At 39.7% G+C, this 72,089-nt stretch overlaps 1 protein-coding gene across 1 annotated transcript; it reads right to left on the bottom strand.

Annotated features, from left to right (window-relative positions):
• Window positions 1-13,659: 13,659 nt before the first annotated feature.
• OTOL1 (otolin 1) lies at window positions 13,660-42,646 on the bottom strand. Its single transcript, XM_063306560.1, has 10 exons — window positions 42,175-42,646; window positions 41,068-41,093; window positions 39,651-39,690; window positions 37,949-37,980; window positions 37,505-37,526; window positions 35,777-36,625; window positions 17,889-18,257; window positions 16,561-16,650; window positions 15,690-15,761; window positions 13,660-14,558 (listed from the first exon to the last, which is right to left on the bottom strand). The coding sequence occupies exons 1-10, from the start codon at window positions 42,644-42,646 to the stop codon at window positions 13,660-13,662; spliced, it is 2,871 nt and encodes a 956-aa protein (XP_063162630.1).
• Window positions 42,647-72,089: the final 29,443 nt, after the last annotated feature.

Raw genomic sequence — 72,089 nt, forward strand, 5'->3', positions numbered from 1 at the left:
TGCTCAGAAAATCTAATGATGAATGTTTCTTGTGACTCCCCTCCCTTAAAAACCAACCATATGTGTGAACAATGGTCTACCATTAATTCAACTGAAGCATTTGCCAGAAGGAGGAGCAATCAAAGCAGGATTGTGGTGTTCATTTCTCATTTAAATCAATCTTCTACCTTATTTCACTGAAAATAGGAAAATAGTCACCATCTACCCCATAGCAATCACAGCCAAATAAGGAGAGATTCTCCATTCTTCTCTAGTGCCCAATTGCATAAATCAATTGCAAGTAAATAAGAGGGGAACAAAGAGGACCCTGCTAATTGGAAGGAGGGTTAATTTCAGATAAGACTTAGAGTAGCCTTTCTGAACTGACTAACCCCCAGATGGGGTGGACTGCAAATTCATAATTTCCAGGCAACATGCATTCCAGATTTGGAAATGAAGGTTGGATTCTAGGCCTCATCATAATTGGGATTAATTATGTATTACTTCTCCCATTTGTGGATGTTTTTTTTAAACTTCTGTTCCTCAAGGGCCTCCTTTCAGTCCTCAAAGCAACCACTGGATTCCTAAAGTGAATGCAATCAAACTTTAATGGCCTCCTTTCTCAAGTGTTGGGGGTTTGAAGAGATGAAATGGGTGCCTTTTCAATCTTTTCTCATTTGGGATGTCAAAGGACAAAATTGGTATGAAATTGGTAAGGCTTAAGGCATTCACTTTTGCCCTTTTGACAACCCCCAACCTGACTCTTCAAAAAACTAAAAACCTGGGCTAAACATTCAACCACATCTGATCATTAATGGCCATGGCCCCTGCAACTCTCAGAAGTCAATTCAAAAACCACCAGAAAGAGTTGCCTATTCCTGACCAGGAGCAGAGGAAAAACTCTGCTTAAAGGCCTCTACTATCTGTACTTTTTCCAACTGGTAGAACATAGAACTGCCTTCATGCTCATGTTAAACTTTGTTGTTTATTCATTCAGTCACTTCCGACTCTTTGTGACTTCATGGACCAGCCCACGCCAGAGCTTCCTGTCGGTCGTCAACACCCCCAGCTCCCCCAGGGATGAATCCGTCACCTCTAGAATATCATCCATCCATCTTGCCCTTGGTCGGCCCCTCTTCCTTTTGCCCTCCACTCTTCCTAGCATCAGCATCTTCTCCAGGGTGTCCTGTCTTCTCTTCTAGAAAGCAGGAACTTTCCAAATCTAGTTTTGCATTCTTCTGCTATGGCCTCCTCCCTTCCTTCTATTTAGCAAAAAGATTTTCTTGATTTCTTCAGGATGGGTTCCTTTTCACTGGGACTACCAGCTTGGAAATATTTAATTGGTATATTAATCAACTTACAGTATATTTTAATAAATTTTAATTTTCATCTTAAATGAAGGTGACACAGTTGAATTACTCAGGCATGGCCTATTTATTTTAGTCTCAGGGGTCTTTGATGGAAGTACATTATTGTAATTTTGATTAGAAAAGCAAACATTACAAATAGGTTTCCATCCAATAATATGTAATAGCTCTTGCTTATTATCAGCAGGGATAGAAAACAGCTTCTAAAATAGTTGGAAGTGCTTTTAGAGAGACTTCACTTTCACAATGTATCCTCATTTCATTTCTCTTTTTTCACATTATTCTTTCTCTTTCAGCAGATGGTGAGCTAAAACAGTTTCCTATCTTTAAACTACTACATAGATAGAGGAAGTGAGGAACCACTGAATGGGGTTTTGAGGCAGAGGGATGTTAAATATTTCCTTCCTTCTTCCCTTAAAGGAGAAGGGGTCATGGTGATGATATTTGTGACTGAAACTGAATTCTGTCGCTGCTGTGATTGGTAGAATTGTAATCAATATCCTAGCAGGATACTGTGACTGTCTACAGTTCCTCTGTTTGAATTGATATTATGTCATAATGCGGCATTCCAGAGGCATCCTTTGGAGAGAAAAAGTGAAATAATAGTCCTCCTTAACCTGTCATTCCAACAGAGTCATTGTTGGGAAAATAGCAACCTGCTGAGCCACTAGTTGAAGCTCCAATGATGCAGGAGATGGCCACATCCTGTTCAAGAATAGAAAAGAACGTAACCAAAACAAAAACCATGAAGGACCCTTATCTTGCACTTAGGACGTTTCTCTTCTTTCAAAAATATCATTTTCTACCTCCTTCCCTCCCTTTGCACACTCACATTTATTTGTGTGACTTTATACCATCTCAGTTGCAAGAGTACACTATACCATATATCAGCAGCTAGAATGTTACAATAATACACTCACATGAAATCATCCTATACAATCCAGAACAAATTGTCCACCAACATTCATTCCTGGGGTCATATTTTCTACCTAGTGTTCTCCAGAAAAGGGCTGTTTTCTGAAGGAAAGTTTAAGTCCAATTCAACAGAGCAAAACCAACTATGCTTGTTTATGAGAGTCAGAAATGAGATAAATCTATATTCTAAAGATGCCTCTATCAAAACACTCCAAAGTATTTCAAATAAAATGTGGCTTGTAGCTTTCCTTCAGTGTATCAAAAATGTACTTATTTTTAGATGTGGTAAAATAAAAAATTATTTACATTCATTAATTAACCAATTAAATGGTGGAATATCAATTCATATATAGTGTATGATGAGTACATGACAAGAGAAAGGCAAATATGTACACATAGTCCACACAGTTATAAAAAAAACTTCTGAAGGAATACAATAATAGCCTCATAACTGGATGTCCAGTTCAGCTATCCAGGTGATCAATTCACTAAAAAATCATTATTTAATTATCCATTTATCCATGATTGCATTTTTATTTATTTATTTATTTATTATTCAAATTTTGTTACCACCCATCTCCCCCAAAAGAGGGACTCCAGGCAGTTTACAATAAAATTCATACCATAACTATAAACATTAAAATCCGATAAAAATAAAAACAAATTACCAATATAAAATACAATATAAATAAATATAAAATCCAAGTGGCTCTAAAGATGCCAATCTGGTGGGAGGGGCTCTAAGGAACAAGCCACCGCCAAGAATGGCTACCCACCTTCCCGCCCCAAGTGAGACAGCAGAACCAAGTCTTCAGGGCCTTCCTGAAGGTCAGGAGCAAAGGGGCCTGCCTCACCTCTGGGGGCAAGATGTTCCAAAGGGTGGGTGCCACTGCAGAGAAGGCCCACTTCCTGGACCCCTCCAGATGAAATTCTGTTACAGATGGGGTCTCTAACATGCCCTCTCTGCATGATTGGGTGAGGCGGGCTGATGTTATGGGGATGAGATGGTCCCTCAAGTAACCTGGCACCATGCCATGTAGGGCTTTAAAGGTGATACCCAACACCTTGAATTGGACCCAGAAGCAAACTGGCACCCAGTGCAGCTCGCACAGCAAAGGGGTTATATGTGCCAATCTAGGGGCGCCAAGAATAGCCCGCGCAGCTGCATTCTGGACCAGCTGAAGCTTCCGAATACTCTTCAAGGGTAGCCCCATGTACAGCACATTACTGTAGTCTATATGGGAGATGACCAGGGCATGAGTGACTGTTCAGAGAAACATAGTTCAGCCTAAAAAAATCTGATTCCAAGAATTCATTGATTTCTATTTGAATGAGTTTAAAGTTATTTAACTTTGTACTGAATTTTGCCTTTGGTATGTAGTCCTTGGCATCAATAGACAGACCCTTCCACACTTTGGATTTTTCCTTGTTGAAAGGTTTACAAAAATGGATTTAGAGATACCTTTCCATGATCTAAAGACAAAATCAACTTACTCTTTCTAAAATATGCATTTAGTCTTTCCCACCAATGTTCCAGAACAAAATCCTAAAATCACATCATTGAAATTGGAATATTAAGTCTTCACAATATCCAGGGAATATGTATCCCTTTGTTTTGTTTTGTTTTTTTCCAGAAGTTTAAGTGATTTAAACAAAGTACAGTATTCTTGCATTTATTTTACATACCCTGAAATAAATTATTTCAAAGGAGAAAGAAGCATAGTTTCATCTGTAATTTACGTTTGCCTTCACTGAAATGGAAGACAGTTTTCAATCATACTGGATTTCTTAAAAGTAAGTTGCGCTGCAATCAATAAGAAATAGAGATAGACTTAAGCATGGTTAGAATCAGTACACAAAGCTCTTATCTGTGTGCTGAAGGATAAATTAAGACCCATTAAAAGTGTAGAAGGGTCTGTCTATTGATGCCAAGGTCTACAAACCAAAGGCACAATTCAATACAAAGTTAAATAACTTTAAACTCATTCAAATAGAAATCAATGAATTCTTGGAATCAGATTTTTTTAGGCTGAACTATGTTTAGATTTTATCCAGAAAAATCAATGTAGCAAATAAATTGGAGCTTTCTTTTTTTCCTGCTTTAACGATCTATTTTTTTATATTTGGAGGAGCATCATATTTATATATCACTTCTCTGTTCACTGGATGCATGAAATATATACAAAATTCAGGGAAACAAGCAAGAAGCATAAAAATAATACCAGTGATATTAGTAACTGAATCGTTAATAACAAACAATTAAAAAGAAACTTTAAAAATTATAAGAAGTTTAGCAGAACAATAAAAAACACCTAAAGGATTATAAAGAAGGGGTTGTAAAGAAATTCCTAAGGATGGAATTTCACAATCAGGGTGCTGCTAGAACCTTAGTTCCATCAATTTAACATCTCTAAGTAAGTGTAAGTGTAAGAGATATGTAGCAGAGACTCTGATCACTGTGGTCAGATGCGTCTGTAATGAGACTTTCAAATAGGCCAACCTCAATCCTAAACTGGATCCACTCCAATAAATGCCCCTTACTATGCCTAGATTTGCATATTGCCATAAACAGCTGTTTAACCATGGTTTATTAAACAAACTACTCTGGTGTGATTCACTACAATGTTCTCTTAGGAACCACAGTTTATATGCCACAGAGGTTGAAAACATACATCATGCTAACCCAGAATTGAACAAACCACAAATATGGCTTACCTTAATATGTAAACCCACCAGTCTGTTGATTTATCCCTAAATCTAATTCTGTTTGATGGTTTCTTTGATTTCTTGAAAACAAGTTATTCAAGTAGAGTAGAACTAATCAGTCTTCAATTGCGATGAGTATTGGGGTAGTACAAGAAAAATTACATCAGATTTTTGTACCATTTTACCTCTTAATGAGGTAACACTGGACTTGGTATTGTAAATTACCAGGAGTCACAGTCACAACATTTTTACTACTTAATAAATCCACCAACTATGTTCAGTGCCATATTTTATGGGACAGCAGGGGAAATTGTTCAGTTATATTAGTAGGATAAAAAAAAACTCTACATTTTAAACACAGAAGACTCTTCTTATGATGATGGCTGAATCACTGACTAGTTTGATAGACAAAGAGCCCAACAGATAGATACACAGAAGTTCTCTGAAAGGCAAATTTCCCAATAGATTTAGGTTGGGAAACTATTTAGTTTCCTCTACACTTTCCTTGGAGGACCAGTGATAAAGGAATTCCATTCCTGAAACAAGCATACATTCAGTAATTCTGGACTGGCAACACAGCACTTGCAAGCACCATATCACCCATTGATTGCTAGACCCCCAAATACATGTTTTTTTTAAAAAAAAAAAAAGCTGAAATCTCATGAAATCACCAAATCTTGGCTAATTTCAATGCTCTTTTAAGATGTAGGAACAAGATTTGGGTCCATTTGCTCATTCAACACATGCGCCATAAAAGAAAATGATGGTGGCCAGAACCTTAAGCCAAGCAAACATTTATTAAGGTTGTTAGGGAAAGTGGAGAAGGAGAAGGAGCAGAGAATGAAACTGTAGCTCTTCTAGTAGCTCCTTTGAGTAGATAACAAAATCATAATGTAGATCCATTAGGTTTTTTTGCATATATTAGGGATAAGCAACCCCTTGAAGTAAGTGAGTATATTGGGAATTTTGACAAGACTGATTGATTGATTTAATTGATTAATATAGCTGCCCACTCAGCACAGGACCCAGGGTGGGTACATCATTAAAAACTAATAAATTCAATAGGACTACATGAAAAGAACAAATAAAAAACATAAGCCAAAACAGAGTGTCAGGAAAAAAAACTCATCCAGTGGGCCATACCACCCCTAGACCCAATGCCTGGGTTTAAAAACCAGTATTTAATGTCTTTTGAAAGGCAGACAGGGTAGGGATCAGTTGGATCTCAAGAGGAATGCTGTTCTAAAGAGTGGGAACAGTAACAGAGAAGGCACACATATGTGTTGTGGCTGCCATGAAATGTCTATCAGGGTGAATGTAGCCACTTACAAAACACTAATTTACCAAAAGGCTAACTAGGGAGATTATTCCCTGCCACTCCAAGATGCCGTCTATTATTTCAGTTTACCTTTGTCTTCCTATAAGAAAGCAAACACTTTGTTTGTTTGTTTGTTTGTTTGTTTGTTTATTTATTTATTTATTTATTTATTTATTTATTTATTTGGATTTCAAATTTCATCACCACCCAACTTGCACGAAGCAACTCTGGGTGGTTTACAATAAAACTAAAAATAAATACAGATTAAAATACACTAAAAAGCCGTAGTTCTTAAATACAACTATAGATATAAATATAAAATATAAAATCAAGAGATGGGGGTATTAAAAGTTCTTAATTTAAATTTGTAAATTCATAAATTCATGGAGCCTCTTTAGGGCACTAACTGTCATGAGTAAGGATGGCGAGCAGGGGGCTCCCTTCCAGACTGTTAAGCGCATGCGTAGCACTGAGGAATTGGTGAGCCATTCCAAGAGGCACAGATTGGGACCGCCTTAACCTGCGGGGTTTATATGGCTGGGTTTTTCCCACGCTTGTTCAGTTTGTTAGGATTACTGTTATGTACTAGCAATAAACATTAGAGAACAGTTCCTTGTCTCAGAGTGTTTCCTGGGAGTCAGGACACTAACCACCCCCAGGATTGGCTCCCCCCCTTCCCTCCCCAAGCAAGATGGCAGAGCCAGGTTTTTACCCCTTTCAGGAAGGCCAGGAGAGTGGGGTCCTGCACCACCTCTGGGAGAAGAGTATTCCATAGGGCAGGCACCACAGCAGAGGAGGCTCTGTTTCTGGGCCCTGCCAATCAGCAATCTCTCATGAATGGGGTCCGCAACATGCCTTCTCTGCCTGACTGGGTGGGATGGGCTGATATAGTGGGGATGAGACAGCCCTTCATTTCCAAACACACAGGACTGCAGCAATCTTCTTTTTTATTTTATAAAAATTACTATGGATAGGTCTAAATAGAGCTGTAACGCACATAAAAAACACTGGAGTTTCAATCACATATCACTGCCACCGTCTTTACTTATTTTATCATACCCTGTGGATACCCCTGATATGGAGCCAAAAATCATTCTTGTAAAAAATAGTGGAATTAGATTATGGCTTTCAGTGAATTAATTAACAGTTGATGGTGAAAGTGTTCAGATGGTAGATAGTTTTGTTTTCTTGGGCTCAAGAACAGGTAATAATAATGCACTGGAAAAATAAGGAGGGGGTTAAATTTAAGGGGGAAAGCAGTAACACATTTAGGTAAGATGATGAAGGATAAAGAAATTTCTATTTACAATAAAGATCAGCATTCCAAAAGTGATGTTTTCCCCAGTGGAAATGTATGGCTGTGGAAGCTGGATAGTGAGAAAGATTGAAAGAACATCTTTGAATTACGTATCTGAAGACAGTTGCTGATAATGTTGTACCATGGACTGCAAGAAGAACCAATAAATAGGCCTTGAAAAAAAATAAAAAATAAAGACAGTTGAGACAACGATCAGCAAGCAAGAATTCATAAATTTTGGACATGTGATGCAAGCAGATGATGGACTGGGGTGGGGGGAATCTGCTTGGCAAGACTGAGAGCAGTAAAAGAAAGAAGCAATGGATAAGATGGATGGCTATATCAGGAATGTCCCTTGAATGTCCTTGAAAGAACTGCAGATTGTCACCAGGTATAGATCAAGTTAGAGGACATTCGCCCATACAATTACCAAGAGTCAGGCCCAAGAAGATGGTATCTAACTAATGTTGCTTTGCAGCACAGCCAACTTCTTTCTTTTTTATTTATGTACTTACAGGTACTTATCTAAATATTTATTAAAAAAAAAAAAGCTGACAGATCAGGGAGTGGAGCCTTTTTTGGTTGCAGAGGGGCACAAACATTGCTTGACTATGGCTGCATCTATGTTAGCTGGTTTATGATGGGTCACTTCCATTCAAAGTTTAGCTCTATTGGGTTTTTTTTCCCCTGTTTTCAAGTATAGTTTGTATAGCCAGGATGAAGACTTGATGAGAAATTGGTAAATGCTGTTACCAAACAGGGATAAATTTATAAAAATGGCTATGAGAGGCTCAGCCACTTTGGGCTGTGCCATAATGTTGTTTGTTTCAATTTACATAGGATGGTATGTGAAGCCAGCCATTTTGTAGAGCCAATGCTCCCAGGCACAGTGTAGCAGCTGTTTCAGGTGCAGACCATGATAAGTAGTGAACTAGGGAGGAAAACCTTCCTAAACCACTGCTCGGCGCAACGATTTCATTAGTTATGTAGCTTCTTATCCAAGCGAGCTACTCTGTCTTCATAGCCCAGAGAGAATCCTTGGAAGGCCATCTCACATTATTCTTAAAATCTTCTTAGAGTCATGGCTGTAGAATGATTGACCAATTGGCAAACTGGGCAGTGCTAAGTAAGGTAAGCTAAGGTATGCAAAGAAATGATCACATAGGAGTAAAATCTTCCTCCCACTTCAAGTGACAGTTCTTTCTCTTACCTTAATTAGCAGGTCTTCTGTGGCTGCCCCTGCCATTTGTAAACCATGGTAAAAGCTAATCATGTTGTAGTGTAACTTGTGAATTTACCAACCCTAAAGGTAACCTTCTGTGCATCACAGCAAGAATATTACTGGTGGTAGCTTGCTTGTCCAGGTTGGTCTGGAATATTTCAGTGGAGGAGAAGAGAGCCCCTTGAAGCAGTTTCACATAAATATATCAGAAGTAAAAAGAAAAAAGCCATCAGGAGAAGATGATCACTTTCAAGGCAGAAGGCTACTTGAAAGCCTACACATTGTGCTACAAGATTGCTAGAAATCATTATATCATCTAAGGTGGAAGTTTCTGTAGGGCGCCAAAAGAGTAGCTCACCAGCGTATAGCCAGTGATTATTCTCAAGTTAAATTTCTGAGAAAATAAAAACAGTCTCCAGCTTCCCAGATTGACACCCTTGTCCTTGGAATGTCACTGAGTGATCCCAGAAAGTAGAGAGTGGGAAACATTATAACACAGGAGGAGAGCCTCATGGTATCCTGTAATTCAATGTTTTATTAATCCATTTAAGTAAAATTACATCGAATATGAGCTTCCTTTTTACTGGCTACGTTGGGGCTCTATCAATACCAAAATGATGAGCCAATGATAGCCAAATGATAGCCAATGATCCTACTGAAGCTATTTTGCATATTTATGGAGACCCTGTAATTTAATATACTATTATAGGGCCATGAAAATTTATGTAAACCTCCCGAAATGTCATACCAATACTCCAAGGATTCCATAAAATAGAGTATTATTTGCTTACTTAGAAAATGACAGCAGAGGATTGGAATGTCTTAGTAACAATAGTAACAGATTATAACACCCCTGCCTAAAATAAATAAAGTAGCAAGGAACATGTGCATTCTCTCTTGTCAGCAAGAGCAATCCTTTACCAAGAAAGGGAACCTGATGCCCACCAAATGTTTTGGACTACAGTTGTTTTAACACCTAGCCAGCTTTATCAATGGTAGTGATTAAAGGAGTGTTGGACAAGACATCCACAAATTCTGTCACTGCCTTTGATCAAGTGCTAAAACTTTTAGCTAGAAGTCCTCTAACTCTACAGCAGAAGGATAGTGCTGTGAATTCATTCATTCATTCATTAGATTTCTATTTCACCTTTCTTCCAGGAGCAAAAGGCAGCCTGCATAATGCCAGTGCCCCCAATCCTATTGCCACAATAAGTCAATGAGATACAATAGACTGGGAAATAATGATTGGCCTAAAGTCACATAGTCAGTTTCCCATGGCTAAAAGTCTCTTCTATCTCCTGGTGCAACTTCTAAACTGCTACCCAACACTGAAGGGGACAGTTTGACAAAGAGAGTTCTAACATGATGTCTTTCAGGTTGGGATTTAATCCCTCTCCCTCTCTCTATATCTGTCCCAGAAGATCCATGGTGAGCAGCCAGTCTGTTCAGCATTTTTCCTTAAGGGAAAAGGGGAGGGGGGGAGAAATGTCTCTCCAAAAACTTATCTGTCTGTCTGTCTGTCCGTCTATCTATCTATCATCGATCTATCTGTCATCTGGCTTCTACCTTCCTGTGAAAATATTAGTTATTTTACTGTTAATAACAGTACATGAAAAACCTTCATGTTATATGTATGAAACAGTAAGTCCCACCCTTCTGCCCTAAAAAAAACAAAACACATAAAAGTCCAGCTCCAGTGGACTTTTGCTCTTATCAGAGATTTAAATAGAGCAGACTTTCTTTGTCCATTTATTGTTGATGTGATCTCAGTTCCCACGTTGATAAGGATTCAGGAGACAGTTTGATAAACAGCCACCTGCAAGCTTCATCATTAGCAGTGAAGAGACCCACCAGAACTCTCTGCTGGTTCAAAAGAAGACAATAACAAAGAAAATGAGGACAACTCTATCCTAATATATGTTGGTGATATATTGGCTGTACATCAGGAAATAGTTCAGTTGCTGGATTTCTGTCTTTTCATGTTAATACCTCTTGCTAAAGAAACTCAGTGAGAATTGTGCTTGGAAAAGGAAGAATTTCATTTTTGGGACATCTGCTTTCTAAGAATGATGGGATTCCTAGCCAAGTATATGTAGATGACATAGGGTTGGAGAAGGCTGTTAGTATGGTAACCAATCATATGCAAGGAGTAAAGCTTAAAGCTATCATGTGTGGACAGCAAAAATCCACATGACCACTAGTTGGTAGCTAAGATCTAGATTTTTCCATATCTTTGCTGTCCTTGTCCAGATTTTTGCAGCTTAAATGAGTTTGCTTTAGCTAAGCAGTCAGCTAAGGTGGGAATTAAAGCTAAGCACCTTTCCTATTATCAGCTGGCCTTTCCTAAACTTACATCATGCTAAACTTACACACAATTCTGCCATCTGGCTATCTATTCAATAGTGAAACATATAATTTGCCCATAGATGCTTGGAACAAAAAAATGTCAATGGCCTTGGATCAGATTGCACTTAGGTGGCCTCTCCCTGCCATGAATCCCAGAAAGCCCCTGGGGAAGATGAAGTAGCAGAAGAGACACTTAAAATGTCACTGGAGGAAGATGAGCAGCAAGTCCAACTGAACAGACTTTATTAAGGATTATCTCATGGCAATAATAGTGGCATTTTTTTTTTCTGCTCTTATAGCATCTGCAGATTGCTGGTCACTGGCCTTGTTTAAGGTCAGTCAGTCCCTCTTGGCAAAAGGGAAGGGCAGAGGAACAGCTGCAAGGTGATATGAAGCATATTGTAGGCATCAGACAGATAAAGTCACTGGGGTCCCACTGGGTTGGATTCCAACTGTGTAAGTCTAATGGAGTTGACTGAAGCATGGTCTTGCCTGCTTATTTTGAAGCTGTTCGTACCAAAAAAGTATACAGGATCCTCATGGTTTGGCCACCTGTGTTTCAGAACAATGCCCCTCCTGGATGGTTAAAGCATCCCATGAGAAAGCACATAGTTGGATCCAAACAGTGAGTGTGGGGGTGGTTCTGCCTGTATTTAAGGAGGTGGTGATCCACCCCCTTCACAACAAACCATCCCTGGACCCAATAGTACTGGACAATTTTTGTTCTGTCTCCAATCTCCTTTTGGGGCAGGACTGTTGAGAAGGTGTTGGGCCGTAATTTCAGAGGTCTCTGGAGAAAGCAGATTATATAGACCCCTTTCAGTCAGAATTTAGACCAATTCCTCCAGACAGGTTCCAGTCAGTGTTGGTAGGTAAGAGAGGTCTAGTCCCTAAGCCCCTGCTCTGCAGGGTTCCACAGGGGTCAACTCTTTATCCACTCCTATTTAACATCTACATGAGGCCACTAAGTTTGGTATTATTACATCTCTACCCCAGACTGACCATCTAATGCCACCAAGGTGTTTTTGCAGTATCTAGATGCTATAGGTTCCTAGATGGGGAAGAACGGGCTCAACTCTAGCAAGACCAGATAGCTGTGGGTTTGGGGAGTTCCAAGTTCTGGGGTAACACATCCCCAGACACAATTGGAACACAATCTGGGGGTCCTTGACTCTCAGCTTCTGCTCAAGGAGCATGTGGCAGCTGTAGCTAGGAAGGCCTATACATACCTCCATCATGATGAGCCTATTGTGCCCATTCCTAGATATGGGATCCTACTCACTATTTTTCATGCTTTGGGCTAGATTACTACAATTTGCTGTATATGGGGCTATTCTTGAAAACCATTTGGAAGCTATAGCTGTTCCAGAATGCAGCAGCATGGGTAATTATGTGCATGCCACAGTACATTCATGTAATACTTCTACTTTGAGAACTGTTCTGGCTCCCAATGAGCTTCCAAATCCAATTCAAGCTGCTGGTTACCATATAACCAGTAATATTTATTAAAACATTGAGGTTTCACAATAAGTTATAAAATTAAGAAAAATCAGAATACAAAAAATTAGTTAGTTTTTAGTTCAACTCCAAGTTTCTAAGCATGGAACAAAAAATATTTGACATGAATCAGGAAGTAAAATAATTTGACAAAATTATACATAACAGGTGTACATAAAGCATTGCCAACATTTATTATAATGTATTTTATATTAAGAAAAATGTAATTAATGCCTCTCAAATTTATACAGAAGACTGGTTCAGAAATTAGTATTTCAAATCACTCTATTTCCCAGTTGGTTCAATTCACATCTATGTCTACACAAGAAAAAGCATAAGCAATCATTTTGCTTTATTATATAACACGCCACAGGGATACAATTTACTTAAATGCAAAAAGAGTTTGATAAGTAGATATATTCTTTCTTTTAATAAATTCATTCAATTTCACTTTCATTCCATTATGCTAACATTTCATTTTGGATTGACAGACAAACTTCCTTAATTTTACTGATGTGACTGATAGAAATAAATGTTTTGATAACATGTTAGCTATTAAATGCAAGTGCTTCTGGGTAAGATGGTATTATTATTATTATTATTATTATTATTATTATTATTATTATTATTATTATTATATCAGTGCCAGCTCCATAGTGGTCAAGATTACAAAAGAACTATAAGACTTGATCATATCTGCATTAATCAAAACTATATTCATGTCACGGTGAAATTTTAATTAACTAATGACCATAGAAATGAAGCATGAAATCTTTCTGGAGATGTTATCCTGTCCATTGCCAAAGTGCATTTCTATAACAGTTTCCCACAAGGCATTGCAAATTATTTCAGATGAAATGCCACGTGCTTTATGTCACTTCCATTAGTGAATGTCTTGATTTAAAATATACATCTATAGACTATGATTTGGATAGTAATATATGGTTCTTTACAATAAACAAGAGAGAAGGGAAATCTTTCTTGGCACTCTGTTCATATCTATATGCTATTCTTATAGCAGGGTGTCAAATATTTCATCTGGATATAAGAGGAAGCCAGAAAATATGCTGTCGTCTTCAGCACTAACATAAACCCCATTCCAGTCTCTTGTGACTTCTAGCCACACTTGATCCCCTGCATTTAATTTCAGAATGGTAAGGAAGGAAGCCTGATCTATCTCTTGGCCATAAAGTGTCTCCCGACTTCTGATCATCTTCTTGTTCCGGCAGACAATACTGATGCGGGCAGGACGCCCTCGTATTGTCATATGGTAGGAGAAGACATAAGCCCCAGCAATGCTGCAATTAAATTTCCCTGTCAATGGATTATAATCTTCCTGGTCATTGTACAATATCTTGTCAAACTTAATAGGCAGGTTTGGGGGTGGGAAAGGCTTGGATAGGCCAACGCTAAATGCTGATCTGGGGGTTGTTGAAATCTCACCCTTTGAACCTTTCGGACCTCTTGAACCTTTCTTTCCAGGAGCCCCCCTGATTCCTTTGAAACCAGGAATTCCTTTCATCCCTGGCGGCCCCATCATCCCAACCGGACCTTGGTCTCCTTTGTCTCCCCTAATGCCAGGTTCCCCCTTTTCCCCCTTTTGCCCATCCTCACCATGCCCACCATCCACTCCTATGTCTCCTTTAATGCCCTTTTCTCCTTTGGGCCCAGCTTCACCCTTCTCTCCTCTTTCTCCTTTTTCCCCTTGATCCCCATAATAGCCCTTTTCACCAATGTCCCCCTTTTCTCCTTTTTCTCCACTTTCCCCATCAACACCTGGTAACCCCAGCTCCCCACTGTCCCCCTTCTCTCCTTTGGTGCCATTCTCACAATTTTCCCCCTTGGAGCCCTTTTGTCCCTTGACTCCAGGCAAACCATGGTTTCCTTTGTCTCCTTTAAATCCAATTTCACCTAAAAATATTAAAGACAAAAGTGAAGGGTTAAAAAGAAAAAGTAAACATCAAGCGACATCATGGTCTAGTTCATATATTAGCTGTAAGCTGCCAGCTCCCTTATTCTTAAAGAAATAGCCTTCCCTGCTTCTGGCCACCATAATGACCTGGCTTCTAGAGTCCTTCCCTTTCAAAGACAACAAACAGTATAGAAGAATAATATTATGTAACATTATGTAGATAAGGGCATGAGGCATGCAAGCATACAAGTATACCTATGAATTATGGGTTGCAAGAGGTCTGTGTTGGAGCCAAGTGGTCTTTCACTATGAGAAGGAGGCCAGTGTCTTAATAATTGCATGAACTATACTTAAATATGACATACAGTAATTCTATGCAATTTTAAAACACATATGGAAGACAAGCACCAGAATACAGAAAAGGACCTTTTCAAGCATTTCATATGTACCCAATCCCCATGAGAAAAACATCATCCACCCATCTTGTTGGTAATAATAACAGTGATGATAACTGATAATCTAACAATAATGGTACTTCCTTAAAATACCCAAAGGTATTTAGAGTTGAAGCTAATAAAAGTAAAGTCCCCACCAGTGGCTCTCATCTAACCATCATTATGCTGAAATAACTCTAATGAGGATATGCTGTTTCAGCAATGTCTGAGTGACATTAGAAGATGTTATAAGTCACTTTACAGGGAAATGGCAATGATAATCTGTTCTCAAGGAAGACTGACTGAAGTGTAATGTTTACTTCTCCAGCACAAATATCTAATCCAACCTTCCCCAGCCTAATACAGTTGAACTGAACTGGAGCTTCCATGGTTCCCAGCCATCTTAGCTTTTGCTGGCTGAGAATTCTGGGGATTTCATTCTGAAGTGCACAGGTGCACTCCATTTCTTTTCTACATGTGCCACATACCTTAGTTCTTTTGGGGACCTGTTTCCCCTGTCATCAAGCCTCCTGTATTCATACACCTCTCAATTCCCAATCCTATAGTATAGATTATAAGCATTAATCTTTCCTTTTGTGATGGCATCCACCTAGGGCCATAGAGAAAGAGGAAGAGGAGTTCATACTTCATAGAGAGTCTACTTCCCTGCTTCTTCTAAGATTTTATGCAACATACCTGGTTCTCCTGGTTTGCCTGGATATCCTGGGATTCCATTTGCTCCTTGATCACCATGTTCTCCTTTATCTCCTATGACATTGTTCCAATATATAAAATAAATTCTGTTAACTATTAATGCACATTCACCATCTCAGTGTTGGGAACTTTTCTACTAATTTCTCGAAGTGGAACCTGCAGCAAAAGTTGAGTTGTTTTGAATGGGTCCTCTCCATGCTGCCACCGCCGCCACCGCCTCCTCCTCCTCCTCCTCAAGTATTTTTGTAATTCTCCCTACCTATGAGGCCCTTCGAGCAGGCTGATACCTCCTTCTTTTTCAGGGATAGGACATTTTGGAAATATAAGTTTATTTTATCTTCCCACTCTTTAAGGATGATCAAGAAATGGGAGAAGGTGACAGTGGTCAGAAATCAAACATTGTTTTTATCTTTACCTAGGAATGTTTTCACCCTAATCTTTTTTTTTTTTAATCCAATGTGTTCAATTCTCAGAGACTGCCTGGACAAATCCCTGCAGTTATCTTGGCAAGGTTTTTCAGAAGTGGTCTGCCATTGCCTCCTTCCTAGGGCTGAGAGAGAGTGACTGGCCCAAGGTCACCCAGCTCGTTTTGTGCCTAAGGTGGGACTAGAACTCACAGTCTCCCAGTTTCTAGCCTGATGCCTTAACCACAACACCAAACTGGCTCTTCACTGTAATCTGTTGGGAGACTAATTCTAACTAGGGCTCATCATCCCATGTTCTAGCTCTGTTTTCCTTATCCCTTCCATATGTCCACTAAATATGCAGAAAGATCCCTTTTTACATTTGGAATGTATTGCTGCATCAATTAAGTCCAGGGTTATTTTTTTTTTAATTTTAATATTGTTCTTACCTTTGATTCCTTTTAATCCTTTTGGGCCTGGTTGTCCAGGAGTTCCTGGTAGACCCTGAAGACCTTTTTCTCCTGTTTCTCCTTTAAGTCCTATTTTTTTCACCAAAAAAAAAAGGGAAAATACATTATTTCAAAGGATCCGCATGTCACAGGATTAAAAACAATGTCTGGATACATTTTTTTTGTTTGTTTTATTATCCCAAGTCTTTGGATTTTTTTTTAATTTTTATATTATTATTATTATTATTACTACTACTACTACTACTACTACTATTTGCTACAATAGAATAGGAAGGCTATCTTTGGAAGTAATTATGTACTGTTGTTGAAACTTAGCAACAAACTTTCAAAGCTATTGATAGGCTTTTCACCATGAACAGTAGATAAAATTGCTCAAATTAAAGAGGAGCAAAGTTAGTCTTCTTTTGTTTTTTGATAGCCACCTTCCTTATTTGCTGTTGTACTGCTTCTTCCTTCCACCCAACCTACACAAAGTTCTAAAACTGATTCATACCTCCACCTGTTGCTGAAGAGGAGAAAATAAAAGACAGTTGTTTTATACCTTGCTAATAGATGCTTGGTAAACACCATTAAAGTATTTCATATTCTATTGGTTTAGATGTCCCTTGAGAAGAATCTAAGAACATAAGAAAAGTCTTGATGGTGTGCACTTTTCCAATCCAAAGCCAGTAAGGATGCTTCTGATCCAGCATAGACACCCTGGCTGTAACTTTGGCCACTTCCTGAAAGAGCAAAGTCTTCTTCTTGGGCATGCATGGTAGCTCTGTGGACTCATGAAAATAAATGTTTGAGTTAAGGAGGTATCAAGGAGGTGGTAACAGGGCAGGGGACTGCATCTTGCCCCTGCTTCTATAACCCATCCTTGAACTCAGACTAGTATTTTCCTGAGCCTGCATGACTTCTGTCTGACAAGCAGTGAGGCTGCTATGCTGGATCTAAAACATCTCTGCCTGATCTGAATACAGCACATTTCTATACCAGGCCAATGGCCCATCTAATCCAGCATTCTAACTCATACTGTAATCAATCAGGATGCATTCAGAAAGTTCATAAATGAATGGGAAGTTGAACATCCACTTCTACCATTGCTCCCTATCAGCTGATATTTAAGGCAACATGCTTTTAGTACAGCCATGAACTACATGCTGACAATCTGTTTCTCCAGTCCCATTTAGAATATCTAAATTAGGAAGCATCAATCCATTTGGCAGTGAGAAATTCCACAGATTAATAGTTGCTTTTTATGGTGGTCTATGACCATAATAAAGATCATTTGATTTGATTTGATTACATTTGCTTTTCCCTACCTGGCAATCCTGTTGCTCCAGGTTCCCCTTTCTCCCCTGGAGTTATAGCACAACAATCACAGCAGTTAAAAAAGAAGTCAGAAGAGTCCAGAGTAAAGTTTTCAAATGGGAAGAGTGTGGTGGCTGTTCTGAAGGCATAGTGTGGTGTAGACAACTCTGTGGTGACATCATTCTTTTCAGGTATCTCAGTGAAGAGGCTCTCTTCCATGGGGGGCATGTCAGAAGCTTCTGGACTCTTGGTGGTTTCCAACTCAATAGCTTTTATTTTAGTAAACTTTGGAAATGGGGTGCTTTTTCCTTCAATGGTCAGGTCAACAACTGTCATTAATACGAAGATGCAGGACCAACGGAGATGCCACATTTTTGCAGCTGTAGGAACAGTTAATGCAACAGTATATCACAACTTGAATGTTTCTATACATCATATAATTTTTTCTTCTTAAGGTGTGTGTTTTTTTTAATCCATTCAATCTTGTCCAAGTCTTGGAGACTGCCTGGACAAGTCCCCACAGTTTTCTCAGCATGGTTTTCAGAAGTGGTTTGCCACTGCCTCCTTCCTAGGGCTGAGAGAGAGTGACTGGCCCAAGGTCACCAAGCTGGCTTTGTCTCTAAGGTGGGATGAGAACTCAGTCTCCCAATTTCTAACCCAGTGCCTTAACCACTACACCAAACTGGCTTTCATGATCTCATGATCTCATAGTTGTGCTAGCAAGCTATTAAAGGAAAAGACTTGTCGTTTATTCTTGTCATTGCAATACAAGGCTTGGCATACTTGTTTCAGCTGCTGACCAAAATTGAGCTAATCTATGGTAAAATATCTCGTCTGATTTCCCTCCCATTTTTTTTTTCTTCTTCTCTCTTTCTCTTGCTTTGGAATTTCATTAGAATTTCATTTGGTGGAGCCTCCTTTATTGATATAAGACAGAGCATATTGTTTGAGTTAGGTTTCACTTTGCTTCATCACATTAGCCTCATGGAAAGAGTTTCCTGCAGATACCTTCTCCTCAGATTTAATTGTAACATGGGACGCCAAAGAGGCTGTGTGGCACTGTAATCTGGGTTTTATATATAGGGATTTATGACTAATCTGATGGAATTAATAGACATTCTTAACAGCTGTCTCTGCATGATTGTGACGTAGGAAATGGGGGATAATGTGGGCACTTTAGGAGCTTTTTTAAGCAATTGTTTAAAACCTAATATTCTACCATTTGGAAAAGAAACTGGATGCTTCCTGATTAGTCAGATATTGCTTTATATTATTACTATCTTCTTTCCCTCATATGTGTAAAACTAAAAGTTACACCATTAAAAAAAAAAAAAATAGCTGCTGCAGCTACACTTCTTCTTTTGCAAACAGTTTGTCACAATTAAAATACATCTTTCATTGAACCAATGGTATTTGAAAAATGGAGGGAATTTCTTTGGCTGAAAAATTAACCAAATAGCTAAATCCTGTAATGAAGGATAAATTTTCTGAAATGGGGTTAGTTTATTAGCTATGTTTATGGTCCTTTCCTTATAAAGTAGCTACATCTGAACGAAAATAATTTCCAGGCAGTCTCTGAGAATAGGACACAATTGAACGAATAATAATAATAATAATAATTTATTAAACTTGTATGCTGCCTGACTCTCAATGACTCTGGGCAGCTCACAACGATCAAACAAAGAAATTACAATAAAATCAATTTTAAAAAGATAAAGATAAAAGATGTCAAGCACAACAGATCAGATCAAATGAAGCAAGGGGTCTCATTCTCTCTCTTCTAAACAATAGCAGAGTGGAGTCATCCAGATCTCAGAGGGAACATCATTCCAGAGGGCAGGCACTGCTACAGAGAAAGCACACTTCCAGATCCTGATAGATGACATTGTTTAATTGAAGGAATCCAGAGCATGCCAACCCTGCAGGTTTGAATCAGTCAGGCAGATGATTACTTGAGAGTCCCTCAAGTACCCAGGTTCTATGCAATGCAAGGTTCTAAGCCTTGTGTGGCACAGAGTGGTAGGTGGCAGTATTGCAACTGAAACTCCCCACGACCCAAGTTCAATCCCAGAGGAAGCTGGATTCTCAGGTAGCTGTCTCAGGTCGACTCAGCCTTCCATCCTTCCAAGGTCGGTAAAAAGAATATCCAGCTTGCTGGGGAAGGTGATGACTGGGGAAGGCAATGGCAAACTACCCCGCTATAGTCTGCCTAGAAAACGTCACAAAAGCAACATCCCCCCAAAAGGGTCAGACATGACTCAGTGCTTTCACCTTTCACCAAGCAATGTAGGCCTTTAGAGGTAACAACTTATAAATTGATAATTAAAGTTTTTGCATTGCCCTTAAAGTTTAAAAAGAAATTTGGAGGTGTAATCCTGTCAGAATCCTCCACTTCCTCCATTGAGGTCTATACTTAGCCAAAAGTATTGATGCATAGAATCAAGACCATTAAGAGCTAAATGCTCAAGTTTCAAAAGGACAAGTTAAAAAAAGAAGGAAGTTGCATGCTCCAATAGAAAGCCTTCACCTCTGAGCTTTCTACTGTCATGGTGGAGGAAGGTAGAAGGAGAAAATGCTTGGCTCTTCTTGCAGGAAAAGGCTGCAATATCAGTCCTCCATGTGGGACAAAACAGCCAAAGCACTGAGAGCTACAATGAGGGACTGCTAGCTATCTCTGCCCTTAATGTCTATCATAGTCAATAAGTTTATTTATTTATTTATTTATTTATTTATTCATTCATTCATTCATTCATTCATTCATTCAGATTTGTTATAGATGCCCAACCGCAATGGACTCCAGTGGAGATTAAACACACAGAGAATTAATGCTTCTGAAACTGTATTTCCAATAAAAATCATGTTTTTGCATGGGTATAATTCCTACATTTTCTTTTGTTTCATTTGTTTTTGTTGTTAATTTATGTTCTTTTCAGTTCTTTATTTTTTACTTCTTTTTGATGAAATAGCCAGCTAGCACAGAGATGCCCTGTATCCAGTTTCCTATTTAGACTAAAATTCAGTAGGGACTTAAATTACACTGATGATTCATGCCAAAGCACTTCCAGCTAATTAAAACTTTACCTATTGTCTTCCTTATGTACATGCTTCACTTGTCTCTAATAAACCTGGCCCATACCTAAGCAGGTGGTTGGGAACAGTTAAAACAATATGTTCAGACTTCACTTGGTTACCCATCTATTTCTTTTTCATGCTCTTATGGAAATACTCTTCCATAAGGTAATTAATAGCATGATTACTAACTACCAAATATGTTGACTTCATTTTCAGCATTATTTTTAACCTGTCCCATAGGAATTTTGTCAAAGGAGTCAAGTCTATATACCACTCTCATTTCATCTGTTACTTCAGCATTTGATCAACTGACCATGTTTTCCTCAAAGCAAAGAATCAAAAATTTAACAGCTGTTTCATACATGCAGAGCAACAAATCCAGGAGTGGCTTTGACAGCTGTTTTACATGTTATTCAAAGACAAGCTTATCTTCACTACTGAACAGATAGCAATGGGAAAGCATTAATTAAATGGAAATAAAATATAGAACCAGCACATCAAATGGTGAAATTAATAAAACTGAGATTACTCTTGAAGTTTTGTAGTCCCGTATTCCTGGCATTAGTCAGGAGTCACCAACTTTGCCCTCTGGTCTTCACCTGTTCAATGGAGTGGCAATGCTCATACACTGGGATATGCTTGGACTCTCCATGTAATCAGAATCCCCATTTCACAAGCTTCCTAACTGCATAGAAAACCACAATTGTGAGGAAGCATAATCAGGCTGAGAATAAGCGCAAAATGACGTAAGAAAAAACTGGTTTGCCCGTAGACATTAATAGACTTGACTTTATTTGTATCACACTAGTACGGTACAAGCCCAAGGTAGGTTTATAATGCAGGATCCTGTCCTACCTTTTAGTGAGTTGCCCATTCCACAGAGGAGAATAATTGTGTTTTTGTGTAACAAGACCCATATATATCTATGTGTTCTTGCACTAAAGGATAGCACAGAGCCAAGCGGCAAAAGGAAGGAAGGAGCAGGTTAAAAAATTCACAAGAGACAAGCAGTGATATGGAAGGAACTGCTAGTCCTTCTGGTGATTCCCAAGATATTGCTAAAACAGCCTTCTTTGACCTGATGCCATCTAGATATATTGGACTACAATTATCATAATTCACAATCAGTTTAAGAAGGCTATTCTAAAATTATAAAGACTATTTTGGGGTATTGCACCTCAGGAAGCCACAAAAGCTAGAGTATTATTTTTCAGGCTCTTCTAGAAGGGCTCCAACACTGGAAGAATGTATGCCTATTTGTTGTGACATTTCAACTGCTTACCAACAGATATGCCTTTCCTGCCATGTGATTACTCTGATCATTAATCTGTGTCCAGTACTGTATTACTATTATATGAAACCCTGAAGTCATTTGCACCCATGCTCCCAAGATGGAGCATGACAGTGGAGAGGGCAAGGGCACATATAGCCAGAATTTGTATTAATAAATAACTGTTGTTATTATGTCTTGCAACAAATTTAGTGTAGAATAAGGGATGGATCATAATATTAGGAAGCCCTTCCTCTCAGTGATATCCCAACCAGCTCACATGCTGTGATCAGCCCAAGGAGAATTAGGACTTCATTTGTTTTTGTTGTTAGTTTATGTCATATATTGTCTGAAATATATGACAACCTAACCAGCTTTTGGGGGGTCTGGGGGTCTTCAAATCCCATTGTAATGATCTTCTATTTGGGGGGTTGATGCAATAATATTCACTACCCACCAAAATGGATCCTCTCAGGTGATTTGGTGACAAGAATTCCTACAACAATATAGTCATAGAAATAGCTATGGGTGGACTCCCTTTATCAAAATAATATTCTACTGTGTCATAGATCTCAAACAGAATTTCCATATCTTTGCTTTGGATTAAAAATTGATGGAGAAATCCACAGGTTTTGCAAGGAAACCAGTTCATATCCATCCTGGAAAAGGTGCAACTCTGCTGATATAAAAATCTGTCTTTTGGTTCTTTCTCACAAGTATAGTAGAAATACTTCTCCTTTGCAAAGAGAAAAATCCAACCAGTATCTATTGTGATGAAAATGTTGCATTACTGCTGTAATATTACTAATAACAACTTTAGAAACTTTGTGGATGAGTAGGAGCTTGTTGTTCTGCTATATAAGCTTGAGTGAACAAGAACATTCGGAGAGCCAAAGAAAATTCAAAGTAGCTCATTCTGAGCACTACAAAGCTGAATAACTATAAGATGATTCCATAATGACTATCAAGTCAAGCTCAATTACACACATTAAAAGATTTTAATAGGAAGCAAATTTAGACACTTGTTACTCAATGCAATAGGAAGACATTTCTTTGGGCTATAATTTATTCCCTATGTTCATGAGATGTCATATATATTTGCTTATTACAAGATGGATATTGTGAGACCAAAACAACTAGCATATTGTTTCATGGGCTTTTCCAGAGGCTGTTTCCATGGTCGACTAAACCAAAATATCAAAAAGTGGTTTCGTCCAATCAATAGACAGCCCATTTATATGGTAACATATCATTGGGGAATATTTCTTTCAAGATCTCCGACAGCTTAAATTTTTAGGAAGAGACATTTGGATAATCTGGCAAACTTGGCAAATGCCTTAGCTGCACCTGTGCCTGGGGGCTCCTCATCCAAATGAAATGCAATATATTCTTCCAGCTGGAACAATCTAGAGAAGAAATTTATGCTTTGTTTTAAATTTCCCTCTCTGAGTATTCCAAATGCATTCACAACTTGCTATGAGCAGCCTAGCTATATGTTCCAAATGTGGTCAAAATGTCCATTCAAAGCCACTCACATTATCATTGAAAATATAAGGTTGAGCTGTATGGGACTGGATGCTGTCACACACCTGAGCCATGCTCCTGGCCAGGAAGAAAGGGCCCTTATAACTATACTGTCATATACACATGTGATGTCTTCACACTAATTGAACAGGGTCATTAAAAGCATGGAAGATACCGTCACGCATACAGCAGAATAAGTATAGGGCTCCTATGGGAACTACAGATAGAGTATATTTTCTATGCCAATGATATTGTATACAAAAAAAGAAAGGGTAAGGAATGGTCCTGGTTTAAGGAACTAAATTTTGAGTCAGAAATAATATAAATTATTACAATATTCACATACTCTTAACCTGGTTGGAATATTAATGCATTTTCTTAGGACAGACTACATAGTGATCCATAAACTAGCACAATGAGTTGAGTTCCCACAACTCACTACAGCCTAGAGGCCTTTACTTAAGTGTGTTGTGTGAATACAGCCAATCATAATAAATTCTTCACTGGAACAGAATTAATAAAATATAGTCTGGCCAATCTATTTATTAGCCAGGCTTACCCAATTTATGGCTCACAAGCCAAACATACTCCAACAGCCATATATGTTTACATACCAGTTTTTAAAGAATCAAGTAGGTAATAGAACTTACAAGTTTTACAATTGTCTGCTTGTGTTACTTATATTGCTGGCAAGGTATTTTATTTATTTTTGACCTGACTGATAGTTTGTATTTTAGTTTTTTTTAAAACAAACAAACAAGTTAGAGTACAAATTGGTTAGGTTTTGTGTACATTCACTCATTTTATGTATCACTTGTTCCACTGCATGAAATAATTAATGTGTTGGATCTAGGCCTTAAAGCACAGGAGGAGGAGAGGGAGGGAGGGAGGGGCTGGTTAAAGTTGTTAAGACAATCTTCCCAAAAAGAAAAAGAAAATTAGAAAATAACTTACAAGCATGTACAAAAATCTTATATAATACTCAGCTTCCCCCATACACAAATCAGTCTTTCGCAAATAACTGTAAAAAGAAGAGGAGGGACCCAGAAATTAGAAGAACTGAAAAGAAAAAGAAATGGAGGGAACAAATCCAGACTGAGATTAGGCAAGGGGGAAAGGAAAGGAAAGGAAAGGAAAGGAAAGGAAAGGAAAGGAAAGGAAAGGAAAGGAAAGGAAAGGAAAGGAAAGGAAAGGAAAGGAAAGGAAAGGAAAGGGAGGAAAGGTCTGTTTGGGTGATTTGTTCATACACTATGTAAAACTCAGTGTCCTAGTAACAGTGACCATCTCCTCACATTTTTAAAGCTGCACAATAATGTTAGTGAATCACCAGCTGACTATGGACATATAATGATTTGAATGCAACAGAGAGCCTTGGTAGCATGACTTCTTTGGAAAAGTGTCTGTGTGTATGTATGCTTAATGGATTTGAGTTCAGAAGCAGAGCAGTAATGTGTTTTTTTTTTTAAAATCAACAAGTAAATAAGACTAAAGGCCATGTGTGAAAATGAGAGTGGGAAGAAAGAGATGACTAAATAGCAGTCAGCGAGCTGAATGGGGTTTGGAAGCACAGGATATATACTCAGGGATCCAGCCTACATCTATGCCAAGATAGCCATCTTATGCTGAACAAAAAAGCAAAGCCAGCCCTACCATTAGCAAGAGTGTGAAGTCTGTTTTAGATGATAAAAGAATATTTTGATGGGAGAGGTGCATGTTGCAATGCCTCAGGAAAGAAAATATTTTGGACCAGCTAGCCACATAGATTGGCATAACAGGATAAAGCTGCCAAGGAGACGTACATTCAACACCAGACCTCACATTTGGAATGCATTCAGTTCTTAGATAGCTTTATGAAATAATCTCAGTTGCAAGGGATTGATGTCAAATGAACGACCAAAAAAAAATCTCTATCCTACTTGTGGTTAGACCTTCCTGCCACCATGAATGACTGCAACCACATGTAAATACGAAGTCGCAAGAAATAGTGCATTTTGGTTAGCTTGGATGTAAAAAAGAAAGAAAGAAAATAAAATCCTGATAATTTCTTTACAGGGTTGACCATAGCACTGGTTACTCTTGTCAGTGTGATGCAGAAAGCTAAGAGCTGAACTGTACATTTTATTTTCCAAAATATTATTTTAACCATTTCCAAAATGTAATTCTCTATCATCACAGATGGACAGAGGTATGGCTAGTTCACTTCACAGAGTACTTTGTCTCCAGTATGGTGAGAGATCTCTCTGCCAATAAACTGATAATAAGACACCAATCTCAGGAGCCCCAGCTTTAAGGTCAGCCAAGAAACAAACAAGAGAGAGGTTGTTTCTAAGATGCTGACAATGGGTTCAGACAAGATGTGAAAGGTTATGTGGTCAGTCTCCTTTTCAGGACTGCTCTGGTATGTTCTGCTGCAAACTGTAGACAATCTGTTGCATTGTAAGAGTTCTATAACTCAAACAATTAGCAAGGTAATGGCCTGTAAGCTTTACTGAAGCAGAACGCCAACTTAAACGCTCAGGAAGGAACCTTTGGAAAAACTTGTCTCTATCAAAGTCTACCCTCTGGTAATCAGAACAGAGCAGCAAGAGTGGCAATGTAGGATTAACAGTGGGAAGGGAGAAGCTTAGAGCACCAGAACAGTTGCTTCATTCATGGAGACATCACAGAAACACTATTGAGAAACCTATCAACTATCTGCAGAGTCAGAAATAATCCAGAAGTGCCAATGCACACTTTCCTTCTTAGTCATAGGAACAGAAATGTCTCTGCACTTATGTTAATTTTAATATTTTATGTAAAAAAATATGATTAAAAGCTTTAAGTGATAGTGTTAAACATAAACAATTCTGCAGGAATCACTTTTGGAGAAGATTATGGAAAGTAAGACCCCAGAGATCTTTGTTCCTTATAGTGCCCACCCCAAACAACACTAGGTCATCTGAAATACTTACCTAACTTTGCTCCTATTCCATTGCAGCCCAAGTTGATTATTATCTAATCAACTATAGCAAAACATAGGTATTTAACATAGTTGGGAAATATAGAAATTTCAGGGTATGTTGACTCAAGGGCTAACTGTGCTTCACTTCCTTAATATAGTGCATTCTATTAGCTTTTAAATTGGACTAGCATGAGTGTGAACCAAATTCCCAGAAAGATGCCCCAACTAAAGCCACCTTTTACTTTGGCAGTGAGAGGAAGAGATGGTACAGAAAGAGAGCACCACCAATACCTCTTCCAGATAATTCAGATAACATTCACAATTTAAAATATCTGCACCTTCTGCAAACCTACCCTTCACAGTCATAATGCAATGGAGTTTATGTCTGAAAGAGCCCATTGGGGACTAATCCCTGCTGGATTAGCTCTAGATCAGGGGTTCCTAAACTTTTTGCCATCACAGCTCCCTTTTGTGTAATCTTAATATATACACCTCCCCTAAAAATCCAAACACCAAAATGAACACAAATGAACAATGAAAAAATACAATGAAACTTTATTACACCCACACCCACATGCTTACTATATCAGAGACATAAAAAATAAGGTCCTTCACACCTCCCCTGGCCTCTGTCTGCACCTCCCCAAGGCAGGTACACCTCACAGTTTGGGAAACCCTGCTCTAGGTGAAATGACATCTTTGGAAAAGAATATCTTTGCATCCTTATTTGGCTGTGTTTTGTTGTTGTTATTTCACTGCATCAGAACTTGATTTTACAACTTGTTACATGACGGTTATGCATGATTTATCCCATTCATGTAAGATCCATATGTGTGCATGATTAAGAACACAAATTGTTCTTAATCATGCACACATCTATACTATTAGCTGAATGACAGTATTGATGTAATTCCCACAACTTCCACACATTCATAACCTTTCAGTAGTGATGCTCCGTCTAGCATTGCCAAACAGGAATTTGGTTGGAAAGCCACTGCCGGTCAAAATTGAAACTTTTACTTAGATAACCAGCAGCCTGATTAGGTATAGGATACCTGCCTCTGTTCATAATGAACAGCTTTTCCAGTGAAGATCAACTATCTGTGCCATCTGTTTCCCTTGTGAAATAGCTTATCTCATATACTGATCTAATCCTGAATGCAATGGTACCAATCCCAGAGAAGGCACCTTCCTGATGTATTGGGCAACAAATTCCACAATCTCTGTCAAAAACTGGCCATTTAGAATTCTGAGAATTGAAGGATCAAAACTGGAACAATTTCTCTATTACTCTCAAGCCACCATTCTCTCACTTAAAAACTCCACTCTTGAATTACAGACTCTACCTGGACTTCCAGCATTTTGTGGTCTGTAAAAAATGGAAGCTGCTAAGGCTCCCATCCAAACTCTTGTAAATATGAAGCTACCTTATTCTGGGTCAAAATACTGGCCTATGTTTCCCAGTATGTGAGCTCTTTTCAGGCAGAGATACTGGAATGTCCTTTACTGAAGGTGGTCTACCATCCATACTTTCTGATATGAATGAGACCCCATCATAGCCTTAGATATGAATATTTATGGCAATATATCTGTCCAGTTGAACATCTACATCTAGTCAGCATGGGGCCACAACTAGGGTCTGTGTCACATGGATTCCACTCCCATTTTGGCACTCCTAGGCGCTCATTTTGGTGTCCCCCCCCAGCACGGCACCCAGGGCACATGCCCTGGTTGCCCCACCCCCACTCTAGTTGCAGTCCTGAGTCAGCATACACATCTCTTACCAAACATGGGAACTCTATAACAGATTGATTTATCATCTAAAAATAGCTATATGCACATTTCAAAATCATATGGGACTCTGACCAAATTTTCATTTAAAACCAAGTAGGCAGTCTATTAAAGTGTGACTGAATCTATATATCTAGAAGGAATTTCTAGACTTCAGTCTTAGTTTTCACATTGAAGAGACACTCAAATTAATGGTATATAATTGTAAAGAATGTGCCCTATTCAGATGAAAAAAAGTTATTATTGCTTTCTACTTATTCCCTTTGCCTTCTTTCCTTAGTGCCATCACCTTGTCTCCTCTGCATCTCCAAATAGGGCTAGGAAGAGCATTTACTTGCTATCTAGCGACTGCAAATTAACATAACGAACAGTGAGCTAGATATCTGGAGTTGATGTAAGCAGTTTCCTATCTTCCTAGCTCATTGATATCTGGAGTCATCCTTTTTCTCTTTTTTTCTCTTATATTTATTTTCCTCAATGCCTTTATACATTCTGTATAAAACACCATATTACCTTTAAGTGTTTAGTGAACAAAATGGCCCAAAATACTCTAAGTAAAATATTAAATGTCTAACTTCATAAACATATTTTGCCAAAATGCCCAATTGTATTATATTACCCAATATATAATTGTTTAGCTTCAGGATTTTTTTTAGCTCTGGTTTAATATGGATATTGAAATGGATTGGATAACTCTGCTGTTGAATTTGTCTTCAACAGAAAATTAGCAGGATTGTTATATTTGTTTGCTTGTTTTTTAACTTAACAACCTCCATCTTGAGTTTTTCCAGGAAAAGTAGACCATCTTATTGCAGTCATCCAGAAGTTTTATATATAATTGCTTTCATGAATCGGGTTCTACTGACAGCAACATCAGAAGCCCAAATACTTCTTGAAATAAAGACATTCAAAGAAAATAAATTCTTATTGTCTCCTACCTTAAGAATGTTCTGCTTATCAGGAGTCCTCACTCTGCAGTGGACATTGCAGAAGCCAATCTTAATCTCCAGTAGGTAGTGGTCTATTTGATTTCTTTTATTACTTTAATCTTAGCCAATGAGAGAATGTGGTGGGCAGACAAGAACTGGGATTGGTGACTTTTTCAGAAAGTCAACCGTGTGGCACTGAAATTGGAGTAAATGTAAATTCAGTGCCCTCCATAGGTCAGAAAGTTATTTGATAGGTTTCCTTTAGCCAGTTACTTGGAAGGTAAGTAGATTTCAATTAAGCAACTGTTATTAAAAATAGTGATGTATTTCTTGAAAAAAAACTTGTTAGATTTATATGCTACTTTTCCTCAAAAAGCCTGATATGATCTACAGCACCTTTCTTTCGTCAAGTTTACCCCCATGATAACACTATGACATAAATTGGATGAGAAAGAGATGACTAAGTGAGCTTCCAAGAATTAGTGACAACATGAATATGGGTTTCTGTAATCCTAATTTATACCTTCCCTTTAAATACTACAGTTGGTGAATCCAGGCATTTCCTATTTACTTTAGAGGAGACGTGTGCACATTTCTACATGTACAGCATAAGAAGGGCATAATGCAAGTAGGTAATTCATAGGAATTGGGTACATCTCAATTTTATGTATTTATTCATGCATGCATTCATTTTATGTCATGTTTTGCCAAATAAAATACACAAAGCATTTTTAAACCTGAAAAATATAACAAAAACAGTCATGAAAATACATCGGGTAGAATTTATCACCACCAAATGTCTTTATGGCCACTAACTTAGACAATTTTAAGGAGGACTGGACAAGTTATTTATTTATTTGTGTTATTTATTAAATTTGTCACTGCCCATCTCCTCCCACCAGAGGAGGATCAATCTACCAGAGTGATTACAATTCCCAGTGGCGGTATTTCCTCCCAAATCACCTTAAATACCTATTGCTAGGAAGTAGAGAGCCAATTTGGTGTGGCTGTTATGGTACTAGGCTAAAAACTGGGAGACTGTGAGTTCTGGTCCCACCTTAGGCACAAAGCCAGCTGGTGACCTTGAGCCAGTCACTGTCCCTCAGCCCTAGGAAGCAAGCAATGGCAAGCTACTTCTGAAATCTTGCCAAGAAAATTGTAGGGACTAGTCCACGCAGTTGCCAGGAGTCAGCACTGACTTGAAGGTGCACGCACACACACGTGCACACAAAAGAAAGCAATAGTGAAATAAGATTCTCACACAACCCTGCTCAGTTTTGTGAGCTTGCTAAATACTCCTGGCTAGACACATTATGATACAAAATGCTGGACTAGATTGGATTGATCCAATGGGGCTCTTCTTGTGACCCTGAATTTAAGACAGTGGATCCCCAAAGGAAAACTTAAACAGAAGGAAAAATGATCTACCTCCATTATTATTCAGCCAGGAAATCTAAAATAGCCTTCCCATTTTTTATGCTAATTACTGTTAAAAAAATCTTCCTTCAAATACAAAATATAAACGCAAAAATGTAGGTATACAATTATTTTATGTTTGTAACTATAATATTTGATGAATTGTATTTTTAATTAACATTGTTCTCTGCATGCTGTTGGAATGCCACTATTTTACATGAAGTACAGGATATAAATTTGCAACTATAGCTGTAAATTAGCTGTGCAATTTTTGTGCAGATATGCATTGTCTTTTGTCCACATTTGGGATTTTCTAGTTATTTTATTCATTTATTATTAAATTTATACACTGCCCATCTCACTATAAAACTGACTTTGGATGGCTTACAAATAAGTTATAAAACCATTATAAAAAATATAAAAAGTACAAAAAATAGAAGAAAATAAAAACAGGTTTGGGGATAATGTATAAGGGGACAATCTATAGGGAAAAGATGAAGTGGGACTATTATTTAATGAGTTTTGTTTTACTGGGTGGACAGCATTCAAATATGTAACCCCATATACTCACCCAGAGCCTGAAGTAGCATAATTTTGGGAAAATTCTAAAATTTTAACATACGTTGGCATAGGCTGCTACAGTTCATTTTAATATATTTTTATCCCATATTTCTTCAGCAGAGCTTAGGGAGAGGGGTGTGGTCTTTTTTTTCTGATTTTATAATAGCAACAATCTTTTTACAAATATATTAATTCCAATTAAACTGAGAGGCAGGGATTGGTTAGTCTTCAACAAACCCAGGCCTTTGCTGTCATAATCCAATTCTCTATACCAGACTGTCGCTCGCAGCTTTGCGGCAATCTGTTTTCACATTATTGGATGAAAAACAAAACGTTCAACCCTGCACTCTGCTTAACCCAGATATGAGCCTGCTGTTTTGAAGTCATCTTTATTTTATTCTAATTTTTGCTGCCCTAGTTCTCTGAATTTGTGTTTTTGGCTGTATGCAACTTTAAAGGTCACCTACTTCAGCAGCTTTGCTAGAACCATTATTCAAGCTAAGGAACTTTCATTATTTTTCTTCAATTACACTTGGAAAGCTTCCAGATAAGAATAGAATTAGAAATACGTTTCATTGATTTTCTTTCATCGGGAGACACATATTTACTCATGTAGAGTCCTTCCGTACACAGTCTTTGCTCAGCTCCTGAATCAGCTCCAGATCACCATGCATTGACTTGTTTCAAGGGCTGAATTGGCATTTTTGCAATTTATTTGGAGCCAAAACAATAACGGAGCTGTTTCTGCCATTCTGAGACTTTGCTTTTCCTTCACAGCTGCCTCCCAGCTCCTGGGCACAAGCAAACCCTCACTCAGCATCTGCTGTAACCTAACTATACTAGAGAAGGCGTATAGTTAACCTGATCAGGAAACCAAGTTTTATCCTTTCAGTCAGTTTCAAGTCAGTTTTCCTATCCTTGCATAAAACCTGCCCTGCTTGATTTTCCCAGTTTATGTAAGTTGCGGGCACATGACTCTTGCCCCACCCGACCACCCACTCTCAACCAAGGGTACAGTCATATGGCTGCATTAGTGCCCACTCATCCATGCTTGGGGTGACAGAAAAGCATGCCAGTATAATTTGTGCTACCTAATAACCGAGCTCTCATCTGTCTTAGTGGGAAGCGGTGCTGTCCTTGCAGCTTTAATGCAGGATGATTTAAGGGCAGCGATTGGTGAATTTCTTTACCACATTTTCCTGCCCACCAAGCATCCTGGCAAGAAAATCAGACCCCAATCAACCTCTTGAGCATGTAGTGGGGGCAGAACCTTTAGCCAGCTTCCAAGTTGCCCAAGTGATAGGTCACTAGTGCAGTGCTGCTCCATACAGGCATATTTCTTGAGTGCTTGCTATACTCTTCTGGCAAATAACCTGGTTGGGGGACAGAGGAGGCACATTGGGAGAGCTCTTTCTGAGTCACCTCACACCCTTCCTCTGCTCCATTAACATATGAGCTAGGCTTTTAAAGTGCAGCCCTACATGCCTGGGCAAGATAGCCAAAATTCCATGAGATATGACAATGTCACAAGATTTGAACCATTTGGGGAAGGGCTATAAGGACCATTTTAGCAGGCAACTAACTTCCCAATATCTATGGGCAAAATTCTGCTTGCACTTGATCGCAGCCCCCTCCCATTAAGGAACATCCCCTTGGGGCCATGGAAGCTCCCACAAAGCCGTTAAAAACTGTATTATTCTGACATGCCTTTGGGACAGTCAATGGACGTGGATTGCCTTCGTAGTTGTTTGTATTTGACCATATGTCTGGCTTTTGTAAATTGCCTTGAATCATGAGAAATACTGTAATAAATACATAAATAATTGAGATAATTCATGGCAACAAATTAGGGAAGAAGGACAAGGGAAAGTCTCAAAAGGCAAATTTTGGTCATGGGCATTTAGATCCAGCTATGCCAACACTTCCTGGAGAGATGCTTCAACCATATAAGGATCCCAGCATAGTTTTCAAGGCTGAAAAATGGAAGAGGTCCTAGCTATTTACAGAGTCAGACCAACAGGTTATAAAAATGGGCTTGGTGTTTATTTATCAGCATTTTATTTGTTTGTTTGCTGCAGTTTTCTACTGCTGCAATTCCAAGTGATTTCCAGGAGTCATAAAATCAAACATGTGTAGCAGTTAAATGCGGAGGAGGAGGAGGAGGAGGAGATGGCATTGTGAATATTAATACATGATGAAGACCTGACAAAGGATAAGACAACAGAATAAACTGAGATTCCAAGGCTACAATATTCAAAGCTCATTTCTATAGTTTATTACTTTTCATCAGTTTAACCTGTCCACAAATATACAGTATACTAAGCCATTAATATATATATATACAGACAATATGATAAAAGTTGGTCACAGAAGTATGATAGACACACTTTCACTAAAAATTGAATTGGTTGTGATACTTGATTAAACAAAAATAATTTTAATAGGAGTGGGAAGTTATGCTTGAAATCCTTTGAGTGGGCTTTATCATTCAGAGCAGAATCACAAAGAATCAAAGCACAATACATTGGGGGGGGGCTCCCTCAAAATCTACAATCTTATTTATTTTTCCACATAAAGCTTTTGTTTTGAATACAGAAATAGATAAGACCATAAGGATGTTTTTTGAATGGTCTTTTTTCACAGAATCAGAGGGTTTGAAGGGACTTCTAGTCCAATCCCCTGCCCAGGGTATGGATCTTCAGACTATCCCAGACAGATTGCTGTCCAACATTTATTTGAATACCACCACCACAACTCCAGGAAATAGGCAGTTCCACTACTTAATAGCTCACAGTCTTTAAATTCCTCCTCCTTTCAAGTTTGATCTCTATCTATAAAACTTCTACTCATTTGTTCTTGTCCTGCCCTCAGGAACCATGGAGAATAAATCAACACCCTGTGGCAGCCCTTCAAGTGGAAGACTGCTATCATCCCTCTTCACCTTCTCTTCTTTAGGCTAAATATATCTACTGTAGTTCTTTTAACTGATTTTAGGATTTAGCCCCTTCAACCACCTCACCATCTTTGTTGTTTTCTTCTGCAATCTTCCCAGTTCCTCACCATTCTTCATGTATTGTGTCAATCAAATGTGGACTCAGTATTCCAAGTGCAACCTGACTAATGCAGCATAGAGTGGTACTATCATTTCCTGTGATCTTGACACTATACCTCTGTTGATGCAGTCCAAGATTGCATTAGCTTCTTCAGCAACTACAGCACACCGCTGGTTCAAGTTTAATCTGGTCTACCAGAATTCTTTAACAAGAATGTTCAAATAAAAAGGGAGAAATGATAGCACAATGTCTTAAGCTGGGAAAATGTAAATGATTTGAACAAATTTATTTGTTTATTATATGTTTTCATGCACTTGTTATTATCTCCATTATATATTTGTTAATAGATGGAAATGAGCCTAAGGATACCTAGTGAACCATATGCAGAAATCTGAGCCTTGGTCTTTTGTTCTGGTCTAATACACTGACCACTACACTAATTCTTTTCTTGATAGGATACTGATTTGCCAAGTACAGTGATGGCAGGCTAACACTGTGAAGCTATAAAGCTATTGTCAGTTAAAAATGGAGATGGGCGGTAGTACAAATTTGAGAAATAAGTAAATATTTACTTTTTAATATTATATTGTATTGTATTTCATGTTCTCTTATGATTATTGTTTTAATGTTTTAATTATTAACTTATTGTAAACTGCTCAGAGTCCCTCCTTGGGGGGGAGATGGGCAGTAGAACAAATTTGAGAAATAAATTAAATAAATAAATAAATAAAAATGACAGGCTTTAGCATTAAGATCAGCCTTTAGGATACACTACAGCCAGTGCAGACTGAAGAACTAGAAATCTAGTACAATATCAAGAACTTTATTTTGGAGTTTCTAGTGACCACTGACCAATCCTGTCTGGACTTGAAAGCTAAGCAGCATTAGGGGCCCGGTTAGCACTTGTATGGGAGACCACTGAGGGATACCAGGTCTGTAAGCTAAACTAAGAAATTAAAAAAAAATTATCCCAGAAGAAGGTAATGACAAACCACTTTTGTACTGTTGGGAGACAAGTATATGGGAAATTACTCCTGGTGTCCACAAACTCATGCTTGATTTGAAAATTTTATTAGGTTAATTATAAGAACTTGCCACTAACACAATACAATTTAACACTTTAGCAATGCAGTTGAAAATTTGCAATAGAGAAAAATGAAAAAATATCATTAGTGTCATAAAAAAGAATAAATGAAATTGGAGACACAATGTCTACTGATTTAAATAAAATAACATTGTGTCAGACCTTAAGTGATGGATATTGTATTTCCATTAATATTAATGTTTGCTTTGTTTCATTAATCAGGGAATAGTAAAAACCCTGAAAATACCGAATCAGTACTTTCATCAGCCACTAGGCCATTTTGAGAGGTATTCAAAATCTGAAGCCAAATTTCATCATCTTCAGAAAGTTGAACCAACATTGATCCAGACACCTGACTAATGTTATGTGGGGACTGTCTTACACCAGACACTTGCTGAATTCTTTGGCCATTATGAAAAAGTGCAGCCCTCAGTGATTTGCTAGAAATGCTGAGATGGTAACTGAAATAATAGGTACCTCCAGTGGTGGCTGTAAATATACCAGATTCTGCATGATACCCTTCATTTTCATTCAGAAAAACCTTATCAAATCTCACGGGAGATCCTGGCAGTGGGAAACTTCTCCTTTTCTGAAGACCAGCTGAAAATGCGGTGGGTTCAACTGCTTTGCAATTCCCCTTTTGCCCTTTTTCTCCTTTTTGGCCTGGAAGTCCAGGCATCCCCTGAATTCCAGAAGAACCCATTTTTCCTTGTCTCCCTGGATCTCCTTTCAGACCAGGAGGCCCTTGAGATCCTGGTGACCCTGATAAACCTTTTGCTCCTTTTCGACCCACAAGACCTCTTTCTCCTTTCTCTCCAGGATCTCCTTTCAGCCCAGGGTCACCTTTTGGACCCAATTCTCCATTTTCTCCTTTGTCTCCTTTCAGCCCCTGAAGGCCTCTGGGGCCAGGATTCCCAACCTCACCTTTCTCACCTCTTGAACAAGGAGAATGATTAGATCCATCATGTTCTTCTGTCTGACCACTATGTGATGCTGGGTCACCTATAACTATTTTGGGTCTGGAGTCCCCCCTTTCTGCCATTAACTCTTGTCCAACATCTGTCAAATGTCGTAGTTGTCCTTTTCTTCTAGCTGGCCTTGGCATATCTAGAAAGAAAGACAAGAACACGTTCATCCATTACCAAAGAAACTGAATGAAATACCTCAATCAAGGGAAAAAAACATCAAATATAAAAAGTACAATCTTTACATATTCACATACATACAGGCCCAAAGTGATCATAATCAAAGTGACCATTGGGAATGGTTAATTTCAAATAATAAATAGCAACAGCAGGATCAACCCTATCATAAAGCAGAGAAATGGTGAGAATTCTATCATATAGTTGCTCTGTGCCCCTAAAACTAACCTCCTGCTTTCAGATATAGTAAAAGAAGGTGTTCTAATGTTATTCCAACTTCCAGTCTAGTTGCTTCATACTAAGAATCGAGGTATACATTTTGCCTTTCACTTCATGCACAAGGTATCTTTTGGCCAACCTTGAACAGTTGGGGGGGGGGGGAGGGGGTGTTCAATAATGATATCAGAGTCAGTAGGCAAGGATAATTTAATCCTTCGTTTCATGAGCCCTCCTCCCCCTCTTCCAAATAGTTACAGTAACTCTATTGGATGTTTCTACTAATTTGGTTTTACTGATAGTTTACATTCCCCAAAGTCATATTTAATATGGTTCATATATACCATGGTCCAAGAATAAGAAACAGCTTCCTTAGGTGGTAAGAACAGGGGGTTTCATTTTAGACTGATGGTAAAAGATAGCAAGTTTAATGTGCCTCATTGAAAAAAGAACAAAATCCAGTGAATGATAAACCAGCACACCATCCCTTGCATGCTAGTTTTCACATCTAATTTTGTATGTATGTATGTATGTATGTTTCAAAATAGTGTTCCTTCCTCCTCCTTCACTTTTCCACATGGTTCTAAGATTCCAGCACTGAAGATCGTAGAGACATTTCTAAAGTTACCCAAGACTTCTTCTGGAAACATCTATGGAGAGTAGGTGGGATATAATGCTTTAAATAAATGGCTACCTGTGAAGCTATCCTACCTGTAGGGCTATTGATGTAATCAGTTTCAGAAGTCCATCTGCCAGATGCCCATATGCATCATTTCAGAGTTGTCAAAAATTATCACTTAGAAGTTGCATTTGGCTTTCAATCTCCATTCAGAAGAGACAAGCCTTTCCTTTCTAAATAGAATTTGGGTTGATTTATGATTAATTATTTATGCATTTCCTAAAAACAAACCTTGGGATTCAACTATGTCGTGTTATTTTGTATTTTCTTGTGTACTGATCACCTGGATTGCAATTAGAATGGAAAGGAGGATCTAAATCTAAATAATTTTTGTTAAGTTAATTGTAATGGATCATTGGCTTAGTGGGCTAGAAATGGTAGGAGTTCAGCAACATTTGTGGATTTCAAAGTGAGAAATAAGCAAGCTATGAAATATACTACAGTCATGCAGCAGTTTGGACAGTAAGTTAAATAAGTGCTTTGAAGCATGCAGGAGCCAAAAACATTTTTTCTCAGTATTGACTTATTTATTTACCTTTATCATTTACCACGGTTTTATCCCAGCATAATCAAATTGACTCTTGGCAACTTCACATTATAGGAAACAATTAAAACAACCACAGTAGGTTTAAAATAGTAAGAAAGTGCAAGTATCAACAATAGTACAAATAACAGTTCAAACTCAAAATTAACCAGTTTGGGTTGCATTTTCACCAGAGGGTTGAGGAGTTCATGTTCCCTTTACAGGTAATCTTTGCTTACCAACTACTCATTCAGCGACTGTTCTAAGTTACAACAGTGCTGAAAAAATAACTTTATGGCCAATTTACAACCATTTACAATCTTCACAGCATCCCTCAGTCACATGATCACCATTACAGTCAGTACGTGTTGTCCTGTGCCTGACCTGTGGTTTTTTTCTTTTTCCACCCTTGAGAGCAGAGAGATTGGAGAGGAAGGGATTACAAGAGAGTAAGCTGTTTTCTCTTCCACACATTGAAACCAATGCAATCGCACCAGCAATCTGGGACTGGGAACTGTGAGCATGCTACACAAACAGTTTACTCTCTTGCAATCCCTTTCTCTGCAATCTCTCTACTCTGTAAGTGGGGGGGAGGAAAAAAGCAAGTGATGTCTGTAGGCAATCTCTCCTTTGTCTGACTCTTCCCCTTCCTCACAAAGTGGAGAGATTGGAGAGGAAGGGATTGCAAGAGAGTAAGCTGTTTGCCATTCTACACATCAAAAGCAATGCTATTGTGCCAGCAGCCTGGGGCCGGCAGCCACAGGCATGCCATACAAACAGCTTACAGTACTGTCTTGAAATTTCTTCCTCTCCAAATTTCTCTGCTCTATGAGGGGAGGGGGAGAAAAAAAAAGCAAGCAATTTTTGTAGGCAATCTCTCCTTTGCCTGACCCTTCCCTGCCAGTAGAGCAGAGAGATTGAAGAGGTAGAGATTTCAAGAGATTACTGTAAGCTGTTTGCATAGCATACCTGCAGCTCCTGGCATGATCGCATTGCTTTTGATGTGTACTAGACAATAAGCAGAACTCAAGCATTCCAAAGAGTGGGGAAGTGGTTAGGAGGCAAACAAAAGCCAAAAGTGTGAAACTGAATAGTCTTGTCCTTTCCAGCCAGAAAGTCATGTGATTTTCCACTTAGTGACTGCTTCACTTAGTGGCAGAGTTGCTAGTCCAGATTAAGGTTAGTAAGTGAGGACTACCTATATGTTTACATTCCAGTTAGGAAATTTGTTTTATTCATATGTGATTTAGTCTATTGATTAAATATATATGCAGTTACATAGAAGTCAAAATGAATTTTTTGAAACAAGAAATGTGTTTTAAACAGCAGAAACATGCACTGTAGCAGATATTTTAGATGGGAATTGTCATTTGCAATTTTTATATAAACATTTTTATCATACCATGATAGCTTCTTAGACAATTAAAAAATAAATATTAATTGATTAAATATTGCAGTTCTGGCTCATAGTGTTCATGCAGACAGGAGGCAAGTGAATATACTTATTAACATAGATTTAACCAGTTCATTATATGTATGAAAAAACCAAGTGCTATATGTCTTTGCATCAACTGACAATTGCAACTTGTGATATTACAAGTTCACTTTGTACCTACTTCCACCTCTTTTTCTCTATTTCATTAGATAGCATGCATAGAACTGAAGTGGCCTTTCCTACCCTCTACATGATGTCTTCTGGATATGGTGGGATTGCAACTCCTGGAATTCCCAACAATGACTAGCAAAGGAAATTCTGGGAGTTACAATCCAAACACACTTAATGGGCATTTGACTGAAGAGGAGTGTGCAGACTGTTATGGAATCCAAGGCCATTCTCACCAGAAAAGGCAACCAGAAGACAAGATGCATAGGACAAAATCACATCCTCCATTATTCCATCTACCAAAGCCAGCTGGACCAGTAATTGAATAAAACTTTCAAACTGACATTAAAAGATATTTCAACCCCCTTAAGAGAACTAGGCTACCTTAGCATGTGTAGTACTGACTGGATGGCATATGCCATCCTCATCTTTAGAGGGAAAGGAATAGCAGAGTTTTTCAGAAGTAACTGGCTAGAGATGTCACTATTGGTAGGGCCAATCCTGTCATCAGATGCAGAATGGAAGGAAAAGGCAAGGCCATTCTGCTATACAGAAACCATGAGACCATATGCAGAACAAGAGACAATTCTCCTGTGAGCCATCATCCTTTTGACCATAATGAAAATGGTGATATTCCTATATATATATAGGGAAATTAAATGACAAACAGTATGACTACCCCAGTCTAGCAAAGAAGAAAGCTATTGGTTCTCATTGTCAAATCTTTCCATGTGCCAGGTTCATCAACTGTCAATAGGCTTGAACTATGCAAGGGATACAAAATTGGTGGTTTCCATGATAGAAGAATGAATAAGCTTAGAGGAAGGGGGGAATACTGAGAAATCATGGTTGGATGGAGTTGATGAAATAGATCTTCAAAAGGAAAAGTTGAGAAGTCTAAAGTACAAAGGCAATCTCTGAAGCAGTGTATAGATGTGGTAGAACCAAAAACAGTTTGCAAGGATAGAAACGTAGGGAGAAAGATCATGAAGAGTGTTGGTAAAAAGCAGGTTTAGTTTTACTTCCTTTCTTTTTCCTTATCTTGTTTCTTTTGTTTCTTTACTTTATGTTCTTTCTGCACTTTGCATAACACTGCTTACTCCAAAAGGGAATAGAATAATATATATATATATATATATATATATATATATATGAAACACTTCTCTATAGTATCAAGAAGATTTTTCTCATGAGGCCTCCGATGGGAGGAGATGGGCGGGGATAAATTAGATAAATTAAATAAATAAATAAATAAATAAATATTTCTCCATCTCCTGCCAGCAGCAGCTAACAATCTGGAGTGTAAATTGGGGAAAGAGGATGAGGTGAAATCAACCATTCATCTAGGACTGCATCTATTATTTGGTTCTGTACCCCTCAATTTACCTCTGTTTGATGCTTCACTTCTGGTCCTGCAGAAAAATCAGAATACTTCTCTGCTAAAAATCCATTTGATCCAATACATTATACCAGCTCTTGGTCACGATCATTGGGAATTTTGAGTATGAAATCCGTAACATCTGGAAAGCATCAGTTTAGGGAAAGAACATACAGCTTGGCTAGTTTGCTCATGGCATCTCAACTTATTTCACTGTAAAGGTATTTAAAATACTGCACGAAGTTCACTATTTATATCAACTGAATTTCAAGAGCAATATACAGTATGTGAATCAGCAAGCAGTGGGTGATCCAGCCTGTCAATACCAAATCTGATTTAATCTGGGGAGCGAGATATGCTTTCATTTAGTTTATCCTATTCTGCCAATTTTTTTTAACTTTTCTGGCTTTATCTGCCAAAGATTCCTTGCATGGCCATCCTGAGGATTTGGGGAAATGTTTGGGATTGTGATCATAAATAGTTCCCTCACAGAACTGACCAGGCTTGTTGGATCTCATAATTGTTCTCCATATCCAACATTCTTACAGCTGTACTTTTTAGGGAACAATTACTTATCCTCTCAGTTTATTCTGCTAAATTTCTAAGGAACCCCATGGCTTCCCAGAATACATTCAAAATGTTTTTACTTTCTGTTACCTCGCACTGTACTCATTTCAAGCCAAAGTCAAGCTGTGCTTGCAGATATATCCTGGGGTAAACAGAGTGTTTGGACCTATTATATAGTTGCAAACAATATACAACCAAAGCACTATCAGATTATGAAAATTATCCCACAGTGCTGTGGGTCAGACATGTGATCCAACAGCTGGGCACAAGGGGATAAGGACAACCCACAGATTAGTTGACATTCAGAGTTTTGCACACTGGTGATTTGCCTACTGCAAGGAACACAATTTGTTCATTTACCATCCCTGAATATCTTTTTACTTCACTGCCCAGAGAATTTGGATTTGGGGGATTTCAGTATGATACCGATCTGGTTGTTTTTAATTAGGAAAATAAATGAATGGTCTTCATTAAAAAAAAAAGTTTTCAGCAACCTGAAGGCATTAAGTGATAAAATTACCTGCTTTCTTTCTTTTTTTTTTTTTTACCTTGCTCTCTCTTTTGTCCTTCAGTTCCTGGAATTTTACAAAAGGAGTGCTTCTCTGTGTCAGTGCCATTTCCCTTTGGTGTATCTGAGAAGGCAGGAGCTAAGTAGCCATCAAATGCAATGCCTTTGTCAGTTCCAGCAAATGGCATACGCGTGCTACCACTGTTCTCATCTCTGGAATCACCTTTTCCAGGAAAGGCCTGCACCGTGTTTGCAGCTGTGAACAGCTTGAAAGCCATCTGTTGTTTGGATCCAACAGTAGAGGCTGCTGGTTCTGGAAGGTTCTTATTTACCACTCCATCCGCTCCCTTAAAGGACGAGGTTGCCAGTGAGGTTATGACAATCTGGGAACTTGCTTGACTCCCACCATCTGTGACTGGCTCAATTTCATTTCTCTCTGGGCCCTGACCAGAGGGAACAGTGAAAGCTTGTTTAGGGGCTTCGGTTTCAGTCATACTGCTGAGTGACTCCATTGTGAACAGCTGGTAGGGAGCAAAGCTAAAGATGGCTGTCATTCTCACAGGACCCCAAGAGGCAGTAGACAGCAGAGTTTGAATCAGAAGGAAGGAGAACATGCCTGGAATTGCAGAAAGAGAAACACTGAAATGAAGGTTGTTCATATGTATCAATTTAATAAGTTACAAAATGAAGGAAACCAATGATTTGGAACAATGCTGATTCACAGAACTGTATGAAGCACAATAGCCTCAGGCTAACAAAAGTCATGACAGAGATTATGTCAGTGTCTCAAGCTTAGAGGTGAAATTGTCACAGTCTTCCCCAGCCATTAAGATCAGTGAGTCACACACAGTTAAGGGAAGGGTAGTAGCCACCTTGGCTTCTCCAGGGGCTCCAGCCAAGCCTTCACTCTTCTGGTCATGGTTTGCTGCAGGGCTACCATACTTCCATAGGCAATTGCTCAGAATTGCAGCGGGTGGGTGGGTGGGGGCAGGACAGAGCAAAAGGCAGAAGCAGGCTGTGGGCAATATGCAGCCTCAGAGTTACAAAGAAACTCTCTTTCCTGCCACCTATTGATCACCAAGTTTTTTGCAAGCCAGATCTAGTAGCCATAGTAGTGGCACTGCTTCACCACTTAAAGACCATCCTAGGCTGCTCTGCTGCTGTCCTTCTACCCTCAAGAGCCACTTGTATGAGTAAGACTCGGACTGTTCCCTCAAATGTAGCCATCAGCTTATTAATTGATGATTAATGTTGGGAGGGAGCCATCTGAGAGGTTTGCCTTGGGACCAAGTAAGTTCTATTTATACCCCTGGAACCCCTATTCTCACCTTTAACTTATACAGCAAAATTATTGTGAGGAATGACAAGAATCACAACTTTTTAACCAAGGACAATTCCCTATAAAGTACATGGCACAAATTCAACTGAGAGTTTATTAGGCATAAATTACTGAAACTAGATTATATCAGTATGCAGAGTCATAACTGGCACACCAGCAAAAGTGGATATAGGCCTCCTTGTCACTGAGATCACCTGTACCTCAAGTTACAGACTTGACTGAAGGATAACCCACCAGCTGCACATCTGCATCTTTGATGGGAATGCTACATTGCCCATTGTCCACCTTCCTAATTCCCAGATCAGAGAACTGCCTATCCATAGTACTTCTATCTTATCTGGATTTAGTTTCAATTTGTTGATTGTCATCCAGTCCATTACTGCCTCCAGGAAATTGTCAAGCAGTTACTCAGCCTCTCCTAAGTCAACTGGAAAGGAGAGATAGAGTTGAGTGCCATCCAGAACTCTAAATATCTTGATGACAACCCAGCAACTTTGTGTAAATATTGAATAGAAGGAAAGGAAGGATCCAATCCAGTGGGACTCCAGAACTCAAGTGCAATAGGGCCAAGCAATCTTCCATTACTGTTCTCTACTGGTGGTTCCGCAGGTGAAAATGGAACAACCATAATTCTGTATGACTGATTTCCAAACCACTGAACTGCTCCAGCAATGTACCATGATCAATAGTCTCAAAGACTCTAAGAGATTAAGAAGAATAAATAAGGTAGCATTCCTCATGTTTCTCTCTTTGTAAAGGTTATATAATATTAACTTTTCTGAATGATACCCAGGCTTACAGATACAGTCACAGTGATACTCAACTCAAAATACAGTAGTATATATTGTACATGTGAAGCATGTAGAATGCATGTAGAATGCAATTATCTAGATAGAAAGTTTGCTAAACAGCCAGTTTGATATAGTGGTTAAGGTCCTGGCCTAGAAACCAGGAGTTCTAGGCTTCCCTTAGGCATGAAAGCCTGCTGGGTGACTTTGGGGCAGTCATTCTCTCTTAGTCCAACCCATTTCATAGAGTTGTTGTGGGAAAAATAGGAGGTAGGAGTATTAGGTATGTTCACCACCAATATTTATTTAAAGGTGGGATAAAATAATAATAATAATAATAATAATAATAATAATAATTCTAGAGGAAATAATTTGATATGACTGTTGATCCAATGGAAAATAAAAATCCAAAGTCCATAGTTAGATAAAAAAAATGTTAGACTGTGTCTTAGTTTTTGATTGTTGTTGCTGAATTTATTTTTTGCTGTTTGACTTTGACCTGAGTGCTCTGTGGTTAGAAATTATAAACCAGGTTAAATACAAATGTAGATTGATACATGTTCTGAAACCTTGATCATACAGGATATGCTTATGCATGTTGAAGTCAATGTATACAGTTGTTCCTTTGCAGACATTGGTACCTAATATCTGGATATTGGGAACAGCCAATTCAACTGCTGAAGGCTGAAACACCCAAACAGTATCACTCAGCTATATTTCTCTTCAAGTTTATTAAGTCCTGAATTAACAATGCCCTTTTTGCCACATAAGAATTACAGAATTAAAACATTACAGATATATAAAACCAATAAGGAATCTGCTAATAAACTATTCTGGAATGAAATATTCTGACTGGATGGGATTTCTACTGATCTACACGTTCCCAGCCATCATCAGCTGCCTCTAATCTCCCATTTTATTATCAGGCATTTTGGGGTTTGGAAGGGATGTTTTGTTTTTACACTCACAAATTTAGTACTTCTGGATACCTAGGCAGCTGCCTAATGATACTGAAAGAAACGATTGCCTGGTTTTTAATTCTATTTTGCTTCCAAGCAAATAAGCACCCAACAGCTGAATTGGCTATTGGAGGGACTGATGAATGCATTAAATCAGAGAGAGACATGGACAAACAAAATGTTTTAGACTGTTCCCCTCCAATCCCATTTTAAAGGCACGGACCCATCATTGCAACTTGTTGCTGTGGAATTTGCAAACATTTATCCAGGTTTGGAGCAGAAATGCCCTACAATTCTATTTTCAGCCCATGTTAGTTTCACATACATTCATTTTAAATCTATTGCAGCTGTTTCTAAATCAATTCATTTTTTTAAAAAGTCACACAATTTTTTCTTTTTCTTTTTTCCTTTTCTTTGCAAAAGGCATATTTTGAATACTACATACATTTTTCTACTTTCACACTAAAACACATTTTTTTTCTAAGCACTTCAGTATCAAATGCACTAGGCATTTTTGTGTGCTTAAATCGTATCATAAATTCATAGCAGAAAACCATACTGAAAAATTTGAAGTATATGACAGCCAAGAATGATTTTAATCTGTATTTAGTCCAGGAACTGGTGAGTTCAAAGTGATGAACCTTCTTGAAGCATTCCTCATTCAGAATTAGAATGGGTCTGAACTATCAACACACCATCAGGAAGAAAAGTTGCACTTCTACCCTGTTTGTCAATTTCTAGAAACTATCTAGTTAGACAGGTTGGAAAGACAATAGACAGATGGAGCTCTGGCTTAATTCTGCAATGCTCTTTCACGGAAATGTAATTCTGAGTTCCAGTGAAAATGGGAAATAAACACAAGTAGTAAACACAGAAATAAGGCTTACCTGAAAAAAGTCTGCAGATTTAGGAAAGATTTTTCCAGTGCATCCATGACATTGAAAAGGCAAGCTGAACTGTCTTAAATACTTAGAGTGAAAACAAAAGTACATATTTTGCCCAATACAGAAATGTGAGCAGGAGGAGTTTAGGCAGTCTCTGGTATAAATCACTATTTCTTAGAAAGGTTGAAGAGGACATTCAGTTTGTTCTTTGTTGTGTCTTCATAAATAACACTTGTTCTTAATAATTTCTCTTGTTATATATGAAATGATATCTTAGCTATCCAACTCAGTGATTATCTCCAGCATCTGTTATTTAGAATAACAGGGGGCAACGTCTTTATTAGAAAAAAAGAATTTAATTTTTAAAGGATTCAGTTCCAAAATGTGAAGCAGCCAAATTGACCCTATCATTAAACATATTTTAAATGATATGTTTGAAAGCAACTGGCATCCATCAGTGCAACAGCTGATAAAAAGTAGAGGGGGAACTTGAGCACAGAGTATTTAATATCTATCAAGAAACTCCACCTATTATTGTCTTCACTGAGCAATATTATTAAAAGTACACACCATAGTATATGTTTCAGAGCTAGGCAGCAATCAGTCCTACCTTTCAAACTGAGTGTGCAGATAAGACAGCATCAATATACCTCTATATCCCAACTGATAAATCTGATTCAGAAGAATACCACATTGGCCACTAAGTGATCGAGGTGGGTTAACATGGTCATGCTAAACTCTTCCTAAGAGAAATAATCCATCAGGCCAAGCACATTTCAATGTCAAACTAGATTGCATGGATCCACATAATCTATTTCATCTTAAAGGGCCTGATCCCAGAGAGTTTCTTATGAAGTAACTATACTATTGCCTCCCATGCTAGAATTATTTCATATCACATACTGTAGACATATTGATCACCTCTTTGACCTACCCAGTCCATCTCAATGTAATTAACCACACTGGGAAAGGTCACAAGCTGTACATTTCATTCACCTTCTTGGCCCACATCACCTGATGATAATAATTCAGAGGAGTTATCTTTCTACAAGGCTACAATCCGACAAAACAACATAGGAAAGATACATTAATTCAGGGAACAAGGAGGTTTAGAAAACTAGGGGGAAATTATTTTCTCTGTGTATACATTCATTAATCCTTGGAACCAAAGTCAATCACAGTGATAATCTTTTCCCCAATCACGGCATTCAGATGACAGGCCTGTGATTAGCACAACGTTCAAAACAGTACTTTTCAGCATTAAAATCAAGCTCATTTCCTCTTACATATTATTTCTTTACCTAACATATCCTTGAATGAACTGGAAATTGGGCAGCTATGTGTTCTAATTTAGAGAGAAGAGCTTTCTATATGAAGAGCTATCTGAGGACTGGCCTCCATTTGAAGCCTTATCCTATTTGATAGAGTGCTCAGGTTAACATTTGTTTAAGAATAATGAATCATAAGAAGGTAGAATAGAGGTCCTGAAATTCCCTGTTACAGTGAGCACCTGGATAGCTGATTTAGCACAGACACAGAGTTAATGTGGTCACAATTGTCCCCACTCTGATGGAAAGTATTATATTTCTCTTTAAATTATACTTTCCAAATGTGCACTTATGCATGTAACTTAAGGTGCAATGGAAAGCTTCAAACTGGTGTCTGGAGGGTGTCAGGGTCTGGATGGGGTAAAATAGATTCAGGCTAAATCCCTTCAAGACTGAGTTGCTTTTCATGAATCAGCATTCAGAAGCATTGACCATGGTAGTTATTCCAGATGGAGTTGTACTCCCACTGAATATAGTGGTTTGTGAACTGGGAGTCCTCCTGGACTTGCAGCTACTGCTCCACTCAGCAGACAGAGGTTGTGGCCAAGGTGGCCTTTGACTAGCTTTAGCTGGTGTGCCAGTTATGGTCCTACAGAAGTAGGAGGCCTTGGTGATAGTAACTTATGCTTTGATCACCACTTAGATTACTGTAATGTGTTCCACATGGGACAGCCTTTGGCAATGACACAGAAGCTGCAGCTGGTCCAGAATGTTGCAGCTGTATTGTTGACAGAAAACCTGTTGATAGATTATGTGCCATCATGTTGGTGTCAACTCTTAACCACCACATAGATAATCTGTCCCAAAGCTGGCCCTGCAGGTCTCCCAATGGTGCACCCATCGTTGCTGTAGTCAAGTCCATACACCTTGCTACTGGTTGTCTTCTCCTTCTCTTTACTTTCACCTTTCCCGGCATTAGAGATTTCTCAAGGTTTCTCAACATTGTGGGAAGGTCTGGTGAAAGTCTCCAGTCCACATAAATGATCTTATAAATAAATAACCACATGTGCAAAATTCTATGCAAATATGTACCTTTTTGGAGCCTGTTTTTGGTGTTTAATTTCCTCTCCTTTTTTGGCATTAACTTTTTGTCCTGGTAGTATACAAGTGGGCATATTTTCTGAAAAAATAGTTTTAACAGTAAAGCACTGGTTTTAAGTATGGAGGGCATGAGAACTTAAATTTTCAGAAAATTGAATTCTAGGCAGAATAAGTGCTTTTCCTGCAATTAGGTAAATTAGGGACATGCAGCTCTGATAACACTAATTCCACATCCCTAAAATATACAATGATGTACTATGCTTGATCTGTCTGAGCCAATATTTTACTTGTTTGCTTTCATAATACTTATAGGTCACTACTATGTTCCATTCAGGCTCAATGAATCAACTGTTTACCAACTTAGCCTCCAAAATCGCCCATACTTTTCTTTTTTTGCATTAGTCATATGCCTGATGCAGATATTTAAGAGTACCCAACATTATACTGTGAATAACAGTGTTAATGAAATTCAATGATTAGCAAGAAATACTCAAAACCTAACTACTGGTTAGGATATACAAGTGCAATGCATCCTGTATGCTAGGCTATACAAACACTATATTATTTCCACTGAGGGATGAAACAATTGTTGTGATGAATGCAAGAGTGCAGGAAAGAAAGAAAAAATTAAAAATGTTGTGTATCTGTACTTTCAAAAAGCCAGACGGTAAGTCTGTGGAAGAAACTGTTTAAACAAATACAATGGCCACATTCAAATAAATCTCCACTCCTATGATTTGCAGACTTAGGAATAAATAGCAGTAATCTTGAACCTGAACATCCTACCCTATTCTTGTCCCACATATTAGAAGAAATCAGAAACTTCTACTTTTGTGTAGCAACAAAACATTATAGCCACAAACCATGATTTGTATAAACTTCATCCAACATTCTGACCCAAAATTTGGACCTAGTTTGGAATTCTGTTTAGGGGTATACAGTGATAAGATTATGTGCCATCAATATGGTGTCGACTCTTAGCTACTACATAACCTGGTCTTTCAGGTTTTTCAATGGTGCGCTCATCACTGCTATAATCAAATTCATCCACTTTACAAGGGCATGCAATAGTTGATGAAAATAATTTGTTGCATTTGGACAAAAAGGCAAACCAGTTTATCATACATGAGAAGCTTATAAACTCCCCATTTGCATACTGTGGAACAGGCATGTGAAAAAGGAGTATGTTGAAGCTCTCTGGAACTCATGCTTATGACAACCAAGGATACACTTAAAAGGACATTTAACCTCTACCTTTTCACTCACTTGGCTAATTTTACTTTAAAAATAAAAAGAGCACCACTGGCTCAAGTGAACAGCACATCTAGTCCAGCAATCTGTGTTATCCACCTAGCTGCCAAACACAAAAGAAGCTCACAAACGTGGATAGGATGATCATTCTTCTCCACTATTACTCCCTAGCAGTTGGTATTCAAGGCATGCCATGGTAGTTCACACACATCAGGACCAGTAGCCACTGATTGTCTGATCTTCCATTAATGTATCCGGTCCCCTCTAAAATCATCTACACTGGTAGCCTTCACCACATCACTTGGCAGTAGTGTCTGTGTGCCTTTGAGTCAATGTTGACTCCTGGCAACTGCCTGGACTAGTCCCTGAAGTTTTGTAGGCAAGATTTTGAAAGTGGTTTGCCATTGCCTCCTTCCTAGGGCTGAGAGAGAATGACTGGCCCAGGATCAGCCAGCTGGCTTTGTGCCTAAGGCAGGACTGGAACTCACAGTCTCCCAGTTTCTAGCCTGGTGCCTACCCCAAGCTGGCTCTCTAAAATCATCTAAACTGGTAGCTTTCACCACATTACTTGGCATAGAGACCATAAATTAATAGCACTGTATAAAGAAATACTGCACTTTCTTTTACTGTTCCTCAATTGCCTCACATTCAGTTTTAATAAATGCATGATTTTACATGGCCCAGTGAAGTCTGTCCTTGCCCACAAGAGCATGGCATTGAATGTAGAACAACCCTTGCATGTGGAAGAGGCTGTCCATGCAGTGTGATGTTCTTGTGTTCTCCTTAGGAGACAGTAAATAGGGAGATACCCTTGCAATCCTAGCTCCTGGGATTCCTGGGGCTCATCTGAAACTCATCAGAATTAGTACTTCATTAGTACTTTAGTACTACTGATAAGGGTGAGCCAATACAGTAGACAGAAGAAATTTAAGATGAGACAATACTACGCCCAACCAAGCCAGGTCTACCCATCAGAAACAGGCACACAAACTACAAGAATCCTGATCAAGACACATAAAATCCCAGCCGACCCCACTCCCTTGTGTTAAAGCACTGATGATGTTACCTAGTTTGGAAATGAAACATTTTCAAGAAGAAAACCAAGCTCAGCAAACACCAAGAACCCAATATTTCAACTTGAGCTACAAATATTCTCTGCTATTGCTACTTCATTACTACACTTAAACTTAGGATGGAATTTAATTAATTTATTAATCTTTATCTGCCATACATACCCTGAAGAGAAATGAGCACATTTCAAACTGTCAAAGGAAAGTCAAAATCCAGGTAAAGTGCAGTCAGGTTACCATTCCCAAAGTTAAGCAGCAGGAGTTATCTCAGATATTCTCTTGCTTGAGAAACTGACTGTGATTCTGCTGCATAAATATGAACTCAGAACATTCTCAACTCAAAACAGAGAGCTTCTATCATCATCATCATCATCATCATCATCTTAAAATATACTTTTTTTCCTTTCCCTCTTGTGAAGACAGATTCAACATTAAACAGCAAAAAACATCCAGCAGATGGCAGCCTTAAACTATCAGAAACATTTTTGCTATACAGCAGGCAACTTTAATCAATCCCTATAAAAGCAACTGCCATTATTCCATGCTTATTGTTCCATAGGTATAATACAGAACTATTTTAATACCTTAGCATTCATTCTGTCTGGCACTATAAAGACTGATTAGCCACAGGCTCCTGGCACATTGGCTTTATCCTGTGTGAGCATACTACATACCACAAGGCTTTATCCTGTATGACCATACTACAAGGATGAACAACATGGATTCAGGATATAGCAAACACGAGCCATTAGTCACATCAAATTTGTATTGATTTCTAAATATAACATTTACTTTTAAATAATTACATAAAATATTCCCTTCTCACCCCTATGGGTAGTATGTGTTAATGGTTTTCCTACTAACAGATTAAGGTGCTATTGTATCTAATCATTTTGGCCGGGTGCAGAGGTTGAATTCAACTGCCCCCTTTTTGAATGTTAATTATTGCACCTGGGGGGAGGAACCTGCCCGGACTTGTTTCAGTTCCTTTTTCTCTTGTCTGCAGGCATGTAGTCAGCCAGGCTTGCTCTCAATGAGAGCTAAGTCCTTTAAATATGTTTTGCTTTCTGTAAATAAAATTATTTTTATAGAAATGCCTGGTGTGTGTGACTTTTCTGATCTCTCCTGGGCTAAAGGCTTTCCCAGCAATCTGCCAACAGTATGTGTCTTCCTCAACCTCGGGTCCTCTACCAGAGACCTGGGAGTTTGAGGGTTCTGCACAGTATCTTAGCTGTTCCTAGCCCTGCACTCTTCTGGACAGAGAGCTCTGATGTTGTTCCTGGGATCTGTGGTAGGGACCCCAAGTGCCCCTACCACCACTGGGACCACTTTGGCCTTCACTTTCCACATCCTCTCTAGTTCCTCCTTCAGGCCCTGGTACTTCTCCAGCTTCTCATATTCCTTCTTCCTGATGTTCCTGTCACTTGGCACCACTACATCTATCACCACCACTGTCGTCTTGTCCTTATCTATTACCATGATGTCCGGTTGATTGGCCAGTACCTGCTGTCTGTCTGGATCTGAAAGTCCCACAGGACCTTAGCCATGTCATTCTACACAACCTTCTGTGGAATCTATAGATTATTTTAAGCTGCCTCACTTGTGAGCTGGGGATAAGATTAAGACAACACTGTGCAGAAAATGACATGAAAAGTTACTGGGACATGTACATACCATGATTTTGGGAACATGAGGATGAACACCCTCAATGTATTAAAATCTATCTTTAGGCATATTAAAATGTGAGCTCCCCTGAGACTGGATAGAACTAGAAAAGGTGCAAAAAAGAACAATTGAATTATTAGGGGGCTACCTACGTTCTCCTTCAGGAAAGGATCATTACCTTGTCATGGTGCTGGAGCTTAAGCACCTCAATGATGCCATGAGCTAAACCATGAAGGGCCACCCAAGACAGGAAGGTCATGACAGAGAGATCAGACTAAATGTGATCCCTGGGGAAGGTAATGGCAACCCACCCCAGTATTCTTGCTGTGAAAACTAAACGGATCAGTGTGTGTGTATATAAATAACTGAAATTACATAGGAACTTCCTTGCAGTTCCATTTTTCAAAACCATATCTACACAACATTCCCATGTGCAACTAAAATATCAAGGAAACAAACTGTATTACATACCGTGCAGCTCTTTCAGCAGCTGATTGTGAAATGGTTGCTGTTCTAACTCACTTTTCCCTAGTGTTCCAGAACAGTTTCACCACACACCCATTCACGACACAGGCTGTGCTCCCACAATACACTTAATGAGGTATAATAGGTACATTTGCTCAACTTGCCAAGCTTTTTCAGTGTGAACCTTGACTAGTGTTTTGTGTCTGTGTGGACTACCATGAGGTGCAAATCTAGTCCTTTTACTTAATTTATGGCTCATTATATTGTGCAAAACCAGAACATTGGTTAATGTAGTAGCCAACTTAATATATTATGGAAACCCTGGAAAATAGATGAATTTAGGGTGAATCCAATCTTGGTTCCTTGACTCTAGCTGGGTTTATATTAAATAGCTGATTACATGCCAAAAATGAGGGCAGCAAAGCTAGAAGAATCAATGAATTGTTTCTTTTATCACATACTATATATAAACAATCAGGATAGCACAATTTGGCAATGCATCAGACCAGAGTCAGGATAGTTTTCTTCCAAAGCAAGGATGGATGGATATATAATGAAGCTCCCAATTTTATCAGAACACTCTCTTCCTCAACCTGAAATATTCTTTCTCCTGGAATTAAAATACTACACTATTTTAGATGGATACAGAAGGAAAACCCTTCACAGCATGGAAGATTTTGGGAGGAGATGTAGGATTACTACAGGGCAATGTTTATAAGGAGTTACACCTGCACCCCATCTTACAAACATTACCTTTAGCTCAATTTTGCAATTTGGGATAAAACTTCCATTTGGGCAGATGGAGCATGCACTTATGCATCCTGCTGAGAAGTAGATTTGATGACAAATCTCACCAGTGCTGATCACCTTGAATGTGAGAGTAAGGGGACAGTGATTGCATTTGTCAGACAATCTGTCAGACATCAGAATTGGAAAGCCTTTATATACTTGCCTCTGAGTGGGGATGACTTAGTGGCCTATGTGAATACCCCCATTGGTCAGACACACCATAAAACCCTGTTGTTTGGGCCAGGGAGTCAGAAAAGAAAAAATCTTCCTTTTATTTTCCTACCATTTGTAGCTGACACCATTCACTGGGTACCTAGCTTTGAATTCTCCCTGTCCTAGCAAGTCTTTGTTTCTTCTGAAGAGAAACTTCATATTGTGATCTCCATCTCTAACTGAAGTCACTCAAGACAGAAGCTGTGCAACTAGCTCTGACCTCTGTCTCTCCTTGCAAGCCTTCACTTGTGCAGGGAACCTCTTTGAAGCACCTGAACTTGGGCCTGACCAGGATGACCATGAAGCAGGCAGAGCCTTCTGAGCTTCAGGTGCAGTTACAGCCCATTGCTAGGCCTTCCAGGAGCCCCTCCAGTGCATTGCCTTTTTAAATGTCAGAAGCACAGTCTTCCCAGGTCCCTGGCGCAACCCCTGCTGAGTCAGATTTCACAGTGTGGAAGAGCCAACTAGTTTCACCTCTGCATCTGGATCCAGATCAGAAAAGTATTATGAGTCTCCAGCTCCCAAAGGATTGTGAGTTCCAGAAGCCAAGAAGCATGCTGAGCTTCTTGGTCCCCTTTTTCTTTCTCCCTCAAGTTTCATGAACCCAACAGTGAGACGTATACATCTCCTGCTCTCTGATACTCATGTGTGCTTTCCCTCTTGCTCTCTCGCCCCACTTCTCTATGGCAAAAGAAAAAGGTTATACAGGCAGGCACTGGGCCTGGTTTCTCTCCCTAAAAGCTGCATTGTATATACTGTTTCTTTGTTAGCCACCAGGGACTGTTCACTACTATTCCCCCAATACTATTTAAATGCTATTTCCCCAATGAACGCTACCTTCCCCTTCATTGTTTCTTTCCCCAGTGAGTGTTTTCTGAAACTTTTCATGTTTTCATTGATCTTCCCTTATCAGTTCCATCTGAAAGGCCTCTGAATGCTCTTTCCTCAATGATAGCTACTATCCCCGGTGCTGCAATTTCCCACTGCCATACATCCCATTGTGTCAATTCCCCTATTGTCAGAGAAGGCACCAAAGGTTGTAAATACAGTAGCTGTAGAGAAATCTGAAGCCCTGTGAAAGATCAGCCTGTGAGATGACACTCTGGGTGGGTGGAAGCTCATCAGAGGGAGATCCAACATGGAAATAAGGAGGAATTTCCTGACAGTGAGAACTATTAAGCTGCGGAACAACTTGCCTCCTAAAGTTGTGGGTGCTCCATCACTGGAGGTTTTCAAGAAAAGGTTAGACAACCATTTGTCCAAGATGGTATGAGGATTCCTGCCTTGGGCAAGGGTTGGACTAGAAGACCTCCAAGGTCCCTTCCAACCCTATGATTCTATGATTCTATGATTCTATGATTCTGATTCTATGATTCTATGATTCTATGATTCTATGATTCTATGATTCTATGATTCTATGATTCTATGATTCTATGATTCTATGATTCTATGATTCTATGATTCTATGATTCTATGATTCTATGTTAAGGGGGATCAACAAACCTTAATACAAGACTGTTGGCAGTGAGAAGGGCATTAGCCAGTCAGTCCAAGATCATAAAGGCTATTGCTGAAGGGTCCAACAATTATAAAGAAAAAGATCTGAGAAATCTATGAAAAAACCCCAGGGAATATTGGTACAGTTTGTTCATCTTACACAGGGTACATTTCCACATTCTTGTATGTCTATTGGCTCTTGCCATTCCCTTTTCTTCCTTGTTATTTCAGATTCTTTCAGATGTAAATATTTGGAAACTTGTTCTAATGTCAACACTTCTGGCAACTCAAAGGTGAACTTTTAAGAGATACGTTATATTTTCGTGGAATGAACAGTTTGGGACCATATCAATATTTAAGTTTATCAAGCTTCTTTGTTTAATGTACTTTAAAGGTTTTTTTGGCAATGCTGTAACATTTTAAAGAAGAATGTAGGATAAAAAATACCAAACATTAAACACATTTAACAAGCGTGTAGCCATTTCACACTTTCTTTGAAAATTCCAATATAACCCTCCATCCCTACAATAAAGCTTATGTCAACATTGTTGCAAAAGAATGATTCCACACCCAGTGAACAAAGAAGACTAACTTCTAAAAAGAAACATTTATTAGATACGGTATTGCAGGATCTGCCCTGCAGGACAGGTGACAGAGTTGAAAAGGCTACAATATATATAATAAAAATAAATAAATTCCCTTCTCACCCCTGTGGGTGGTAAGTGTCTTCCTCAATCTCGGTTCTTCTATCAGAGGCCTGGGAATTTGAGGTTCTGCACAGTATCTTAGCTGTTCCTAGCACTGCATTCTTCTGGACAGAGAATTCTCGTGCTGTTCCTGGGATCTGTTGGAGCCAGTGTCCCAGCTTAGGAGTCACAGCCCGAGTGCTCCTACCACCACTGGGACCACTTTGGCCTTTGCTTTCCACATCCTTTCTAGTTCCTCCTTCAGGCCCTGGAACTTCTCCAGCTTCTCATACTCCTTCTTCCTGATGTTCCTGTCACTTGGCACCGCTACATCTATCACCACCGCTGTCTTCTGGTCCTTATCTATTACCACGATGTCCAGTTAATTGGCCAGTACCTGCTTGTCTGTCTGGATCTGGAAGTCCCACAGGACCTCAGCCCTGTCATTCTCCACAACCTTCTGTGGAATCTCCCATCTAGACTTGGGAGGGTCTAGTCCATACACTGTGCAGATATTCCTGTACACAATGCCAGCTACTTGGTTGTGCTGTTCAGTGTATGCTGTTCCTGCCTGCATCTTACACCCTTGCACTATGTGTTGGACTGTCTCTGAAGCCTCTGTGCATAGTCTGCACCTCGGGTCCTGTCTAGTGTGGTAGACCCCTGCTTCTATGGATCTGATGCTTAGTTCCTATTCTTGTGATGCAGTGATTGGAGTCTCAGTGCTGTCTTTTAGTCCAACTCTTTTCAGCCACTGGTAGGATTTCCCAATGTCAGCCACCTCAACTATCTGTCAATAGTACATCCCATGCATGGTCTTGTCTTGCCATGGTACTTCCTCTTCTTGATTTTCTTCCCATGCCTGCTGCTGCCTCTCAGCAGCTCATCTTTGGGTGCCATCTTACCAATGTACTCCTGGATGCTCTGGGTTTCATCCAGGACAATGGCTTTGACACTCACCAGACCCCACCCGCCCTCTTTCCAGCTGGGGTACAGTCTCTGGGTGTTGGACTTGGGGTAGAAACTGTTGTTATTTGTTTTTTTCTGCTTTTGGCTGTAAAGTCATTAAGGTAACCATGGTAATTGAGTATTTCCTTAAGTATAGGCAGGGTAAAGAGGTCAAATTTAACTGTCCTCAATTTGTGTCATGAGTAAGGATGGCGAGCAGGGGGCTCCCATCCAGACTGTTAAGCGCATGCGTAGCACTGAGGAATTAGGTAGCCATTCAAAGAGACACAGATCGGGACCGCCTTAACCTTTGGGTTTATATGGCTGGGTTTTTCCCATGCTTCTTCAGTTTGTTAGGATTCCTGTTATGTACAAGCAATAAAACATTAGAGACCAGTTCCTTGTCTCAGCGTGTTTCCTGGCAGTTAGGACAATTTGGGTGTTAAAAGCTGCATTGCCTGGGGGAGGAACCTTGCCTTGACTTGTTTTAGTTTCAGTTTCATTCTTTCTACACAGCCTCCTCCTGTCCTCTCTAAGCCCCTGTGTGAATGCACAGCTTGTAAAATACATTTTTTTGCTTTCTGTAAATACATTTATTTTTATAGAAATGCCTGGTGTGTGATTTTTCTGATCTCTCAGGCCAAACGCTTTCCAGCATTCTGCCACTGAAACCTCCATACATTGTCAGGAGCTTTCAGGTCTTTACATCGGCAGCCTCCATGTCCTCCTTTGGCCAGTTCGGCCAGGTATCTGATGACTGGCAGGGTGTACATATTGATGGCATGGATCTTGTTCTTTCCATTGAGCTGTCTCAATGGAAGGAACAAGATCTTTTGATGGTACTTGGATGTTACTGTCTTATTTGCCTTCTCATCTTGGTTCCCATATGACTGTGGGATACCAAGGTACTTGTAGCTGGTCTGAATGTCTGTTATGTGGCCTGCTGGTAGTTCCACCCCATCGGTCTTAACTACCTTCCCTCTCTTTACTACTGTCCAGCCACACTTCTCTAGTCCGAATGACATCCCAACATCCTTGCTGTAGATCCGTGTCAGGTGGATCAGCCAGATTATGTCTTGTTCCCTCTTAGCATACAGCTTGATGTCATCCATGTAGAGGAGGCGGCTGATGGTAGTTCCACTCTTCAACTTGTATCCATATCCAGTCCTTGTGATTATCTGGCTGAGGGGTTCCAGCCTATGCAGAACAGCAGTGGGGACAGTGCATCACCTTGGTATATGCCACACTTGATGGCTACTTGTGTGAGCTGCCTTGAGTTGACTTCCAGTGTTGTCTTGCACAGTCCCATTGAGTTCTTGAGGAAGGTCCTTAGTGTCCTGTTGACTTTGTATAGCGCCAGGCATTCACAGATCCATGGGTGTGGCATTGAGTCATAGGCTTTCCTGTAGTCAATCCAGGCTGTGCTCAGATTGGTCTGTGTAGACCTTGAGTCTTGAGCCACTGCTCTATCTATGAGCAACTGGTGTTGTTCTGAGCTGATCTAATAATCTCACTGGTGGAGTGGTAAAGGTACAAGCTAAACCCTGTTCAAATAGGAATAAACTAGTTATATTCAAATATGAGGTTGATTATCATTGTTTCTGAGGCAGATACAAAAGTATCATCTCCCTCTACATCTTTTGGATTTCACATGTAAGAGCATTAGCACTATTCTTATTAAATAAGTATTCTCTATTAGATAAGCTTTATAGAGGATCAACTAATCTTTGTCTTTTGAAGAGATCACTGTTACAATATGACTCTTTATTTTGAAGCCCAGTAAAGAGTGTAATTGCAAATGAGTTGAATTAGTTCTTGAATTGACTTATCCTAATAGAAATGCATTAATTCTGTCGGGAAATTCTTTGTTTTTCTTTTTAATTGTTCTAACAGATTTATTGTTGTTCTAACAACATATGTTCTTCTACTGAATCAGAGTATTGGTCAAGAACATGTTTATATGATGAGTCTATAAGGAATACTTCGATACTAAAATCAAGTTCCTACCTTATATAGCTCTAGTTTTTATGGAATGATCAATCCCAGAAATAGCCAATTCTTCATGTAGTTTCCCAAAACTGAAGACTTGAAACTTGAATGTATGTAAACATAAGGGGAGTTCTATCTGCATTAGAAAGAAGGGTCCAATCACTCCAAATGACAGTATCCCATACTATATTCCACACCATTCAAGAGGTTCCTGATCCTTGGGTACAGCATTTAGTAGGGGAGTGCAAAGATAAGATGCAGGTGACGAGGAAACTCCAGACATGTAAATGAAACCTATCTCATGTTCCCTGATTCATGCTAGAATCTCTCTTGCCTGGTGCCCTTCCAATGTGTAAAATAATTATTCCCATCAACCCCTTTCTTCAGCAAAGGATCGTTACCTTGTCGTGGTGCTGGAGCTTGAGCACCTCAATGATGCCATGAGCTAAACCATGAAGGGCCACCCAAGATGGGAAGGCCATGACAGAGAGGTCAGACTAAATGCGATCCCTGGGGAAGGTAATGGCAACCCACCCCAGTATTCTTGCCGTGAAAACTAAATGGATCGGTACAACCAGACATATGTCGGTATACCATCGGAAGATGAGACCCCCAGGTCGGAAGATGGTCAAAATGCTACTGGGGAGGAACAGAGGATGAGTTCAACTAGCCCCAGATGTGATGACGCAGCTAGCTCAAAGCCAAAAGGATGGCTAGCGGCCGACAGTGCTGGTGGTGAACGGCGAATCCAATGTTCTAAGGATCAACACACCACTGGAACCTGGAATGTAAGATCTATGAGCCAGGGCAAATTGGATGTGGTTATTGGTGAGATGTCAAGATTAAAGATAGACATTTTGGGTGTCAGTGAACTGAAATAGACTGGAATGGGCCACTTCACATCAAATGACCACCAGATCTACTACTGTGGACAAGAGGACCACAGAAGAAATGGAGTAGCCTTCATAATTAATAGTCAAGTGGCTAAAATAGTGCTTGGATACAATCCAAAAAACAATAGAATGATCTCAATTCGAATTCAGGGGAAGCCATCTAACATCACAGTGATCCAAATATATGCCCCAACCACAGATGCTGAAGAAGCTGAAGTAGAGCAGTTCTATAAGGATCTGCTGCAGATTATTTTCATCACGGGAGACAAGAATGCTAAGGTGGGCAGTCAAATGACACCTGGAATTACAGGTAAGCATGGCCTGGGAGAACAATGAAGCAGGACATAGGCTGATAGAATTTTGCCAAGACAACTCACTCTGCATAACAAACACTCTCTTCCAACAACCTAAGAGACGGCTTTATACATGGATTTCACCAGATGGACAACACTGAAATCAGATGGAGCTGACTCTAGTTCAGATCACGAACTTCTTCTTGCACAATTTAGGATCAGACTAAAGAGATTAGGGAAGACCCACAGATCAGCTAGATATGAGCTCACTAATATTCCTAAGCAATATGCAGTGGAGGTGAAGAATAGATTTAAGGGACTGGACTTAGTAGATAGGGTCCCGGAAGAACTGTGGACAGAAGTTCGCAACATTGTTCAGGAGGTGGCAACAAAATACATCCCAAAGAAAAAGAAAACCAAGAAGGCAAAATGGCTGTCTGCTGAGACGCTAGAAGTAGCCCAAGAAAGAAGGAAAGCAAAAGGCAACAGTGATAGGGGGGGATATGCCCAATTAAATGCAAAATTCCAGCGGTTAGCCAGAAGAGATAAGGAATTATTTTTAAACAAGCAATGCGCGGAAGTGGAAGAAGACAATAGAATAGGAAGGACAAGAGAAAGAATGTTCAAACTATCGAACAGTGGGACTCATTTCACATGCCAGTAAGGTAATGCTCAAGATCCTGCAAGGTAGACTTCAGCAATTCATGGAGCGAGAATTGCCAGATGTACAAGCTGGGTTTGGAAAAGGCAGAGGAACTAGGGACCAAATTGCCAATATCCGATGGATAATGGAAAAAGCCAGGGAGTTTCAGAAAAACATCTATTTCTGTTTTATTGACTATTCTAAAGCCTTTGACTGTGTGGACCATAACAAATTGTGGCAAGTTGTTAGTGGTATGGGGATACCAAGTCATCTTGTATGCCTCCTGAAGAATCTGTATAATGACCAAGTAGCAACAGTAAGAACAGACCACGGAACAACAGGCTGGTTTAAGATTGGGAAAGGAGTAAGGCAAGGCTGTATACTCTCACCCTACCTATTCAACTTGTATGCAGAACACATCATGCGACATGCTGGGCTTGAGGAATCCAAGGCTGGAGTTAAAATTGCTGGAAGAAACATTAACAATCTCAGATTTGCAGATGATACCACTTCGATGGCTGAAAGCGAAGAGGAACTGAGGAGCCTTATGATGAAGGTGAAAGAAGAAAGTGCAAAAGCTGGCCTCCAGCTAAACCTCAAAAAAACCAAGATTATGGCAACCAGCTTGATTGATAACTGGCAAATAGAGGGAGAAAATGTAGAAGCAGTGAAAGACTTTGTATTTCTAGGTGCGAAGATTACTGCAGATGCTGACTGCAGTCAGGAAATCAGAAGACGCTTAATCCTTGGGAGAAGAGCAATGACAAATCTCGATAAAATAGTTAAGAGCAGAGACATCACACTGACAACAAAGGTCTGCATAGTTAAAGCAATGGTGTTCCCCGTAGTAACATATGGCTGCGAGAGCTGGACCATAAGGTAGGCTGAGCGAAGGAAGATAGATGCTTTGGAACTGTGGTGTTGGAGGAAAATTCTGAGAATGCCTTGGACTGCAAGAAGATCAAACCAGTCCGTACTCCAGGAAATAAAGGGTGTTGACGACTGACAGTAAGCTCTGGCGTGGGCTGGTCCATGAAGTCACGAAGAGTCGGAAGCGACTGAATGAATAAACAACAACATCAACCCCTTTACTCATACTGGATGGAAAAGATAGTGTTGTTGCAGTCCTGAACGTGTAGAGTTTTAGGTTGGGGAAGGCTAATACAAACTACTCACATGTCCCATTGTAACTAATGGTATTTACTTCTGAGTACTGTACAAGCATATAGGACTTAGGAAACTGGGAAAGATACCAAAAGACAGGGACAGTTGCTTTCTTTATTGGCCCATTTATGCTAAATCAACATAACAAATTACAATTTCTGATGGATTTCTCATAGGTTCTAAAATAATTTGCTACCTTTCTTGGAAATTAAAATCAGCAGTTTAGTATATAAAGAAGGAAGATAAAAGAATTTTCATTCTATAACTATTTCCTATAAAGCAAGAATTAACAAATTTAGAAATATAGATGTACACATAATTAACAAATTGGGATATATATATGTTTGTGTGTGTGTGTCTATTTTTCCCCAGGAGATACTTGTGTGAACTTTCTGGGATGGTTGATATTCAGCAAAACCTGTCTGGACATAGGGACGCGGTGGGGCTGCAGGTTAAACCACTGAGCTGCTGAGCTTGCCAATCGGATGGTCGGTGGTTTGAATCCTCATGACGGGGTGAGCTCCCATTGCTAGTCCCAGCTCCTGCCAACCTAGCAGTTTGAAAACATGCAAATGTGAGTAGATTAATAGGTACCGCTTCGGCGGGCAGGTAACGGCGTTCCATGTAGTCATGCCGGCCACATGACCACGGAACTGTCTATGGACAAACGCCGGCTCTTCGGCTTTGAAACAGAGATGAGCACCACTCCCTAGAGTCGGACACGACTGGATTTAATGTCAAGGGAAACCTTTACCTTTACCTGTCTAGATACCTTTTCCACAAAACTAAATAGGCTGGATGTGGACTAAACTATTTGTTATTAGAGCAAGTTGAAATTCATAAAAACAGTCATGACTGACTTATTTCAATTGTGTCCTAAACCAGGAACAGAAAAGCAATCACAAAACTGCAGAAAGGCAGCTGAGAGGGGTTAGGGTAACCCAGCAGAAAGGATCTCTAGTGTCAGGGCAGATCTATACATACACACAGGAATGTTGCATCAGCAGTATTTGCCCTGGCAATAACCTGAAGGAAGGTAGGACAGCTTTGAATCTATTGGATTCAAAGTCTCCTTCCTTTCTCCTCCACAAAACCACAGACGGGGTTCCTCACCTATGACATAGTAGGGGTGATATAAAATACTGTATTGCTCATTCATTTCAATAGCAGAGATAGTGAAGCAACAATCCTCTTAACTTGCCTAAAACTTCATTGTGATAGCTATTTCAAACGATCTTGGTGTGGCAGTGCTTGATTGGTGGTGATGATAACGATGATGATAGATTTATTTATACCGTCTTTCTACTAAAGGGCAGGGGGGATTTCTTCCTATACTTCCCAGGAGCTCAGGCTTCTTACGTAGGACATTGGTTTGTTCAAAAGACACAAAGAGGGATGACTTTTACTGATTGATACATTGATTCAGTGATGATACAAGATTCCCAACAAAGAACAGGAACTGTTAACAGTTTCTGCATCCAACTGTCTCCAACTGTCAGCTCTGATCTCATTCTTTCTGTTCCATGATACATCAGCTTATAGTTCTATCCCTGCAATTCACAACATAAAAGTATCATTTTGAACTGAACCTAAAAGTTTTAGGTTACCTCACTCCCATGCATGGAATGTATCCAAACGTTACCCAGCATACAAGCAAAGAATTATAGCAGGGTCCCACCTAGCATGAGGAACAGCATCTGGTAAGTCTGGGGCAGCAACTAAGCCTTGTGCAAGTACCGCCTGGTTTTTCAATTGCTGATTGAAAGCAAGTGAAGCTTGAGATGGTAGGTTTCATACCACAGCATAGAAAAACAGCTATGATTTTTCCCTGTTATTCAAAACAATGGTTGCCCTACCTTCCCTTAACCTGAAAGTGGCTTTTCAATAACTAGTGGCAATGTTGCCTTAAAAACTCAGGCACCCCAAGTAGCAATTCCAGGTAACATCAACACTTGGTCAACCTTCTCGGGGGTTAATAATTAAGCAGGGTCAACTTAGGTGAGTGATCAACAAGAAATCCTGGGCTGTGGACTAGACTGAGATGTTGAAAGAAATATTGGAAACAGGCAGAGGCAAAAAACATCTGTACTGTTGCCCAGAAAACTGCACTGTTGTGTCTACATAGTCACTAGGAAGGTACTGTCATCTTATATCCTGGCAGAAGTCAATAGCAAATTACATTCTAACATGTATGATTAATCCCAGCAAGCTGTCAACAATGTCTTAGGTACAAAAGTACAGTATTTGCTACATTACATTGAACAATTCTCTGAAAGATTATCCAGTCCAAATAACTGCTAAGGATAAAGGACCAGAAGAAGGGGAGCTGGGCCTTGGAATTACCATCTACAACAGCCTTTCTCCACCTTTTGACCCTGAAGGAATCCTTGAAATATTTTTCAGGCCTCAGGGAACCCCTGCACATTCAGGGTGAAATATAGACCAGAAGTTACCAAATTATTATATTCGTTTCATGTGTAGGCCTGTCTATATGCATGAACAGTGGTCTTAAACTAAAAATAAAGAATGAAACTTACATCTTTAATGTGAAGTTGCCTGAATTTGAAATAATTTTTAAAATAAATTGTGATCTCCCTGGGAGCCCCTAGTGACCTCTTGAAGAACCCCAGGGTTCCATGGAACCCTGGTTGAGAAACCCTGATCTACAATAACTGACAGCTGGACAGCAGCAGACTATACAGGTACAAATCACCTGATATATTGTATCTTTACTTAAATAGCAATATTCTTTTGCCTAAATTTGCACTTAAGCATAGAAATTAACATTTGAAATTTGCTGGGTAAATCTGTTTTCAGAAGCTTATTTATTTGTGTCTGTATTTGTTTTTGGAGGAGAAGGAGAAGGAAGGGGTTATGCTTAAATGGCCCAGTGCAAGGATATAATCAAATCACGGACCTAGGGCTGCAATTCTGTCCATAGGGACCTAGGAATACTTCTTACGCATTTCCAAGTACCAGAGAACAGCATGCTGGGAAACTGAGGACTTTCCTCCCACTTCTCTTGTTTGACATACTGCAAGGATGGAAGTTAAGAGAGAGCCAGTATGTGGTGTTGTGCTGTTGGACTTAGGACAAGGGATATCTGGGTTCAAGTGCCCCTTCAGTGAGTGACTTTGGGCCAGCACCCCTCTTTTAGTCCAATCTGCCCTACAGGATTGTTGTTGGGATAAATTTGGAGCTGCAAGTGTTATGCAACACATCTTGTTCTCTTTGACAAAATGCAGGATATAAATATAACAAAGTAAAATAGGCATGTGACAGTTAAAACTGTTCATACATTTCAGTAAAACATACTAGGAAAAGTTGAATCACATCTCATGTACCATTTCATGACCATGAAAGAGCCAAGGGGTTTATATTTTCTCACAGGCTTTGCAAAGTGGGAAGAGGCAAAGATTGGGTAGCAATGGACAGACTCCCCACTTTCCTCATGCAGGTTCTTTGCAATATGTGAAGAGAGCAAGTTTATAAACAGGTGCAATATTTTGTTACAGGCTGCTTTTAATCTACTTTTATGGTTTTATTAAATTATGACTGTTAACCGCTCCACAATTGGGAAGATGCCCTACTTCAGGGTTTCTCACCCAGGGTTCCGTGGCACCCTAGGGTTCCACAAGAGATCACCAGGGGTTCCCTGGGAGATCATGATTTATTTAAAACATTATTTCAAATTCAGGCAACTTCACCTTAAAGAGGTAAGTTTCATTCTTTATTTTCAGTTTAAGAACACTGTTAATGCATATAGACAGGCCTACACATGAAATGAATATAATAATTTGGTAACTTCTGGCCTATACTTGAGCCTGAATGTGCAGGGGTTCCCCGAGACCTGAAAAATATTGCAAGGGTTCCTCCAGGGTCAAAAAGTTGAGAACGGCTGCCCTATATAAACCCCTTGGCAAGTAAGCAAGCAAATAACCAAAGGCAGCCAGAGCACTTTCACAGCATAGGTGTGAAGCAACTCACACCCCAGGCCATTTTTAATTGCTTAGAAGTGGTGTCGGTGTTTTGGACTGTGGGTGAGCCAACCCAAGAAGCCAGCAGGAGCGCCGGTTGACCTTTGCTCCCTCCCGCAGCGGCAGGCGGCGATTCCTCCTCGTACTGCGAAGGTTCTCACACAGCTTCAAGAGGTGCTCGGGTGTGCGCGAAGAGCAGCCTTCCAGGGATGCTCTTTCATTCCTCGTTAAAGCAAGCGGGTTTTTTAAGAGCTGGGTTACCAGGGAGAGTTCGCGTGCCTGTCCGTTTCCTTGGACAACTTCCCCAAGTCCACCCCACTGCGGAACTTACTCGGATGAAGTCGAGCGGCGGGCCTCGCGCTACAACGAGAGAGCACGCTCCCCACCCCATTCATTCCATTCAAAACGCACGAACGGGACTTCGCGGAAAAAGGTGAGAATTTCGTCTTTCAGCGCGGAGCTAAACTCTCGCCTCCGGCTTCTTGGGCAGAGAAGGGAAACGCTCGCTTCCCCGCCCCTTATTCCGCACGCAGCGCCTCCGCAGTCTCCGCGTTCTCCCCAGCCGACTTCTGCACGCGTTGCATTTGTAGTCGGCGCCCTTCGCCTCCAAGCCATTTCTGACCCTCTCTCCACCCCGCCTTTGTCACTGAAAATGCATCGAAAGCTAACCGGGGTTCCCGGCGATTCCTGAGAAGGGAGAAAGCTCCGAGGTTTTTTTTTCCCCCTTCAGGCTGCAGAATCACCTCGCTGCAGATGCAGATTTTTCCCCTTCGCCTGCCCTACAAGGAGCTTGCATGCCTTGAGGATACTGGGCATGAGTGATAGTAGCCTCCCACCTCTGCGCGGCGATGCCGCTTCTCTGTTTTCTTATATGCCTTTCCGAACTAAGAAAGAAAGGCGAGAAAAGTGCCAGCCACGCTCAGAGCCTTGTAAAGCGCCTGAGCATCGCGGTGAGAGATGCTTTCCTGGATCTCCCCGCAGCTTATGGCAAGCAGAGCTAAATTCGTGAGCCTCTTCAGCTGCTTATCCTTTCATTAGAAAGGCTAGGTCGGTCTAACGGAGGTGCCTTGGGGAAATCTTTCCGCAGAGTCCCACTCCCATTGTCTCCTTTTAAATGCATTAACAATCTGAGAAGGAAGAACTGGCTAAATAGGAAAAAAAAATCCTCTCCCCGTTGGTTGCCCTTCTTTAAAATATTCCTGGCACTGCGGCACTGCAGAAGTGTCCGTGGTGGCTTCCCGGGCTGAGTTTAAGCAGCAGGACACCTGAGCAGCGCCCCTGCTTGAGATCATGATCGGCACCCGGCTGGGGACGGAGCTGCGTTTGCTCTTCATCCCGTACTACTTCCTGTGAAAAGAACGCAAGGAAGCCATGGGGATTTTTCTCCGACAGGTACTAAATCTCTGGGAATGAGCTGGCTGCAGAAGGGCGTTTACAGCAGCAGGGTGGGGCTATGGCTCAGTGGAGAAACCCTACAAATTTCTAAGACTACTGTCTCTAGTAACCAGTCCAGCTAGCAAAGGAGTTTCCAGCATCATCCATTTCACTTGTGCCACCCCTTTGGGAATACTAAGGTGAGTACCTCTTTCATGCAGGACCTCTTTTAAAACTTTATGTTCAGCTATGGAGTCTGATCCTGTGGGTGCTGCTTGGACATCTGCTTGTCAGATGCATATTTCTGCATAAAATATTATGCATATTTTCACAGAATACAAATTCTTCCAAGTAACATCAAATCGATTATATTAATAAAGGCAAAGTTTTAAAAAGTGTGAACACATGCAAAGCCAACTTTGCCCTGTAATAATAAGCCAGCCTTTTTTTTTCTTTTTTCTTCTTTTTTGCACCCAGCCAGGTAAAGAGTCCTGCAGAAACTTGCTTACTACCTTCTGCCTATTTGGTTGCCCTTAATAGGATAACCTTTTTTCTGATTGACAGGCAATTCCTAATCCTTAGACCCAAACAGTTCTAGTTAAAATAGGGTAGGGGTACTTATCCTGACAAGAAAAATTCTAGAAGGAAGGTCATATCTACACAGGCAGTCTCCGATATTCCTACAGAAGATTCTGCAGGTAGGTATCTATATATACTACCCAGTGATAGCACCAAATGGAGTCATTTTAGGAGTAGGATAGGGCAATTTCGGATCACTTGGCTTCAAAGCTCTTTTGTTCACCTAACAAATTCCCAAAACAGGCCCCCAGAGCCATGCCATTCATTTCCTAGCTCCAAATTAGAAAAGGAGACATTCATGATTTTTTTTTTTAAAAGGCGGGTAAACACAAGAGCTTTCTCATTAGAATAGCTTTCAAAGTTGGATGGGTTTGTGACATGAATGGAATGGTTCTTCAATTATAGCAAAACAGTCTTTAAAAAAACAGCTATATTGCATTGTTTCTCTTGAAATGGCAAAAGGTTTGTTTTGCCTTTAGTGAAATTTGCAAACATAATTAAAAGGAGATTTGTGGACCCCAACAGAATGTAAAGTACAATATTAATACAGGATTATCCAGAAGTGGAAAGATAAGGATCAGTGTAATGCAATGTCAAGAAACTATAGTTCTCCCACACATACAACCAAAAATACTGGTCTGGTATGTAGACAACTCCATCATAATAAAAAAAGGAACAACTAGAGAAGACACATGAAAGAATCAACATCTTCAAAGGAATAAAATTCACAAGGGAAGAAGAAAATAACACAATACCCTTCCTGGATATCCTCATCAGCAGAGGAAATGATGGCAAATTAGAAATGCAAGTACCAACAACCTGCACCAGCCAAGTGCTCCTTTACCAGAGCAACAACCCAACCTCCCACAAGGGGAGCTGTGTAAGAACATTATTCAGGCTAGCACTAACACACTGCAGCAACCCAGAACACCAGAAAAAGGAAACAGATCATCTGTACAGCATCTTCCAGCAAAATGGATACCCACACAACTTTATCAAAAAGTGCCTGACCACTCACTTCCGGTGGGGACATGGTGGACTGAACAGCTGTGCCTGTGGGCTCAGCGGGCAGAACTGACAACGCAGGGATATTTTTTTTTCCTTTTAATATAAGGGGAGGGAGCAAATTATTTAGTGATTTATATAATGTGCCAATGGAATGATTTATAGAAATAATGTGATTTTGGTTTAATATAGAGTAAGGAATTGATTATGGAAAATTGTTGTATATCCTTGCTGTTAAAAATCGGAAGTCACCTCTTTTTGTAATTTTGAACATTTTTCTCTTGTGTTTCTACACTTTTTTAGTTTTTTTCTTTTTTTTCCTTTTTTTTGTTTTTTCTGTAGCTCTGATCTTTGCTTGAAACTCAAGAAAATTCTTATTTAAAAAAAAGTGCCTGACTACTCAACCCACTACAGCACAACCAAAAGGATAACACTGCCGTACATCAAAAACATCTCAGAAACAATCAACAGACTATTGCAACCACACAGCATCAGCGTAGCACACAAACCAACTAAAGCCCTCTAAAACATCTTAAGTAACCTAAAAGACCCAGTAGCCCAAGAAGAAAAAACAGGAGTCATCTACAACATACAGCGTAAGGTCTGTAACACTATGTAGGACAGACAGGCAGAAGACTAGCAGTGAACATCCACAAACACCAACTGGCAGTCAGAAGACATGATGAGAACTCCTTAATATCACAGCACATGGACAGACTCAATGATAGTTTCAACTGGTAAACTGAGCATCCTAGACCAAGCTAAATCCAAAAACACTAGGGAATTCCTGGAAGCTTGGCACTCAGACAAAGCAGCCATCAACAGACACATAGAGGTAAACAACATTTACATACCATCCAAAAATGCAACAAAAATGCTGAGAAGGAAACAAAAAGACCAGAATACATCCTCTCCAGCAGCCAACACCCAGATAAAGAGGGATTAACACCAGGAAAATCAAACAATAATCAAGGAACTACCAGGGAGAATACCACACCACCACCAACACTGGCAGGGCAAGCTACTATATATAAACAGGGAGCAAATCCCACACTCACACTGATGATATTACCTAGTTGGGTAATGAACTGTCTGCAAGCAAACAATCAAGCTCAGAGAGCACCAAGGACTCCACAGTTCAACCCCAAGCTACATATATTCTCTTCTATTGGAAGGATCAGTTTACTGTGTATGAGAAAGCCATAGTAAAAGTCCTGGTTTGTATGCAGAAGGTCCAGTCAAGCCCCATAAACTCAAGTAGGGGTGAGAAAGATTCCTGCTTGAAACTCTGGAGAAGTGCTCCTAGTCAGATCCAGAACTTGTGGATTCTAGGATTCCAGTAGATCCTAGAAACTCAAAGTTTGCCCAGTCATGAGGCAGAGGCAGTAATAAGGTAGATGGATTGGTACCTGGACTTGATGCAGATGATATCCTAGATTCATTTCTATTTTTAAAAAGAGGAAATTATTACCTCAGACTCCAAACCAATTAATGCTTCCTTTTACATTTGCTGGAGTTTAACTCTTGCAGCTGTTGGACAGAATGTAGTAATAAAAAATTTAAGTAATTTTAGTAATAAAAAATTTAAGCCATGCCATTTCTCATTGCTGATGGAGAACTTCATTTTAGAATAGCTTTCCCTGACCCTTTTTAAAAAGTTCCTTACATCAAGGATTACACTGGAACTTTTTCTTGATGACCTGTTCCCCCCACACAATGGTTCTGAGTGTTTGGTTTGGTTTAAACATGCAGAAATATTCAAAAATATCATTTTCCCACCTCCACTGAAGCAGAATTATGTTGTTTCCATTTAGTAGGATACTTGGAAGAACAATTCCTCTTGAGTATTAAGCCCAGTGATATATGACAGCTTTTCTTTGCATTACAGTATATTGAGAGAGGCCGACTGGCTATCTGTAAGTTTTAACTGGCATTGAAAAAAGAAGAGAATTGTAGAATGGAATATTGATATAAAAAAAATCATTTTGGATGGAGAAAAATCTCACATTTGCTGTATATCCCTGGCAGAATCCTGAAGAACAGTCAATGTAGACAGACAAAAATGCTTGGTGTGTGACTTTTTTGACCTCTCCTGGGCTAAAGGCTTTCCCAGCATCTGCCAACAAGAACAATGACCCAATTCTCAATGACTACCAGAACTTTTTGGCAGGGTTCCGAGCACACTTGACGACCCGATCAGAGAGGTCACTGCCAGCTGGGAAATTTGGAAGCTCAAGCAAGGTAACAAGAAGGTGGGAATCTACATTGCTGATTTCAAGTTGTTAGCAGGAGATCTGGACTGGAATGAGAGTGCCTTGAAAGACCAATTCAAACAGGGACTGGATGAAGAAATTAATGAATTAGTGAGCCAGGGAACACCAGCTAACCTAGAAGCCTTATATCAGTTGTCTGTGGTCATAGATGCCAGGCTAGAAGAGCTCAGACAGATGCAGCTGGGGAGAGGCAGGGGCCTCAGGATGCTCCCAGGATTTCCAGCTCTCTCTGTAGCATCTCCTCACTCAGGACCAGAGGAGCCGATGCAGATCGGGGCGAGCAGAAGGCTTATTTCCGAGGCTGAGAGGCAGAGAAGGAGAGAGAGAGCCCTCTGTTTCTACTGCGGAGTCCAGGGGCACATGATGAGAGCTTGCCCAGCGAGAAGCCAAGCAACTTCAGTAAGAGCCCCAGGGCAAGCAGCTGAAACAAGAGCCATCTCCGCCTCTGCTTCCAACCAGGGAAACTCCATCGGTCTCCCTCCACAGAGCTCAGCAGGGAGACCATCAATCAATTAAGAAGGGCTCATTCCGAGGATTCCAGGCAATCCTTTTACTACTTACCAGTAATAATGCACGTCAACCCAGAGCACCAGGTCAAGCTGGAGGCCCTTGTGGATTCCGGAGCTTCAACCAATTTTATTGATGTGCAGACTGTACAAGACTTCAACATCCTGACCATAGAATTGCCATGTCCCATAGAAGTGGAGACCATTGACGGCCAGCCCCTCAAGGCAGGGCCGATTAGAAGGTTCACAGAACCAGTGCAACTGACAACGGGAGACCGCACTGAGTGGATCCAGCTTTATGTTACTGCATCGCTTAAGGTGCCTGTAATCCTAGGC

This window comes from Candoia aspera, chromosome 6 (genome assembly GCF_035149785.1).
Source record: "Candoia aspera isolate rCanAsp1 chromosome 6, rCanAsp1.hap2, whole genome shotgun sequence".
Lineage (NCBI taxonomy): Eukaryota > Metazoa > Chordata > Lepidosauria > Squamata > Boidae > Candoia > Candoia aspera.

Excerpts from the sequence above, each read along its gene's own strand:
- OTOL1 (XM_063306560.1), bottom strand. The coding sequence starts at position 42,646 with ATGGAGTCACTCAGCAGTATGACTGAAACCGAAGCCCCTAAACAAGCT. Across the intron at positions 37,981-39,650 it reads ATCACAAGTTGCAATTGTCA|CTTGCTTATTTCTCACTTTG; the intron begins GTTGATGCAAAG and ends TATATTTCATAG. Across the intron at positions 15,762-16,560 it reads AGGATTAAAAGGAATCAAAG|GAGATAAAGGAGAACATGGT; the intron begins GTAAGAACAATA and ends ACAATGTCATAG.